This window comes from Chiloscyllium plagiosum, unplaced genomic scaffold, assembly GCF_037043375.1.
Source record: "Chiloscyllium plagiosum isolate Xiang-an unplaced genomic scaffold, Cpla_swu_hap1 HiC_scaffold_4, whole genome shotgun sequence".
NCBI lineage: Eukaryota > Metazoa > Chordata > Chondrichthyes > Orectolobiformes > Hemiscylliidae > Chiloscyllium > Chiloscyllium plagiosum.
This window is the reverse complement of record NW_028270142.1, coordinates 147,569,083-147,641,171: the sequence shown is the minus strand read 5'-3', so window position 1 is coordinate 147,641,171 and position 72,089 is coordinate 147,569,083. Positions and strand designations below refer to the sequence as shown.

General features: G+C 43.7%; 1 protein-coding gene across 2 annotated transcripts; it reads left to right on the top strand.

The window, feature by feature from the left end:
- Window positions 1-23,015: 23,015 nt before the first annotated feature.
- On the top strand, window positions 23,016-49,796 carry LOC122548757 (E3 ubiquitin-protein ligase TRIM21-like). Of its 2 annotated transcripts, XM_087985862.1 has the most exons (6): window positions 23,016-23,296; window positions 28,565-28,660; window positions 31,542-31,781; window positions 42,408-42,430; window positions 46,052-46,188; window positions 48,916-49,796. In XM_087985862.1, the coding sequence occupies exons 1-6, from the start codon at window positions 23,096-23,098 to the stop codon at window positions 49,530-49,532; spliced, it is 1,314 nt and encodes a 437-aa protein (XP_087841988.1). In that variant the 5' UTR covers window positions 23,016-23,095; the 3' UTR covers window positions 49,533-49,796. The 2 variants fall into 2 exon arrangements, with proteins under 2 accessions (XP_087841988.1, XP_043543459.2); XM_043687524.2 differs by lacking the exon at window positions 31,542-31,781.
- The last annotated feature ends 22,293 nt before the right edge of the window (window positions 49,797-72,089 follow it).

Sequence of the window (72,089 nt, the reverse complement as noted above, 5' to 3'; positions counted from 1 at the left end):
TGCTCTGAAGGCATGGTTCAAAGAAGGAAATCTGTCATCCTTACACTGTCAGGTCTACATGTGACTCCAGACCCACAGCAATGTGGTTGACTCTTAGCTGTCCTCCGGAGCAAGCCCTCTGTTCAAGGGAAATAAAGGATGAGAGCAACAAAGGCTAGGAGAAAGTGAGAACTAAAGATGCTGGCGAGTCAGAGTTAGAGTCATAGAGATGTACAGCATGGAAACAGACCCTTAGGTCCAACCTGTCCATGCCGACCAGATAACCCAACCCAACCTAGTCCTACCTGCCAGCACCCGGCCAATATCCCTCCCTTCCTATTCATATACCCATCCAAATGCCTCTTAAATGTTGCAATTGTACCAGCCTCCACCACTTCCTCTGGCAGCTCATTCCATACCTGTACTACCCTCTGTGTGAAAAAGTTGCCCCTTGGGTCTCTCTTATATCTTTCCCCTCTCACCCTAAACTTATGCCCTCTAGTTCTGGACTCCCCCGACCGCAGGGAAAAGAACCCCAGCCTGTTCAGCATCTCCCTGTAGCTCAAATCCTCCAACCCTGGCAATATACTTGTAAATCTTTTCTGAACCCTTTCAAGTTTCACAACATCCTTCCGATAGGTTGATAAAGTGAAGCAATGGAAAAGGCACAGAAGGTCAGGCAGCATCTGAGGAGCTAGGGAGTTGACCTTTCAGGCATAACCCTTCAGGACTGGGCTGGTCTTGTCAGCAACACCCACATACCGTGAAAGACAAAATTGCTAATGTCATCTGGAATTGTTTTTCTGGCTTCATTCAGGTTTGCATATCTAGCATCTCCAGGAGTATTCATGAAAAATGTGTTCCATCCACCTTTGCAATTAATTTATCATGACTTAGAACTGTATGTTATGGAACAATGCCTTTTCATCCTTTAGCAACTGCATTCAGTAATGTGAAATAGCCCAAGGGTTCTCATTAACTGGAAAAGGAGGGAGGGAAAAGGAGTGAATTGATTTTGATCTTCTCAAGTCCTGCCTGTTTAAACCATTTGTTCATTTTGCAGTAATTAGCTCCATTCTTCCAGGGAGCTTTGCACTCTGGCAAATTTCCTGCTCCAATTCTGGATGCAGCCATTTTAATCTGAAACAATTCGGAGGGATTGCTCAACTCTGCCAATGTTGTTCTTTCTGCACCCCTGGTAATGGCAATACCTCACGCTCCAATTTGGACCTGTGGATTTCCCTCCAATATCTTAACATTAAAAATTCATTCTTGGGGTCTGGACATCCCTAGTTGGACTTGTGTTGAACCCATCCCTAATTGCCCTTGAGAAGGTGGTTGTGAGCTGCCTCCTTGAATCCACCTGCAGGGAGGGAATTCCAGGATTTTGACCCAGTGACAGTGAAGGAATGGGAATATATTTCCAAGTCAGGATGGTGAGTGGCTTGGAGGGAAGCTTGAAGGTGGTAGTGTTACTGTGTATCTGATACCCTTGTTCTTGTAGTTGGAAGTGGTCTTGCCTTTAGAAGTGCTGTCTAAGGATCTTTGATGAATTTCTGTAGTGCATCTTGTAGATAGTACACTCTGCTGCTACTGAGCATCGAGGGAGGGAGGGAGATTATGGATGCTTGTGGATGTGGTGGCAATCAACCACACTTCTTTGTCCTGGATAGTGTCAAGCTTCTTTAGTGTTGTTGGAGCTGGACCCATCCAGGCAAGTGGAGGTATTTCACCACAGTCCAGACTTGTGCCTTGTATAAAGTGGACAGGCTTTGGGGAATCAGGAGGTGTTCTTTACAAAAGAAATTGTATCTGACCTGCTGTTGTGGTCATTGTATTTGTATGGCAAATCCAGTTCCGTTTCAGTAATCTCCAAGATGTTGACAGTGGGGATTCAGTGATGTTTTTATTTCAAGGGATTGTAGTTAAAATTCTCTCGTTGGAGATGATCATTGTTGGAATTTATGTGACACGAATGCACTTGTTAGCCCAAGCCTTGATAATGTCCAATTCTTGCTGCATTTCAACATGCTTCAGTATCTGAGGAGTCACGAATGGTGCTCATTGTGTAATCATCGGCAAACATCCCCATTTCTGACCTTATGATGGATGGAAGGTCATTGATGAAGCAGCTGAAGACGGTTGAGCAGAGGACACTACCCTGAGGAACACGTGCGGAGATGACTTGGAGCTAGGATGACTGACCTCCAACAATTGCAGCAATCTTTCTATGTGCCAGGTATGATTCCAGCCAGGAGAGAGTTTTCTCCCAATCCTATTGATTCCAGTTTTTCTAGGGCTCCTTGATTCTACCCTGGCAAATGTTGCCTTAATGTCAAGGGCAGTCACTCTCACCTCACCTCTGGAATTCAGCTGTATTGTCCATGTTTAAATTAAGGTTGCATTGAGGTCAGGAGTTGAGTGTCCCTGGCAGAATCCAAACTGTGCATTAGTGAGTAGGAGCTGCTAGATAGCACTACTGATGACGTAGAGTTAGAGAGATGTACAGCACAGAAACAGACCCTTCGGTTCAACCAGTCCATGCCGACCAGATCCCAACCCAATCTAGTCCCACCTGCCAGCACCCGGCCCATATCCCACCAAATCCTTCCTATTCATATACCCATCCAAATGCCTCTTAAATGTTGCAATTGTACCAGCCTCCACCACATCCTCTGGCAGCTCATTCCATACACGTACCACCCTCTGTGTGAAAACGTTGCGGCCTAGGTCTCTTTTATATCTTTCCACCCTCGCCCTAAACCTATGCCCTCTAGTTCTGGACTCCCCGACCTCAGGGAAAAGTCCTTGTTCATTTATCCTATCCATGCCCCTCATAATTTTGTAAACCTCTGTAAGGTCACCCCTCAGCCTCCGACGCTCCAGGGAAAACAGCCCCAGCCTGTTCAGCCTCTCCCTGTAGCTCAAACCCTCCAACCCTGGCAACATCCTTGTAAATCTTTTCTGAACCCTTTCAAGTTTCACAACATCTTTCTGATAGGAAAGAGACCAGAATTGCACGCAATATTCCAACAGTGGCCTAACCAATATCCCGTACTGCCGCAACATGACCTCCAACTCCTGTACTCATTACTCTGACTGATAAAGGAAAGCATACCAAACGCCTTCTTCATTATCCTATATACCTGTAACTCTACTTTCAAGGAGCTATGAACCTGCACTCCAAGGTCTCTTTATTCAGCAACATTCCCAGGACCTTACCATTAAATGTATAAGTCCTGCTAAGATTTGCTTTCCCAAAATGCAGCACCATCTAAGTTAAACTCCATCTGCCACTTCTCAGCCCATTGGCCCATCTGATCAAGATCCTGTTGTAATCTGAGGTAACCCTCTTCACTGTCCACTACATCTCCAATTTTGGTGTCATCTGCAAATTTACTAACTGTACCTCTTATGCTCGCATCCAAACCTCTTTTTTAAATGACAAAAAGTAGAGGACCCAGCACCAATCCTTGTGGCACTCCGCTGGTCACAGGCTTCCAGTCTGAAAAACAGCCCTCCACCACCATCCTCTGTCTTCTACCTTTGAGCCAGTTCTGTACCCAAATGGCTAGTTCTCCCTGTATTCCATGAGATCTAATCTTGCTAATCGGTCTCCCATGGAGAACCTTGTCAAATTCCTCTGCCCTCATTGATCCTCTTTTTTACTTCCTCAAAATATTCAATCAAGTTTGTCAAACATTATTTCCCATGGACAAAGCCATGTTGACTATCCCAAATCAGTCCTTGCCTTTCCAAATACAGGTACATCCTGTCCCTCAGGACTCCCTCCATCAACTTGCCCACCACCCGATGTCAGGCTCACTGGTCTATAGTTCCCTGGCTTGTCCTTACCACCCTTCTTAAACAGTGGCACCACATTAGCCAATCTCCAGTCTCTATCAGTGACTATCAATGATACAAATATCTCAGCAAGAGGCCCAGCAAATCACTTCCCTAGCTTCCCACCGAGTTCTAGGATACACCTGATCAGATAGGGACACATGATCAAGAGCAGACTGACTTGTTGCTCTTGACCGGTTGGATTGTGTACAAGACATACTTTGGCAATTTTCCACATTGTTGGGCAGATGCCAATGCTTTAGAAGTAAAGGAACGGCTTGGTTGGGGGAATCTGGTAAATCCTAGAGCACAGGTCTTCAGTACTGTTGCCAGAATGTTGTCACCCATAGCCTTTGCAGTATGCAGGGCCTCCAACCATTTCTTGATATCACGCGGAGTGAATTGAATTGGCTAAAGACTGGTATCTGTGATATTGGGGAACAAGGCACATCACCCAGTTGGCAGTTCTGGTTGAAGATTTTTGTGAGTGCTTCAGCCTTAACGTTTGCACTGATGTGTAGGGCTTTTCCATCGCTGAGGATAGCGATACTTTGTAAAGCAGCCTTCCCTAGTGATTTGTTTAATTGTTCACCATCATTCGTGACTGGATGTGGCAGGATCACAGAGCTTCGATCTAATCTATTGGTTGTGAAATTGCTTAGCTGTGTCTATCACTTGCTGTTTATGCTGTTTGCAATGCATGTGGTCCTGTTTTGTAGCTTCATCAGATTAACACCTCATTTCTAGATATAGAGTCATACAACATAGAAACAAGCCTTTTGGTCCACCGTGCTTATGCAAATCAATAAACGCTAAATTACCCTAAATCCCATTCACCTGCAGTTGGTCTATAGTCTCATGTAGGCAAAAGTGAGGACTGCAGATGCGGAAATCAGAGTCTAGATTAGAGTGGTGCTGGAAAAGCACAGCAGGTCAGGCAGCATCCGAAGAGCAGGGAAATCGACGTTTTGGGCAAAAGCCCTTCATTCCTGATGGAAGGCTTTTGCCCAAACGTTGATTTTCCTGCTCCTCGGATGCTGCCTGAGCTGCTGTGCTTTTCCAGCACCACACTCTGGACTCTGATCTCCAGCATCTGCAGACCTCACTGTCTTCCTGCCAACAGATTGTGTTGGTGTATGATTCTGCTACCTTTGATAGCCCATAGTACCATATGAATGCCCAGGCTTCAGTTATTCGATCTGTTTGAATGTTGTCCCATTTAGCATGGTGATAGTATCACACAACACAATAGAGGGTATTCTCATCATGGAGGTGATGTCTTTCCTATGCTGTCATGGATGCAGGCATCTGCAGCAGGCAGACTGGTGAGAACAAAGTCAAGTCTTGTTTTTTCCCTCACCACAGACCCAGTCAAACAGCTGTGTCCTTTAGGACTCAACCAGCTTGGCCAGTAGTAACACTGTCAGACCACTTTTGGTGACGGACATTGAAGTCTCCCATTCTTTGCCACCCTTAGTACTTCCACCAAGTCGTATTCAATTTTGAAGGAGCACTGATTCATCATTTGGGAGGGGTGGGGGTAGGTAGTAAAGGAGGTTTCCTTGCTAATATTTAACCTAATATTAAGGACTTGTTGAGGTTCAGAATCAATTTTGCGGACTCTCCAGGCAGTTTCCTCCCGACTAGTCTGCCAGCTCACTGGGCCTATCCTGCTAGTAGGACAGTATACATCCAGGAATGGTGATGGTGGCGATCGGACAGTACCTCTTGAGTATGAGTATGCCAGCGTGACTAGTCTGTGAGACAGCTCTTCCAATTTTGGTACTAGCCCCCAGATGAGGAGGACTTTGCAGGATTGACAGTTGTTTCCAAATGCATTCAGTGAATGGAGCAGTGATCCCACTCTGAACCCACAATCCAAGATTGGGACCGTAAACAGTGTGCACAGATTTTCACACTCTAGACAACCGCACACACTCTGTAGTGGTTCTCCCAGTGGAAACAGTTCGCCTCATTTTGAACTGTTCTGACAGTGTGATTGAGCTCCCCAATTCATAATGCTTCTCCTCGTGTGGAATACTCTTTCCAGTTTAAAAGCGCTCTCTAATTCTGCATCCATATTCCCAATGTATCAGGTAATTTTAGGTTTTTTGAGAGACTGCAGTATCCCTTGGTGCAGTCTGTAGGTAAGACCCCTTAGCCCTGGGATATCTCTTTACATGATCATCCTCTCCTGGAGCCCAGAAAGAATCTATTGTCAGTCACACCTGGCCTGGGACATAGGCCAACATATTGTAACATGACCTTCACCTACTCATCATCTCCCAGCCCAAAAGCTTACCAAGAAAATTAAAACTGAATATAACCAGGAAACAAATTGCTAAGTTGAAGCCAACCTTGATAGAACCACAGGCTGACTACATACCCAAGGATTTTTAGTTTCATCATTGTTCTGGGGACTCATTCACATGGGTTTGTTAAACACTCGAGCATTCTTACGGGACATCAATTTTCAATATATTGAAATGCTTTTCTTTGAAAAAGCTGTCCAGTTGGATGTCACCTTTTCCCTTTGAGTATTTATCTAGATCTTTATACAAAAGTTTCCATTGAATCTGCTTTGACTGCCTTTTCAGATAGAGAATTCCAGATCACAACTCATTGAGAATTTTGTTCCTCCCTTTGGTTATTTTGTCAATTGTCTTTTCTCTGCGTCCTCTGGTTACAAACTCTCCTACCACTGGAAACAGTTTCTTATGATTATATCACTTCTGTTAAGTCTGTTTCTAATGTGCCCTTTTATACCAACAATTTCTCCTCTCCAGTCTGTCCATTTTAACTGAAGTCTCTCATCCCTCATGTAAGTAGTGGAAGGTCCCTTTTCAAATAAAATAACAGCCCTTTTAGGACACTAAAAGCAATTTTGGCCAACGGAATGGCTTGCAAATCTATCTGATTGATTTATTTTGAAGTGAATGCTGCAAGTTTTCTGGCTTAATGTCTCAGTTCCACGGTCTCATTAACACCTATGCAACATAATTGATCAAGGTAACTGGATTGCATAACTGACTGTCTGGCCTGATCCAATTCCCAGCATGCCATTCAGTTGGCCACGTTTCCCAGCATGCCATTCAGTTGGCCACTTTTCCCAGCATGCCATTCAGTTGGCCATGTTTCCCAGCATGCCATTCAGTTGGCCACGTTTCCCAGCATGCCATTCAGTTAGCCAATATTGTTTTCAGTGTCCCATATTTAAGAGACATTTACACTATCTACATTTCCTCCCTTTTGTACTAATGAATTTTTTAAAATTTGGTTCATTGTTTAATTGGCTAGTGGCATGAGGTGTACATACACAAAATGTTGAAACCCATTGCGTTTTGAAAAAATATAAAAATTATTACATCATAAGGTTACATAAAAGTTATGTAAAGAGCAGATTATATCAGAAGAGCAAAGTGCACATCTTGCGTGGCTAGTATATAGTTCATATTATACCCACAATACAAGTCACCAGTTGCAATAACAAGCGTCTCGAGGAGTTCCTTTGTCATATCCATCTGTACGCATTGTTTATTTAGCTACAGGCCCAGATCTCCTTCCACCAGGGTGTTGAGTTTAATTTAAGTGATCTCACCCTTCAATTCTTCACTGTGTTGTACTATTTGAGTAAAGGTTTACCGGGACTAGCCAACTGTAATCCGACCTGATCCAATCCCTCCAGCAGAAGTTTTATTCCTGAGTCAAAGTAATTCCCAAGTGCATCCTTTCATTTGTCACTCTCATTGAGAGTCACTTCCCTTCTATGAATGTCTGTCAGTTTGATTCGACTTATTCATGTGGGAGTGAGGACTGATACAGAGGGTGATGTTGGAAACATTACATGTCATTGCCCCATATTGGTATTCCTTAAGTGACATCATGACACAGTATTTACCCTGTCCACTGGAGGTGACTCTACTGATGTCAGATGTCAGGCTCCAAGCCTTGAGTGTACAGTTTAAGTTAGTGCTTGTCTTGAATCCACAGACTGCATGTTCATTCGAATAGACCAGATGTGGACATACAATGGTCTGATCGGGTTGTTCACAGTTGCTCAGAGTGGCCCCTACCAGTCTCTCCTCCTTGCAGAGGAGACTCATATACACTCCAGAGAACATCAGGACCAAGAAGCAGGAAGTGCAGCCTCAACTCCAGTTTGGCCAGTTGTAACAGAGTGATATACACTTTCTAAAGTCTTCCCAAAGTAGATTTTAAACTAGTGTGAGGGCATAGACATTTAAGAACTGTAAGGTTACTTGGTATATTAGAGAGAAAGACTGATTTTGTGTGTGTGTGTCTGTGTATATATATATATACACACACACACACACACACACACACACACACACACACACACATCAACAATAATAAACCACGTCTCACGGTAAACTACATCTCTTTATTAATGTAAAACAACTTCCACATAAGCAAGTAGATCAGACCATACAAAAATAAAGTGGGAGGCAACAGTGGTGTTATTGCTGGACTGTTAATCCAAAGACCCAGGTAATGTTCTAGGAACCCAGGTTTGAATCCAGCCATGGCAGATGGTGGAATTTGAATTAATTAAAAATCTGGAATTAAGAGTTCTAATGACTTATTCCTTGATCAGAAAAAAGGAGGACGCTTGTCCCTGGAGGTATACTGGGAATACAGGAGTTCACTGAAGAAGGAAATCAGGAGGATGAAAAGGAGGTATGATATAGCCTTGGCTGAGAAGGTTAGGGTGAATCCAAGAGATTCTTTAAGTATACTAAAGGACAAAGAATAACTAGAGAGAGAATAGGCCCTTTAAGGACAAAGTGGATATGTATGTGTGTAGAACCACAGGAGATGGGCGAGGTTCTCAATGAATATTTCTCCTCTGTGTTTATCTTGAGAAAGATACAAAGACTTGGGAACTTGGGGAAGTTAGTGGTGATATCTTGGGGATAGTCCATATCACAGTAGAGGAGGTGTTGTAAGTACTAGAATGTATGAAGGTGGATAAATCTCCTGGTCCTAACCAGATATATCCAAGAACACTGCAAAATGCTAGAGAAGAAATTGTGGGGGCCCTGGCTGATGTTTTTGCATCATTGTTAGCCACAGGTGAGGTCCTGGAAGACTGGAGGGTAGCGAATGTTGTGCCATTATTCAAGAAGGACTGCAAAGAAAAGTCTGGGAATGATAGAGCAGTCAGCCTAACATCTGTGGTGGGTAAATTACTTGAGAAGATTCTGAGGGATAAGACATACATGCATTTGGTAAAACAGTGCACGAATAGGTGGGAGATCATGCCTCACAAATTTGTTAGAGTTCTTTGATGAAGTGACTTGGAAGTTTAATGAGGGCAGGGCGGTAGATGTAGTCTGTAAGGATTTCAGTAAGGCCTTTGATAAGGTTCCACATGGTAGGCTGCTCTGGAAGGTTAGACTACATGGAACCCAGGAGGAGCTGACAAATTGGATCCAAAATTGGGTGATGGTAGGAAGCAGAGGATAATAGTGGAAGGATGCTTGTCAGACTGGAGGCCTGTGACGTGTGGAATACCTCAGGTGTTGGTGCAGGACCCATTGCTGTTTTTTAACTATATCAATGATTTGGATGAGAATACACAAGGCATGATTAGTAAGTTTGCTCATAACACTAAAATAGGAGATATCGTGCACAGTGAGGAAGATTATCAGAAATTGCAACAGGACCTTGATCAGCTGGGGAAGTGGGCTGAGAAATGACAAATGCAGTTCAATATAGACAACTGTGAGGTCTTGCATTTTGGAAAGTCAAGTCAAGGTCGGAGTTTCATGGTGAATGGTGGGGCCTTAAGGAGTGTAGTGGAACAAAGGGGCCTTGGGGTTCAGGTGCATTGTTCTCTGAGAGTGGAGTCACAGTTAGACAGGGCAGGGAAGACTGCTTTTGGCACACTGGCCTTTATCAGTCAGGGCATTGAGTATAGTCGTTGGGAAGTTATGTTGCTGTAATACGGGATGTTGGTGAGGCCATACTTGGAATATTGTGATCAGTTTTGGTCACCTTGCTATAGGAAGGATGTTATTAAACTGAAAAGAGTGCAGAAGAAATTTAGAAGGATATTGCCTGGACTCAATGATCTGAATTATAGGGAGAGATTGGACAAGCTAGGACATTTTTCTTCAGAGTGTAGGAGACTGACAGGGGATCTTATAGAAGTGTATAAGATCATGAGAGGCACAGATAGGGGGAATGCACTCAATCTTTTTTAGGGTTGGAGAATCGAGGACTAGAGGGCACCAGTTTAAGATGAGAGGGGAATGGATAAAAGGGAACCTGAGGGACAATATTTTTACACAGAGGGTGGTACACACATGGAATGAGCTGCCAGTAGGAGTGGTTGAGGCGGGTACATTAGCAACATTTAAAAGGCATTTGGACAAATACCTGGATAGGAAAGGTTTAGAAGAATATGGGGAGAAAGTGAGGTCTGCAGATGCTGGAGATCAAAGTTGAAACTTTATTGCTGGAACAGCACAGCAGGTCAGGCAGCATCCAGGGAACAGGAGATTCGACGTTTCGGGCACAGGCCCTTCTTCAGGAATGAGCAGAGAGTGTTCAGCAGGAGAAGATAAAAGGTAGGGAGGAGGGACTTGGAGGAGGGGCGTTGGAAATGTGATAGGTGGAAAGAGGTCAAGGTGAGGGTGATAGGTCGGAGTAGGATGGAGGCGGAGAGGTCAAGAAGAAGACTGCAGGTCAGGAAGGCGGTGCCGGGCTGGAGGGATTCGGCTGAGACAAGGTGGGGGGAGGGGGGATGAAGAAACTGGTGAAGTCCAAGTTCATCCCCTGTGGTTGGAGGGTTCCCAGTCGGAAGATAAGACGCTCCTCCTCCGACCGTCGCGTTGTTGTGGTTTGGCGGTGGATGAGTCCAATGACCTGCATATCCTCGGTGGAGTGGGAGGGGGAGTTGAAATGCTGTGCTACAGGGTGGTTGGGTTGGTTCGTCCGGGTGGCCCAGAGGTGCTCTCTGAATCGCTCCGCAAGTAGGCGGCCTGTCTCCCCAATATAGAGGAGGCCACACCGGCTGCAGCGGATGCAGTAGATGATGTGGGTGGAGGTGCAGGTGAATCTGTGGCGGATATGGAAGTTTCCTTTGGGGCCTTGGAGAGAAGTGAGGGGGGAGGTGTGGGCGCAAGTGTTGCACCTCCTGCGGTTGCAAGGGAAGGTGCCGGGAGTGGAGGTTGGGTCGGTGGGGGGTGTGGATCTGACAAGGGAGTCGCGGAGGGAGTGGTCTCTACGGAAAGCTGATAGGGGAGGGGAGGGAAATATATCCTTGGTGCTGGGGTCTGTTTGGAGGTGGCGGAAGTGACGGCGGATGATGCGCTGTACATGGAGATTGGTGGGGTGGTAGGTGAGGACCAGTGGGGTTCTGTCCTGGTGGCGGTTGGAGGGGCGGGGCTCAAGGGCGGAGGAGCGGGAAGTGGAGGAGATGCGGTGGAGGGCACCGTCGACCACGTCGGGGGGGAAATTGCGGTCCTTGAAGAAGGAGGCCATCTGGGTTGTGCGTTTTTGGAACTGGTCCTCCTGGGAGCAGATGCGGCGGAGACGAAGGAATTGGGAGAATGGGATGGCGTTTTTTCAGGGGGCAGGATGGGAGTGCGGCGGAGACGAAGGAATTGGGAGAATGGGATGGCGTTTTTACAGGGGGCAGGATGGGAGTGGCTTCTTCTTCAATCAAGACTCTCGCCCACCCTCTGACGACCCCTTCTCCCGCCTCCAACACACCCCGTCCACCTGGACACCCCGTGCTGGCCTCCTACCTGCCCTCGACCTCTTCATAGCAAACTGCCGCCGCGATATTAACCGCTACCTGAACTCCCACACCCCCCCCACCCACTCCAACCTCTCACCCTCGGAACGCGCAGCCCTCCACTCCCTCCGTTCCAACCCCAACCTCACCATCAAACCAGCTGACAAGGGAGGCGCAGTAGTAGTTTGGCGCACTGACCTTTACACCGCTGAGGCCAAACGCCAGCTCGCAGATACCTCCTCCTACCATCCTCTTGACCATGACCCCACCCCCCACCACCAAACCATCATCTCCCAGACCATCCATAACCTCATCACCTCAGGGGACCTCCCATCCACCGCCTCCAACCTCATAGTCCCACAACCCCGCACCGCCCGTTTCTACCTCCTGCCCAAAATCCACAAACCTGACTGCCCCGGACGACCCATCGTCTCAGCCTGCTCCTGCCCAACCGAACTCATCTCGGCATACCTCGACACGGTCCTGTCCCCATTAGTCCAAGAACTCCCCACCTACGTTCGTGACACCACCCACGCCCTCCACCTCCTCCAGGATTTCCGCTTCCCCGGTCCCCAACGCCTCATCTTCACCATGGACATCCAGTCCCTGTACACCTCCATCCCCCATCACGAAGGACTCAAAGCACTCCGCTTCTTCCTTTCCCGCCGTACCACCCAGTACCCTTCCACCGACACCCTCCTTCGACTGACCGAACTGGTCCTCACCCTGAACAACTTTTCTTTCCAATCCTCCCACTTTCTCCAAACAAAAGGAGTAGCCATGGGCACCCGCATGGGCCCCAGCTATGCCTGCCTCTTCGTAGGGTATGTGGAACAATCCATCTTCCGCAACTACACTGGCCCCACCCCCCATCTTTTCCTTCGCTACATTGATGACTGTATCGGCGCTACCTCGTGCTCCCACGAGGAGGTTGAACAGTTCATCCACTACACTAACACCTTCCACCCCGACCTCAAATTCACCTGGACAGTCTCGGACTCCTCCCTCCCCTTCCTAGACCTTTCTGTTTCTATCTCAGGCGACCGAATCAACACGGACATCTACTACAAACCTACCGACTCCCACAGCTACCTGGACTACACCTCCTCCCATCCTGCCCCCTGTAAAAACGCCATCCCATTCTCCCAATTCCTTCGTCTCCGCCGCATCTGCTCCCAGGAGGACCAGTTCAAAATACGTACAACACAGATGGCCTCCTTCTTCAAGGACCGCAATTTCCCCCACGACGTGATCGACGATGCCCTCCACCGCATCTCCTCCACTTCCCGCTCCTCCGCCCTTGAGCCCCGCCCCTCCAACCGCCACCAGAACAGAACCCCACTGGTCCTCACCTACCACCCCACCAATCTCCATGTACAGCGCATCATCCGCCGTCACTTCCGCCACCTCCAAACAGACCCCAGCACCAAGGATATATTTCCCTCCCCTCCCCTATCAGCTTTCCGTAGAGACCACTCCCTCCGCGACTCCCTTGTCAGATCCACACCCCCCACCGACCCAACCTCCACTCCCGGCACCTTCCCTTGCAACCGCAGGAGGTGCAACACTTGCGCCCACACCTCCCCCCTCACTTCTCTCCAAGGCCCCAAAGGAAACTTCCATATCCGCCACAGATTCACCTGCACCTCCACCCACATCATCTATTGCATCCGCTGCAGCCAGTGTGGCCTCCTCTATATTGGGGAAACAGGCCGCCTACTTGCGGAGCGATTCAGAGAGCACCTCTGGGCCACCTGGACGAACCAACCCAATCACCCTGTAGCACAGCATTTCAACTCCCCCTCCCACTCCACCGAGGATATGCAGGTCATTGGACTCATCCACCGCCAAACCACAACAACGCGACGGTCGGAGGAGGAGCGTCTTATCTTCCGACTGGGAACCCTCCAACCACAGGGGATGAACTTGGACTTCACCAGTTTCTTCATCCCCCCTCCCCCCACCTTGTCTCAGCCGAATCCCTCCAGCCCGGCACCGCCTTCCTGACCTGCAGTCTTCTTCTTGACCTCTCCGCCTCCATCCTACTCCGACCTATCACCCTCACCTTGACCTCTTTCCACCTATCACATTTCCAACGCCCCTCCTCCAAGTCCCTCCTCCCTACCTTTTATCTTCTCCTGCTGAACACTCTCTGCTCATTCCTGAAGAAGGGCCTGTGCCCGAAACGTCGAATCTCCTGTTCCCTGGATGCTGCCTGACCTGCTGTGCTGTTCCAGCAATAAAGTTTCAACTTAGAAGAATATGGGCCAACTGCAGGGAAATGGGGTTAGCATGGATCAGTTTGGGCCAAAGGGCCTGTCTCCATGCTGTAGGACACTATAAGATCATTGCTGAGTGTCATGAAACATCCATCTGGTTCACTAATACCCTTAACTGGTCTGACCTACATGTGACTCCAGACCCATAGCAATGTGGTTGACTCTTAAATGCCCTCTGGGCCGTTAGAGATGGGCAATAAATGCTAGCCTAGCCAGCAACACATTCATCCCACAGCTGAATAAAATAAAAGTGATCCCTCACATCCTCTTCAAGGCTCCCTATCCTTCTCATGGTCATAGAGCAATTTACAATTGATCTGTGAAATGTGATTTATAAAGCTACAATAAGACAATTTCTTTTGCATTTATTTTTTGGGGGGGGGGGGAGAGACTATGAAATGTGAGGAATGGGAGTTTGAGTTCAAGTGAGAAATGAAAATGGAGGAAGTTTGATCTCTTTTGAAGTCTCAACTCTCTACTATTTTCATTAACAGCTTAATTGGCATAAGGAGAGTTACCTAGCAAAGTTTTCCAAAGACACAAAAGTATGTGGCATTGTATGAAATGTAACTGAATGTTTAAAATTACAGGGAGATGTTGATAGATTCTTGACTGGGAGAAACCAGCAAATAGATGCACCTTCCAATAAAAATGGGTAGAAGTGAATATTTTCTAACTGATGTCACTTGGAAACAGTGAAGCGTCAAAGAGACTGGGGTATGGTGGATTCAAATAAGTGAATCATTAAATTGTCAGAGACAGGTACAGAAAATAAGCAAGTAGTTGGTGAATTGATGGGCTTTCTATCCTGAGGAACGAGAATACAAAGGGTGTGGTGAGGTGAAGAGAGGGTGCTGCTGATGGCTGTCAAACTTATGCTATGGCTGTACAAAGTCTTGGTTAGACCTCATTTTCTCCTTGGAGCCACTGTGAGCAGTCGTGGGTCCCATATCTTGAGAAGATGACATTGACCTTGGATGGAGCACAATGTAGATTCACCAGAGTAATATTCTGGGGGCAGGTTCACTGAATCATTTTAAGATCGAAGTAAGTAGATTCTTATTATTATGGGTAGGGGGGAAAGTGGATTTGAAAATAATGATCTGACTGGATGGCAGAGCAGGCTTGAGGAGCTGAATAGCCCACTTTACTGCGAGTTCATATGCTTGTAATAAAAACTGACGTCAGAGGGATAAGGAAAGGTTACACAAATGGGGTGGTAGTCTCTGGAATTTATAAAGTTATGGGATGATTTGATGGATGTTTTCAAGAAGGTATAGGTCAGATTGAGAGGAAGAATTTTAATTGGTCATCCTGATTTTCAATCTGAGGTTGTGTGCGCAAAGATGGGAGAATGGCCACTCAGTTGAAACTGTCCGTCTGCGATGGAGGTATGGAGGAGGGCTGGACTGGAAGTTGACCATGCAACCTGAGAAGAGTGAAGATGACTGCTAGTTTCCAAGTCAAAATTCTGGAACTCCCTCCCTCACAGCATTCTGGATTGCAGTGGTTCAAAGAGGCAGCTTACCACCACCTTCTCAAGGGCAACTAGGGATGGGTAATAGTCCAGCTAGCGACATCCATGACCCTTGAATTAATGAAAAAAAAGGGATTGCACAATCTTCAGTACCATTCATGCTCTTCAGATATTGAAGCAGAGCCATGCAGCAAGACCTGGACAGATGGAAAGTAACATTCACGCAACTCAAATGCCAAGCATTGACGAAATAAAAGACTATCTCATCCCTGCCCCTACAACATTCAATGATGTTAACATCGCTGAATCCCTCACTAACAACATTCTTGTGGTTACCATTGCCCAGAACTTCAACTGAACCAGCCATATAAATAAAGTTTACAAAACACAAAACTCAATACATTGTAAAGACAGTTTTCTTTTTAAAAATTCTGTATTTTTGATTGTGGGCTGAAATGGGAAAAGGACTGTTTAAAGACCAAGGCTTGTAGAAGGGATTGCGACACTTGTTAAAGCAATTTACAGCAATTATTGGAATGGCCACCTTGTGAACTGATGACCGGTCATTTGGCCCATCGAATCCACACTGACTTTTGAAGAGGATCCCACCCAGACCAATCCCTTCTACTCTAGCCCTGTAACCCTGGATTTCCCATGGCTAACCAACTAGCCTGTACATCCTGGACATATGGGCAATTTAGCATGGCCAATCCATTTAACCTCACATCTTTGGACTGTGGGAGGAAACAGAGCACCTGGAGGAAATCCACACAGGCACAGGGAGAATGTGCAAACTCCACACAGACAGTCACCCGAGGCTGGGACTGAACTGAGATCTCTGGCGGTGTTAGGCAGCAAAAGCTAACCATTGAGCCATCATGCCATCCCAGGTGGATGCCCATGGTCATCAGCCTGACCACAACTTTGAGTGGCTGAATGGCTTTTGGGTGTGAATGATGCCATGGGAATCCTTCATATTGCTGGAAGGGCGAGATGAGTTTGTGTGTGTGTCTCTCTGCAGAAAAAATAAATGAAGCCTGAAGAAGACCAGTTGCTGGAAACTGTTGCCTTTAACTAGTAACTAAGAGACTTTGTAGATAGTGTACTAATCAGCCTACAAAGAGATGCAAGAACCTAGAGAAGTGAGATTGAAGAACAAAGAAGAAGGAACATCTTAATAGAACATAGAACATAGAAGAATACAGCGCAGTACAGGCCCTTCGGCCCTCGATGTTGCGCCGATCCAAGCCCACCTAACCTACACTAGCCCACTATCCTCCATATGCCTATCCAATGCCCGCTTAAATGCCCATAATGAGGGAGAGTCCACCACTGCTACTGGCAGGGCATTCCATGAACTCACGACTCGCTGAGTAAAGAAAATGACCCCTGTAGACTGGTGCTATTGAATGGTTTCCCAGCAGTTCTTCCCTCTATACATAAAACTATTGCTTTTATGTTTGTCTATGTCTGTCAGTACTTGTGTGTCAGGATTTTAAAAGCGGAGTAGAGTTTTTGAGTATAGCCATATTTTGATAATTCATAGCTGTTTATTTGTGATTAGAAGTTACTTATTGTAATTTGTTCTTGTTAAGTACAGGTTACTGTTAACTTGATTCCAATAGATGGTTAAATCAGGGACTTTGCATACTTTGATTATATCATTAAATTATGTGGTGACCCCACAAGTAGTGGGGCTTGAGAATCAATGCATCTTCCCTCATGGATTAAAACAATTTCCAAAAGAAATGTGATGAGAACAGATGTACTCTTACCTGGTCTAATCTTGTCATGCCAGATTCCATCCTGCAGGGACTCCAAAACCTGATCCCAATGGAGGCAGCTGATCATTTAGATGGACAGCCAACTCTGGGAATTCACCTGCAGGAATTATGGATGGCTCCCAATACCACCTGTGCAAGGATGAAAAATGCAAGCTTCAGGGAGTGACGCGGTGAAAGTCTGGGCCTAGGATTGAGGGACATGGCTTAAAATTTATAAAGCTAAAAATCACACAACGTCAGGTTATAATCCAATTTGGAAGTACAGTGGGCGGCACGGTGGCACAGTGGTTAGCACTGCTGCCTCACAGCGCCAGAGACCCGGGTTCAGTTCCCAACTCAGGCGACTGACTGTGTGGAGTTTGCACATTCTCCCCGTGTCTGCGTGGGTTTCCTCCGGGTGCTCCAATTTCCTCCCACAGTCCAAAAATGTGCAGGTCAGGTGAATTGGCCATGCTAAATTGCCCATAGTGTTAGGTAAAGGGGTGAATGGATGGGTGGCGGGTCGGTGTGGACTTGTTGGGCCGAAGGGCCTGTTTCCACGCTGTAAGTAATCTAATCTAATCTACTAGCTTTCGGAGCGCTGCTGTACCTGACGAAGGAGCGATGCTCCAAAAGCTTGTACTTCCAATTAAACCTGTTGGACTATAACCTGGTGCTGTGTGATTTTTAACTTTGTCCACCCCAGTCCAACACTGGCACCTCCTCATCATTAAAATTTATAACAAAACCTTTCATTTAGGGAATAATTCTGTACATAGCCATCAACATTCTGAGGTTTACAAATAACCAGAAACTCAACTGGCCTCACAGTATAAGTACAGTGGCTACAAGAACAGGTCAATAACTGGGAATCCTGCAGCAAGTAACATCAAGGTTAGTGTATCTGTTAACCAAGTATGTTAATGAATCTTGAACAAAGATGGGCATATGGAGTTCGGTCACAGATCAGATGGATCTCAGTGAATGATGTAACATACTTAACTGTGTAAATGGTCTTCCACTGTTCCTATGATCTTTCAAGCTCTGGCACAGACATGATATACTGAATTGCCTATTTCTGTGCTGAAAATGTCTCACATTCTAAAAGTGGAGCATCCAGCTTGATGACATCCTTTTAAAACCTGCTTTAATCAGCACTTGAGATGGTGGTAAATACTTTGTAAAGTGATTCACGTTCCAGATTCTCACTCATACTTGTCACGCACACATTGTGTAATCTGCATTAAAACCTGAAGCTGCTGTGAGTAAGATGATCAATGGGCTTCACAACCTCTTGCAACTGAACAGGTGATGTAATTAATTATCTGGAAGCTTTCAGTGTTTTTTTTTCAGAGAAATATATTCTGATCATGTTATTAGTGACTCTGATTTCTGCATCATCATTTGACTTTCAGTTTGAAGTAGTTACATTTATCTTCCAATGCGTGTTTCCAGTCTGACAAAAAAGGGTACAATAACTAGTATTTTACACCCCTTCACAGCATCTGTTGGATCGAGGCAAATGCTGCTGAAGGGTTTTGTCATTAAGACAAATGATCAAATCCAAAGTCTGTACCTTTCGTTTTTTGTAAGTGAACTGCTGCCTCCAGCTAATCCTAATTTGTTCTTCTACCCTTAATCTTTATCTCATTTCCCCTTTCCTCCACATCATGGTCACTGCTATAGAGAATTTCTTCTCTTCCTCCATATACCAATTTTAGAAAAGTTATCCACCTGGAATGTTAATGTCGCTCTTGTAGCTGCTGACACGGTCACGCCTCATTGGGGTATCACACTGGAAATCAAGCATCACTATTTCTACAGTTGTCACAGAAGTTAAAGATTTTCAAATGTACACAGGATTCCCCAAGTTACCTGGGTTTGACAGAAAGCACGGACTAGTACTAAACAAGAATTGCTACTTTTTTTTGACAAATGGCTGGATTCTAGCTACAGCTTTAAATAAAATCTATGAATTGTTGAGATATAATTATACTAGTTAAAACTCTAACCACCTTACAAAGCTCTCTCTTCACACATGTAATCTTTGCAGCAGTCTTTAATGCACAGCAGGTCAGGATCATTATGAAATAGACAGGGAGGAATGTGAAGAACAATAGGATCGTTGGAAAGGAGAGAAGTGTGAACCAGGTCAGGATCACTGTGAACCAGGCCAGGATCACTGTGAACCAGGCCAGGATCACTGTGAACCAGGTCAGGATCACTGTGAACCAGGCCAGGATCACTGTGAACCAGGCCAGGATCACTGTGAACTAGGCCAGGATCACTGTGAAACAGGCCAGGATCTCTGTGAAACAGGCCAGGATCACTGTCAAGCGGGTCAGGATCATTGTGAAACAGGCCAGGATCACTTTGAAACAGGCCAGGATCACTTTGAAGCAGGTCAGGATCACTGTGAAACAGGCCAGGATCACTGTGAACCAGGTCAGGATCACTGTGAAACAGGCCAGGTTTAAACAGTGTGAAGTGGATCAGAATCATGGTGAAGCTGACACGAACGAGTGCGAAGCTGTATCGGACCACTGTGAAGCAAGTTAGGAGGAATGTAAAACTCTTTAAAATGAGCAGGCACTCTGAGAACTAACGTTAAGCGAACCATTCAACAAGATCTAACTTTTTAAATCTTTTATTGCAGCAAGGTGAATTAACCCTCCCCTGTTAATGTTTGAATTATGTTATCTTAGATAAAAAGGTAACTCTCGCTTTGAATAGCTGATTCAAAAAGCACATACCACATAGTTACCCACATTTCTTCCCACACAAATTTGGGAGAATGTGCGTCTCACAGCACTGGGAGAACAATTTTTGAGTTGTATTGACCAGCAGTCACTTTCCATCCATATATTACCACTGTCAAGGCACACATATGTAAGTTTGGGTCATGACCATACCGATGTACCGAATTCCCAGGCACTCTATTCTGCATCATGGTGGGCCTCTGGTACCACTTCAACAGCAGCAATGAGTATTCTCAAAACCAGATCCCCCTCTCTCCATTGTCTTCGGTCTTTACACCTTCCAACGATATAGTACGTACAGCAGTGCAGTCCCAGCTCAATTATTAGAGTTAACTTTTTGAGTTTGATGTGGGTCTTCCTCAGTTCTCTCTGTATTTGTATGAGATTTCTAGCATCTGCAGTGTTTTACTTCTACTCTTACAGGATCATCAGGATCTATTCAAAGACTGGCAATCAGAAGAAAAAAGTCCTGAGACAGCCTTGCCTGTTTCCTATTGGCACAAATTTCTAGTCTTTTGAACTGCCAAGCAAAAAAGCATATTACAGGATGGTCCCACACCACTGAAATGAGCTTTTTACAATCATACAAATCAGGAGCAGGAGTAGAGCATTAGCCCCTCTAGTCTGCTCTGCAAGACTGATCTGATTATAACTTCAACTTCAAATCAATATTCCCACTTGCTTCTGATATCCCTTCACTCCTTTGCTCGGGGACGCCCGCACCAATTAACCCTACTGCCCTGTGGCCAAACATTTCAACTCCCCCTCCCACTCTGCTGAGGAAATGCAGGTCCTGGGCCTCCTCCATCGCCATTCCCTCACCACCTGACGCCTGGAGGAAGAACACCTCATCTTCTGCCTCAGAACACTTCAACCCCATGGCATCAATGTGGACTTCACCAGTTTCTCATTTCCCCTCCCACCACCTTATCCCAGTTCCAAACTTCAGCACCATTCTCATGACCTGGCCTACCAGCCAATCTTCCTTCCCACCTATCCTCTCCAGCCTCCTCTCCGACCTATCACCTTCACCCCCACCTCCATCCACCTATTGTACTCTTAGCTACATTCTCCCCAGCCCCACCCCCTCTCTCTACCCCCGAGGCTCCCAGTCTCATTCCTGATTAAGGGCTCCTGTAGGAAAAACATTGATTTTCCTGCTCCTCGGATGCTGCCTGACCTGCTGTGCTTTTCCAGCACCACTCTAATCTTGTCAACAATCTACCCATATCTACCTTAAAAATATTTGAGGAAAATTGACTGGGTGGTTAACAGTGAGAAGGAAGGTGCTAGGTTACAGGAAGTCATAGATTGGGTCAGATTGACAAATCAGGGGCAAATGGAATTTAATCCTGATAGCTATGAGATAAATGCACTTTGGATGAAGTAATAAGACAAAGGAGTACTCCGTAAATGGTATAACAGTAGGAAGCTCAGAGGAACCTTGGGATCCATGAAGATAGCAGGGCAGGTTAATAGGCTAGTTAAGAAGTCTTATGGAACATTTGCCTTTTTCAGTCATGGCATTGATTATAAGAGCAGGGTGGTCATGTTGGAGCTGTACACAAATATGGTTAGGTTACAGCTGGAGTACTGTGTGCAACTCTGGTCACCACACCATAGGAAATATGTGACTGCACTGGAGGGGGTGCAGAGGAGCTTCACCAGGACATTGTCTGAAATGAAGCATTTCAGCTTTTGAAGAGAGGCTGGCTAAGCTCAGGTTGTTTTCATTGGAGCAGAGAAGATTGAGAGACAACCTGACATGGACAAAGTGGATAGAAAGCAGCTGATCATCTTAGTTGAAGGGTCAATATCAAGGGAACATACTTTTATGATATATGTCAGGAGACTTAGAGGGGAGGGTTGTTAGGTCTGGAATGCATTGCCTGGAAGGGTAGTTGAGGCAGTAACCTCGCAATCTTTAAAAGTACTTTAAAAGACACGGCTAAGCACCTGAAATGTCTTACCATGCAAGGCTCTGGAACTAGTGCTTGAAAGTAGGACTAGCATAGACTAAGCATTGTTTTGGCAGTACAGACATGATGGGCCAAAGGATCTCTTCTGTATTGTATGATTCTATGACTCTGCTTCTTCCACCTTTTTGGGTAGAGAGTTGCAAAAACTCCACACCAGTGCCTCCCCACAAATCTTTCACTAGCCTGGGTGGGTGCAGCTCCAACACTGGAAAGTCATGAATTACTTTGGTCAAAAAGCTTGATGTGCTCAGGGAGCAGGGGCTAAACTAGGTCTGCAAGAAGTGATGAGTGAATGGAGTTATTCCCTTCACCTGGAAAGGCGATGGCCTAGTGGTATTGTCAGTGGACTGTTAATTCAGAGACCCAGATAATGTTCTGGGGACCTGGGTTTGAATCCTGCCACAGCAGATGGTGGAATTTGAATTAAGAATCTAATGATAACCGTGAATCCTCTATTGATTGTCAAAAAAAGCCCCATCTAGTTCACTAATGTCCTTTAAGGAAAGAAACTACCATCTTTGTCTGGCCTACATGTGACTCTAGACCCACAGCAATATGGTTGACTCTTAACTGCCCACTGGGCAATTAGGGATGAGCAATAAATCCTCCCTAGCCAACAATGCCCTCATCCCATAAATGAATAAAGCACCTAACCTTCATCAAAGTGTTTGAAAATCTTTATAAATTGTTCATGGAATCCCTTCAGTACAGAAAGATGACATTCAGCCAATTAAATCTGCAATGACATTTTGAAGAGCATCCCATCCTCATGGATGTGATGAAACAACATATCAATCTAAGTTTGTATTCAAACATCTCCTGTGGCATGAAACACCTTGATCATCTCATCAGGTTACTGAGATTTATCTTGCATTATAGATGATAAACACAAATGTTGGAAAAGTAAGATGAGGCACAAATATATAAGCTAGGTGTTTTGTTTAGAAAAGGGTTCTGGAGAACCCTTTGGACACATTGTGAAGGGATACAATCATAGTTTCACTTGACATAAAAAATTTCCAGGAAACTGTTGAAATAAAAAAGCTGTCATTGGTATCTTGATCCTTGTGTAACACCCAAGATCAAATTGCAAGGCCCTTCCCCTTGGCAACTTGCTTTATAATCAGCTCTTTGCTCTCTGAGTGCTGTCAGTCAATGATCTTTTCTATCCTGCATTTACCCTTCCTAACAAGTTTTCTCATTCCATTAGTATCTGGATTACCAAGGAGGCAGAAATTGCAACAATTTGACATGACTTTACAAAATAATCAGGGGAGTATTTTTAGCAATACCAGTGGAAGTACATTAGGTGTGCAATGTGTGATCCATAGTGAAAACCTGATCCTTTACTGTAATGAATGTGAGGACTGTGTATGCCCTCGCTGCTTGGTGGGGAACAAGCACAAAACACACACTTTCTCACCATTTGAGGAGGCTTGCAAGGAACAAAAAGTAAGTACCTGATTTTTTCTTATTTAGCTATAGTGCAGTGCGCGATGGACAAACTGGATTCCGAGAGAAGGATTGGTTGGCTGTTGAACATGTTCCTTTCCTCAAGTCTTTATAAACAGGATCATTGATAGGTATCAATGTGACACACTGATCCATCTCTATATTATAGTTGATAAGATAAGAACATTTTCTTGATGCTTTAGAACCACATCTACTTTGATTCAAATTTCAAATGGAGGTGATGACCCAGGAGTATAGAACAGAAATAACCAAAATTACTGAACTGCTAAGTATATTTAAGTCAGGAGGTCAGGCAGCATCCAAGGAGAAGGAGAATCGACGTTTTGGGCATAAGCCCTTCTTCAGGGCTTATGCCCGAAACGTCGATTCTCCTGTTCCTTTGATGCTGCCTGACCTGCTGCGCTTTTCCAGCAACACATTTTTAAGCTCTGATCTCCAGCATCTGCAGTCCTCACTTTCTCCATATTTAAGTCAGGGGCAAGGAAAGCAACATTTGTTTGTATATTCCTCAAAGGAGGGATGGCCAAGTGGAATAATTGCTAAGCTCTTAATCCAGAGATCTAGGTAATGTTCTGTGGACCTAGGTTCAAATTACATGCAGATGGTGGAATTTGAATTTTTTTAAAGATCTGAGATAAAAGAGTCAATGAAGAGACCACTGTCAATTGTTGCGAAAAGCCTATTTGGTTAACGAATGTTCTTCAAGGAAGGAAATCTCCTGGCCTACATATAACTCTAATTCCTCAGCAATGTGCTTCACTTTTAACTGCCACATTGGCAATACATTGTTTAAATTTTTTTTAAAAATTCCCTTCTGAGAACACTGACTTTTAATGAAATAGTTTTCCTGCTAACAGGTGTGAGCTGTTCATTCAGTTGCTCTCCTAAAACCCTCAAACCACCTTATTTAGATTTGCTTGTGATTCAATATTAGAATAAATCAATTATAAAACTGTTTATAAATGTATCCTGAGCATTCTTCTTTGTACTTTCTCCAATTACATGTAATTCATCATGTGAGGTGCTGCCAACATAAGATATGCTTCATCTCCAGTTTTTTGCTTCTGTAATTCTGCTCTCCCATGTAGTAAAATTTCGATATAGCCTGCCTAGAAATCATACATGATGTTATATTTCTGTGATTATTCTTTATACGTTCCTCACTTGCTGTTAATGTGTTCGATTGAGGCTCAGGTGAGAGAAATGAGCACCAGATTGAGTCTGAAGTGACAAGCGTGAGTGACGTGTTGTTAATACAAATATAGGTATGAAAGGAAGTTGTGAAGAGGACATAAGAAAGTTACAAGTGATACACTTTCTCAGTTCTGAGTAAGGGTCACTTGACCCAAAATGTTAACTCTGATTTCTCTCTCCACAGATGCTGCCGCATCTGCTGAGCTTTTCCAGCAATTTCTGTTTTTGTTTCTGATTTATAGGACATGCAGTTCTTTTGATTTTTATACAGACAGGTTCTCGATTGGTAAGTGGATCAATGACTATGGGGAAAAGGCAGGGGAATGAGGTTAAGAAACGTATCAGACAAGATAGAATAGCGGAGCAGACTCGATGGGCGGAATAGCTGAATTCTGAAATATGTCTTATGGATTTATGAGGCTCTTTTCAGGCTTCAGATGATTGACTGATAACCCTCAGTCAGCTGCCTCATTAACCTTTTATCTAGGTTACTGAATTTTAAACATTTAAAAAAAGAAAATGAGAAGAGAGATTTACCAATTCTATTGCCACATTGCTTCAAAATTCTATAAATATATACTCATTTAGGTTATAGAACATAGAACCTTTCAGCGCAGTACAGGCCCTTCGGCCCTTGATGTTGCGCCAACCTGTCACACCAATCTGAAGCCCATCTAACCTACACTATTCCATGTACGTCCATATGCTTGTCTAATGACGACTTAAATGCACTTAAAGTTGGCGAATCTACTACCGTTGCAGACAAAGCATTCCATACCCTTACTACTCTGACATCTGTCCTATATCTATCACCCCTCAATTTAAAGCTATGCCCCCTCATGCTCACTGTCACCATTCTTGGAAAAAGGCTCTCTCTGTCCACCCTATCTAACCTTCTGATTATCTTATATGTCTCTATTAAGTCATCTCTCAACCTTCTTCTCTCTAACGAAAACAGCCTCAAGTCCCTCAGCCTTTCCTCGTAAGACCTTCCCTCCATACCAGGCAACATCCTAGTAAATCTCCTCTGCACCTTTTCCAAAGCTTCCACATCCTCCTTATAATGCAGTGACCAGAACTGTACACAATACTCGAAGTGCTGCCGTACCAGGGTTTTGTACAGCTGTAGCATAACCTCATGGTTCTGGAACTCGATCCCTCTATTAATAAAAGCTAAAACACTGTATGCCTTCTTAATAACTCTGTCAATCTGGGTGGCAACTTTCAAGGATCTGTGTAGCTGGACACCGAGATCTCTCTGCTCATCTACACTACCAAGAATCTTACCATTACCCCAGTACTTTGCATTCCAGTTACTCCGACCAAAGTGAATCACCTCACACTTGTCCGCATTAAACTCCATTTGCCACCTCTCAGGCCAGCTCTGAGGCTTATCTATGTCTCTCTGCAACCTACAACATCCTTCATCACTATCCACTGATCTTAGTATCGTCTGCACATTTACTAACCCACCCTTCTACGCCCTCATCCAGGTCGTTTATAAAAATGATGAACAGCAATGGACCCAACAGTGACTCTTGCGGTACACCACTGGTAACTGGACTCCAGGATGAATATTTCCCATCAACCACCACCCTCTGTCTTCTTTCAGCAAGCCAATGTCTGATCCAAACTGTTATATCTCCCAAAATCCTCCATATTTTGTACAATAGCCGACTGTGGGGAACCTTATCGAACGCCTTGCTGAAATCCATATACACCACATCAAACGGTTTACTCTCATCTACCTTTTTGGTCACCTTCTCAAAGAACTCAATAAGATTAGATTAGATTACATTACATTACAGTGTGGAAACAGGCCTTCGGCCCAACAAGTCCACACCGACCCGCCGAAGCGCAACCCACCCATACCCCTACATTTATCCCTTACATAACACTACAGGCAATTTAGCATGGCCAATTCACCTGACCTGCACATCTTTGGACTGTGGGAGGAAACCGGAGCACCCGGAGGAAACCCACACAGACACGGGGAGAACGTGCAAACTCCACACAGTCGCCTGAGGTCGTGCCTCACAAATAAGGTTTGTGAGGCACGACCTACCCTTCACAAAACTGTGCTGACTATCCGTAATCAAATTATTCTTTTCTAGATGATTATAAATCCTATCTCTTATAACCTTTTCCAACACTTTGCCAACAACTGAAGTAAGGCTCACTGGTCTATAATTACCAGGATTGTCTCTACTCCCCTTCTTGAACAGGGGAACCACATTTGCTATCCTCCAGTCTTCTGGCACTATTGCTGTAGACAATGACGATTTAAAGATCAATGCCAAAGGCTCGGCAATCTCCTCCCTGGCTTCACAGAGGATCCTGGGATAGATCCCATCTGGCCCAGGGGACTTATCTATTTTCGCACTCTGCAGGATTTCTAATACCTCTTCCTTGTGAACCTTAATCCCACCTAGTCTAGTAGCCTGTATCTCAATATTCTCCTCGACAACATTGTCATTTTCTAGAGTGAATACTGTCGAAAAATATTCATTAAGTGCTTCCCCTATCTCCTCTGACTCCACACACAACTTCCCACTACTATCCTTGATTGGCCCTAATCTTACTCTCGCCATTCTTTTATTCCTTAAATACCTATAGGGTTTACCCTGATCCTATCTGCCAACAACTTCTCATGTCTCCTCCTGGCTCTTCTGAGCTCTCTCTTTAGGTCTTTCCTGGCTGCCTTGTAACCCTCAAGCGCCTTAACTGAGCCTTCATATCTCATCCTAACATAAGCCACCTTCGTCCTCTTGACCAGAGATTCCACTTCCTTCGTAAACCACGGCTCCCGCGCTTTACAGCTTCCTCCCTGCCTGACAGGTACATACTTATCTAGGACACACAGGAGCTTTTCCTTGAATAAGCTCCACATTTCTAATGTGCCTATCCCCTGCAGTTTCCTTCCCCATCCTATGCTTCCTAAATCATGCCTACTCTCATCGTAATTGCCTTTCCCCCAGCTGTAACTCTTGCCCAGTGATATACACCTATCCCTTTCTATCACTAAAGTAAACATAACAGAATTGTGATTGCTATCACCAAAGTGTTCACCTACTTTCAAGTCTAACACCTGGCCAGGCTTATTCCCCAGTCCCAAATCTAATGTGGCTTCGCCCCTTGTTGACCTGTCTACATCCTGTGTCAGGAAGCCCTCCTGCACACACTGGACAAAAACTGACCCATCTATAGTACTCGTACTATAGTGGTCCCTTTCAATATTTGGAAAGTTGAAGTCCCCCATGACAACTACCCTGTCTGTCTCACTGCTATTGAGAATCATCTTTGCTATCCTTTTGTCTACATCTATGGAACTATTCAGAGGCCTATAGAAAACTCCCAATAGGGTGACCTCTCCTTTCCTGTTTCTAAACTCAGCCCATACTACCTCAGTTGACGAGTCCCCAAACATCCTTTCTGCCACTGTAATATTGTCCTTGACCAACAAGGACTCCCACTGGATGTGATCTCTCCTTCCTGATCATGCAAAGCTTACTGTAACTGGGTGAGCGATCTGGAACCGCAGACAAATGGTCTGGAGACAAGGATTTAAATCCCACTGTGAAATTTTAATCCATTAAAAACCTGGAATAAAAAAAACTAACAAAATGGTGACCATGACACTGAAAACAAATTAAGCAGGTTGCCTGTCCTGAATGGTGAAAAGCTTCCTGAGTGTTGTTGGAGATGCATTCATCCAGGCAAGTGGGGAGTATACCATTGCACTGCTGACTTGTGTCTGGCTTTGGAGAGTCAGTAGGTGAGTTACTTGCTGCAAGATTCCTTGATTCTCACTGCTGTTGTAGACACTATAGTCCAGTTCAGTTTCTGAACATACGGAGGAATTAACTCTTCACTTTAGAAGTATTGGAAACACACAGGCAACATCTGTACAGAGGGGAATGTAATGTTCATGATGATCTTTCAATAGGAGTCTTTGAGCTATATTGGCAGCCCCTTCTTCTCTTGATGCGGAGATTACTGTGTCCACCTTGTTTTATTATTTCTATCTGCAGCTTATTGTTTAATTCATTTCAGTTTCAGATTAGGAAGAAAGTGAAGGATTTGAAGAAGATTCATGACCAAATCAAGAAGGAGATGGTCAAGATTCCTCTGACTTTAAATGACATTGAAGTAAGCACTCACTGATAAGGTTTTTCTGTGTCTTTTATTCCTCTGGAAACTTTCAGGTTTTTAAATACAATTTATAATTCTTCTTTTTCATTTTTATTTTTAATTTTGGAATTGTCCTGTGCCAAAGGGGCCTTGGATTCTTCACTGTTACAATTTGAGCTACTCAGATGTTTACCTTTCATACACCAGCTATCCTGTACCTGCCAATTACTTGCAAATTTAGGGCAGTTTCATATTGTGGAATCATGCCTTGACATCATTATCACACAAATTGTATGATCCTTTGTAGGGCAACTGGAGCTGAGTAACACACAGTTTTCTAATCAACCTGTTCTGAGATGCTATTATACTCCTCTGGAGCAGGTGGGACTTGAACACAGACCTCCTGGTTCAGGGTTAGGGACACTACTGCTGCACTGCAAGGGGCCCCCAAGGAGAGTAATACATAAACCTTGCCAGCATTGCTCACACCTGGGAGCAAATTAAATAATTATCATCACGCAGTCCAAATTGAAACATAGCTCCTATCTTCATAGGGGAAGATATAGCAAGTCTCCCAAAAATAATGACAACATTGCTATGTTTCTTCTCTGATCATACCTTCTAAGGACTTCAAGATTGTAGAGCATAAGAACACAGAACATAGTCCAAAAGGATGTGCAGGTTAGGCGGATTGGCCGTGCTAAATTGTCCCAGAGTGTCCAGGGATGTGCAAGCTAGGTAAGTTAGCCATGATAGGTGTGAAGTTGCAGGGGCGGAGGTGGATTTGGTTGGGATGCTCTTTGAAAGTTCGGCATAGACTGGATGGGCTAAATGATCTCTATCTGTTCTGTAGGGATTCTATCGTTCTATAGAAGAGTACAGCACAGGAACAAGCCCTTAAGCCCACCATGTCCGTGCTGGCCATGACACCATTCTAAACTAATCCCATCTGCCTGCACATGGTCCATATCCCTCCATTCCCTCCCTGTTCATGCAGCTGTCTTAATGCCTCTTAGATGTCACTATCGTATTTGCTTCTACTACCTCCCCTGGCAGCATGTTCCAGCAACCTACCACCATTTGTGTAAAATACGTTCATCGCAAATTTCCTTTAAACTTTCCTCTTCTTACCTTAAACCTATGTCCCCTGGTATTTGACACTTCCACTCTGGGAAAAAGTCTAACTCATCATCCACCTCATCTTCCTTTTCATCTTCCTATTTTCAAGTTTTAAAATCCAAAGCTGAAGAATATTTGATTCTCTTAACATGTTCTTTTCAATATATGTGATCTTAGCATCACTGACCTTGGTCATTCACCATGGATTCTCAAAATAAACCTTGTTTATCCTCATTCCTCATAGGTCTTTGGCCTACTCATTTGACAACATTGTCAGGTCTATTCTAACACCCTTACACTCTCTTAGTACCGAATAATTCCTTTACACTCTGTTCTTCCCACTAACTCTCTCATGCCCTGTTAGGAAATTTCTTCAACTCAATTAAATTATTCCTTGTGATTCAGGCTCAGCAAATTGTCCAAATGCTGTTTTTTTGCTCAGAAACTAATAGTGCAATAAGTATTATAGTTATGCTGTGGCATCACATCCCACATTAGCTGAGGTTACAATGAAGGACTCTCCTTCTTCATGTCTCCCCTTACCTGAGGCATGACAACCACCTGATGAAGGAGCAGCGCTCTGAAAGCAAGTGCTTCCAAATAAACCTGTTGGATTATAATCTGGTGTTATGTGATTTTTAACTTTGTCCCTCCCAGTCCAACACCAGCTCCTCAAACTCAGATGAAACCACCACCAATTGTGTGTGTGTGTCTCTCTCTCTCTTTCTGTCTGATCAGAGAGCAGCCCTACAGACCAGTAGAACAACGGCAACTTTACCTTTACTTCTGCAATGGATTCAAATATCCTGGTTTCTTGAAGATACAAAAGGAATAAACCTGGTCTCTGCAAATGTTGCCCCTCTGGCTTTTGTGTTTGTCCTGACCTTACAGTCTATTCCTGTGTGTCCCTTCTTTGTCAGTTATGTTACACATCAGTTGCCCAGAATTTAAGTTCCCTCTGGCCGATTGTCCAGACTTAACACAATGACCATCTTAATATGACATGAGGAACAGGGTTACTTAGACAATCACAGATAGCTAAATGATGATGTTTGGGTATTTCACTGTGATGGCCAATATCTGATACTCTCACCTAATGTGATTTATTTTCTTCTTTACTCTTGTTTGGAACATGGGCTTCACTGGCAAGGCAGGCATACTTAATTGTCTTGCAATGTTTGACTCGGTCAGCACTTAGGAGTCCACCACATTGGATTGCAGCAATTCAAGAAAGCAGCTCACTGTCACCTCAAGGGATGGACAATAAATGCTGGCCTAGCCAGTAGCGCCCATATCCCATGAGTGAATTTTTTAAAGCGTCACTGTGGGCCTGGTGATGCATGTTGGCTAGACTGGCTATCATTAGCAGATTTCCATCCTTAAAAGACATAGCAGACTAGATGGGTTTTTAATGACAACCAGTAGTGGTCACCTTTACAATAGCTTTTAATCAAATTCAAATATGCCACGGTGGGATTTGGACCCAAGTTTCCTAGAACATTAACTGGGTTATTAACCCAGCGACATTACACTCCATCAACATCTCTCCAACCTTGCCAGTGTGTCAACTAGCTGCTATTTCTGTTTCTCTAACTAATCTAACTACACAAATGCAAATTCTGATAAACACATCTGAATTACTAACTTTGGGAGTGAAGCAAATTCGAACACACCCTCCTTTATGTTCTCTTACCTTCTGCAACCACTTCCTCCATCTCACAATTCACATTCTCGGTTGTCATTCTTATTTTTCCTTATTTCTGAATTGCTTCTTGTGCAGATCATCATCTCAAAAACAAAAGAGTCTGTTGAAGAGAAATACAATATACTTAAGAAGCTTCTGGACAATGATATGAGAGTAACAATGAGTTTGATTGAAGCAGAACGCTTGTCAATGGAGACCATTATTACAGGACAACAAGTGGACAAGGAGGCATACAGTGATGCCATAATATCCTTAATGGAAAGATTCAATGATATGAGTGAGAACCCAGAATCTGAGACTGTACAGGAACTACAGGTAAATATTCACTTAGGTAATGCCACGATTATTAACTTCATGTGCAAGTCCAGACAAGAAGCACTAACCTCTTTCAGATTACTCCCCGTGCCATGTGCTAGTGAGGCCAGATAGAGGAAAAGAATAGAATTGAATATGTGGCGAAAGAGCTGGATGAAAGGATGGAAGGCTTCAGATATCTGGGTCATGGAATCTCTTCCAGGGCAGGAGGGACCTTTACAAGAAGCACAGAATGCACCTAAGCTGGAAGGGTACCAATGTCCTTGGAAGGAGGTGTCCTAGTGCCTCTTGGAAGGGTTGAGTTAATAAGTGTGATGGGAAGAACAGAATAGGCCAGGTTAATGGACATGGCAGAAATGCTGGTCTGAAGTATAATTTTATTTCATTGCAAGAAGTAGAGCAGATGATGTAGATGAGCTTAAAGCCTGGATTAGCACATGGAACTACAATACAGTTATAGAATCATAGAGATGGACAGCACAGAAACAGACCCTTCGGTTCAACTTGTCCATGCTGACCAGATATCCTAAATTAATCTCGTCCCATTTGCCAGCATTTGGCCCATCTAAACCACTCCTATTTATATACCCATACAGATGCCTTTTAAATGTTGTAATTGTATAAGCCTCCACCACTTCCTCTGGCAGCTAAATCCATGCACACAACCTGCCTTTTCGTGAAAACGTTGCCCCTTAGATCCCTTCTGAATCTCTCCCCTCTCGTTTTGGACTCCCCCACCCTGGGGAGAAGATTTGTCTATTCACCCTACCCATGCCCCTTATGGTTTTATAAATCTCTATCAGGGCACCCCTCAGGCTCCAGGGAAAACAGCCCCAGCCTATTCAGCTACCACCTCTAGCTCAAACCCTCCAACCCTGCCAACATCCTCGTAAATCTTTTCTAAACCCTTTCAAGTTTCACAACATCCTTCCTATAGCAGGGAGACTAGAATTGCATGTAGTAGTCCAAAAGTGACCTAACCAATATCCTGTATAGCCACAATATGACCTCCTAACTCCTATATTCAATTCACTGACCAATAAAGGCAAACAGACCAAAAACCTTCTTCACTATCCTGTCTACCTGTGGCTCCACTTTCAAGGAGCTATGAACCTACACCTCAAGGTCTCTTTGTTCAGCAACACTTCCCTAGGACCTTACCATTAAGTGTATAAGTCCTGCTCTGATTTGCCTTTCCAGAATGCAGCACCTCGCATTTATCTAAATTAAACTCCATTTAACACTCCTCAGCCCATTGGCCCATCTGATCAAGATACCATTGTACTCTGAGGTAACCTTCTTTGCTGTCCACTATATCTACAAGTTTGATGTCATCTGCAAACTTACTAACCATACCTCCTATGCTCACATCCAAATCATTTATATAAATGACGAAAAGCAGTGGACTCAGCACCGATCCTTGTGGCACTCTACTGGTCACAGGCCTCCAGTCTGAAAAGTAACCCACCACCACCCTGTGTCTTCTACCTTTGAGCCAGTTCTGCATCCAAATGGCTAGGTCTCCCCTATTCCATGTGCTAACCAGTCTACCATGAGGATTCTTGTCGAACATCTTACTGAAGTCAATACTGATTACGTCCACCACTCTGCCTGCCCTCATCAATCTTCTTTGTTACTTCTTAAAAAAACTCAACAATTTCCTACACACAAAATGATGTTGACTATACCTTTCCAAATACTTGTAAATTCTGTCTCTCAGGATTCCCTCTAATAATTTGCCCATCACCGATATCAGGCTCAATGTTGTAGCCATTACAGAAATATGTTGAGAAAGATGGGCAGGATTGGCAACTCAATGATCCAAGGTTTAGATGTTAAGGGTCCTGCCACTTACTGTATACTTTCATCTTGCATTTGACCTCCCAAAATGCATCACCTCACACTTACCTGGGATAAAACTCCATTTGCCATTCCTCCATCCAACTTTCCAACTGATCTATATATCCTGCTGTATTCTTTGACAACCTTCTTCACTATCCACAACTCCAACAAGTTTTGTATCATCTGCAAACTTACTAATCAGACCACTGATATTTTCATCCATATTGTTTATTTATATATTACAAACAACAGAAAACCCAGTGGAACATTATGGAACACCACTGGTCACAGACCTCCAGTCTGAAAACAGCCCTCAACAAATACTCTTTGTCTTCTATGACCAAACCAATTTTTTATCCAGCTTATTGCATCCCATATGACCAGCCTACCATGAGAGATCTTGTCTTAGGAAAGTCTATGTAAACCAACATCTGCTGCCCTACGCTCGCCTCATCTTTGGCACTTCCTCAAAATGCTTAATCCAATTTGTGAGACAAGACTTCCCCCACAGAAAGCTGTGCTGACTATCCTAGTAAGATCTTATCCAAATGTATCACAGATGCATCACAGCTTGTTATGGCAACTGCTCTGCCTAAGACCAGAAGAAACTAGAGAGTTGTGAACAGAGCCCAGACCATCACAAAAACCAGCCTTCCTTCTATTGACTCTGTCTACACTACCCACTGCCTGGGGAAAGCAGCCAAGATAATCAAAGATCCCTCCCACCCAGTTATAGTCTTTTACACCCTCATCCATTGGGCAGAAGGTAAGCCCCTCGCACTAAGTCAGTCCCAATCCATATTGGAGAAGTTAAAATCACCCACTACAACTACAACAATGCTGTTGTTTTTATATTTTTCCATAATCTGCCCACATATCTGTTTCTCTATCTCCTGTTGGCTATTGAGAGGCCTATAGTATAACCCCATCATAGTGACTGCACCTTTCTTATTCCTGAGTTCTACTCACATTGCCTCACTGGATGAACCCCGCCCCCGCAAATGACCTTAGTGCAGCTGTGTCATTCTCCTTAGTTAGTAATGCAACTCCCCTACACCTTTTACGTCCTCCTATAGAACACTGATTAATTTAGAAATCTTGGGGTGCAGGCCCATGGCTCCATGAAAGTGGTAACACAAGAGGATAAGGTTGTTAAGAAGGCATACAACATGCTTGCGTTCATTGGTCAGGGGACTGAGTATAAAAGTTGGCAAGTCATGTTGCAGCCATAAAAAACTTTAATTAGGCCAAATAAGGAGAATTATGTGCAGTTCTGGTTGCCACACAACAGGAAAGATGTGGAGGCTTTGGAAAAGCTGCAAAAGAAGTTGACGAGGATGTTGGCTTGGTTTAAATGTATACGCACAACACAGATGGCCTCCTTCTTCAAGGACCGCAATTTCCCCCCCGACGTGATCGACGATGCCCTCCACCGCATCTCCTCCACTTCCCGCTCCTCCGCCCTTGAGCCCCGCCCCTCCAACCGCCACCAGGACAGAACCCCACTGGTCCTCACCTACCACCCCACCAATCTCCATGTACAGCGCATCATCCGCCGTCACTTCCGCCACCTCCAAACGGACCCCACCACCAAGGATATATTTCCCTCCCCTCCTCTATCAGCTTTCCGTAGAGACCACTCCCTCCGCGACTCCCTTGTCAGATCCATACCCCCCACCGACCCAACCTCCACTCCCGGCACCTTCCCTTGCAACCGCAGGAGGTGCAACACTTGCGCCCACACCTCCCCCCTCACTTCTCTCCAAGGCCCCAAAGGAAACTTCCATATCCGCCACAGATTCACCTGCACCTCCACCCACATTATCTACTGCATCCGCTGCAGCCGGTGTGGCCTCCTCTATATTGGGGAGACAGGCCGCCTACTTGCGGAGCGATTCAGAGAGCACCTCTGGGCCACCCGGACGAACCAACCCAATCACCCTGTAGCACAGCATTTCAACTCCCCCTCCCACTCCACCGAGGATATGCAGGTCATTGGACTCATCCACCGCCAAACCACAACAACGCGACGGTCGGAGGAGGAGCGTCTTATCTTCCGACTGGGAACCCTCCAACCACAGGGGATGAACTTGGACTTCACCAGTTTCTTCATCCCCCCTCCCCCCACCTTGTCTCAGCCGAATCCCTCCAGCCCGGCACCGCCTTCCTGACCTGCAGTCTTCTTCTTGACCTCTCCGCCTCCACCCTACTCCGACCTATCACCTTCACCTTGACCTCTTTCCACCTATCACATTTCCAACGCCCCTCCTCCAAGTCCCTCCTCCCTACCTTTTATCTTCTCCTGCTGAACACTCTCTGCTCATTCCTGAAGAAGGGCATGTGCCCGAAACGTCGAATCTTCTGTTCCCTAGATGCTGCCTGACCTGCTGTGCTGTTCCAGCAATAAAGTTTCAGCTTAAATGTATTAGATATAAGGAGAGGCTAGACAAACTTGGATTGTTTTCACTAGAGCATTGGAGGCCGAGGGACACCTTATAGAAGTATATAAAATTATGAGAGGTATGGATAGGTTAGGTAGTCAGAAGCTTTTTCCCAGAGTGGAAATTACAAATATGAGGTTTCATATAGGTGTATGGTGAGAGGGAGACAGTTTAAAGGAGATGTGGGAAGCGAGTGTTTTCCACAGAGGGTGGTAAGTGACTGGAATGCACTGCCAGGGCAGGTGGTAGAAGCAAATATGATAGTAATGTTTAAGAGGCATTTAGACAAAGAGCTAATCAGGCAGACAATAGAGGATATGGACCATGTGCAGGCAGATGGGATTAGTTTAGACTGGCATCGTATTGCCAAGGTAGTAGATGGTAACACCTTGGAAAATGTCCATATTACAGAGGAGGAAGTGCTGGATGTCTTAAAGTGTGTAAAGGTGGATAAATCCCCAGGACCTGATCAGGTGTATCCTAGAACTCTGTGGGAAGCTAGAGAAGTGATTGCTGGGCCTCTTGCTGAGATATTTGTATCATCGATAGTCACAGGCGAGGTGCCGGAAGACTGGAGGTTGGCTAATGTGGTGCCACTAGTTTAGAAAGGTGGTAAAGACAAGCCAGGGAACTATAGACCGGTAAGCCTGACCTCGGTGGTGGGAAAGTTGTTGGAGGGAGTTCTGAGAGACAGGATTTACGTGTATTTGGAAAGGCAAGGACTGATTAGGGATAGTCAGCATGGCTTTGTGCATGGAACATCATGTCTCACAAACTTGATTGAATTTTTTGAAGAAGTATCAAAGAGGATTGACGAGGGCAGAGCGGTGAACGTGATCTATGTGGACTTCAGTAAGGCGTTTGACAAGATTCCCCATGGGAGACTGGTTAGCAAGGTTAGATCTCAGGGATTACAGGGAGAACTAGCCATATGGATACAGAACTGGCTCAAAAGTAGAAGACAGAAGGTGGTGATGGAGGGTTGCCTTATAGACTGGAGGTCTGGGACCAGTGGAGTGCCACAAAGATTGATTCCGGGCCCACTGCTTTACGTCATTTATATAAATGATTTGGATGTAAACATAGGAGGTGTGGTGAGTCAGTTTGTGGATGACACCAAAATGTGAAGTGTGGTGGACAGCAAAGAAAGTTACCTCAGAGTACAATGGGATCTTGATCAGATGGGCCAATGGGCTGAGGAGTGTTAAATGGAGTTTAATTTAGATAAATGTGAGGTGCTACATTTTGGAAAGGCAAATCAGAGCAGGACTTATACACTTAATGGTAAGGTCCTGGGGAGTGTTGCTGAACAAAGAGACCTTGGAGTGCAGGTTCAGATGTCCTTGAAAGTGGAGTTGCAGGCAGACAGGACAGTGAAGATGGCGTTTGGTATGCTTTCCTTTATTGGTCAGAGCACTGAGTACAGGAGTTGGGAGGTCATGGTGCGGCTGTACAGGACATTGGAATATTATATGCAATACTGGTCTCCTTCCTATTGGAAGGATGTTGTAAAACTTGAAAGGGTTCAGAAAAGGTACCTGTATTTTTGCTTTGTCGCTGTTTACCTATTTACTATCTATGCTACCTAACTGTGTGATCTGCCTGTATTGCTTGCAAGACACAGCTTTTCACTGTGTCTCTGTACACGTGACAATAAATTCAATTCAATTCAAAAGATTTACAAGAATGTTGCCAGAGTTGGACGATTTTAGCTATAGGGAGAGGCTGAATAGGCTGGTGCTGTTTTCCTGGTGTGTAGGAGTATGAGGGATGACCTTATAGAGGTTTATAAAATCATGAGGGCATGGATAGGGTAAATAGACAAGGTCTTTTCCCTGGAATGGGGGGAGTCCAGAACTAGAGGGCATTGGTTTAGGGTGAGGAGAAGATTTAAAAGGGAGCTAAGGGGCAACCTTTTCACACAGAGGGTGGTATATGTATAGAATGAGTTGCCAGAGGAAGTGGTGGAGGCTGGTACAATTGCAACATTTAAAATGGGTGGGTATATGAATAGGAAGGGTTTAGAGGGATTTGGGCCAAGTGCTGGTTAATGGGACTAGATTAGGTTAGGATATCTGGTCAGCATGGACGGGTTATGCCTGGAGGGTCTGTTTCCATGCTGTACATCTCTATGACTCTATGACATGGTGAGCCGAAGGGCCTGTTTTTATGGTGTACAGTTCTACTTTCTTTCTTTTCATTTGTTCACGGGATGTGCTTTTCTAGCTCAGCTAGCATTCACTACCTATCTCTACTTGCCCAAGAGAGGTGGTAGTGAGATTCCTGCTGGAACCACTGCAGCCATTGGGATATAGGGACACCCACAGTGCCGTTAGGGAGGGGTTCCAAGATTTTGATTGGTGGCATAGCCATATATTTCCAAGGGATGAAAAATGATCAGCTGTGTAGTAATGAAGAGTTGAGTTAAAATCAGATGAGCCATGATTTAATTGAATGCTGGAGAAGGCATGCTGCACAAATTTGATAGAGTTCTTTGATGAAGTAACCAGGAAGGTTGATGAGGGCAGGGTGGTAGATGTAATTGACATGGATTTCAGTAAGGCCTTTCATAAGGTTCCATATGCTCTGGAGGGCTAGACATATGGAATCCAGGGATAGCTGGCAAATTGGAAATACAATTGGCTTGATGGTAGAAAGCAGATGGTAATAGTGGAAGAATGCTTGACATACTAGAGGCCTGTAACTATGGTGTGCCTCAGGGATCGGTGCTGGGCCCATTGCTGTTTGTTATCTATATCAATTATTTGAATAAGAATGTACAAGATATGATTAGTAAGTTTGCAGATGACACTAAAAAAGGCGATATCATGGGTAGTGAGGAAGGTTATCAGAAATTGCAGCAGGACCTATATATAGATCCCTGAAAGTTGCCACCCAGGTTGATAGGGTTGTTAAGAAGGCGTACGGTGTGTTAGCTGTTATTAGTAGAGGGATTGAGTTTCAGAACCATGAGGTCATGCTGCCCCTGTACAAAACTCTGGTGTGACTGCACTTGGAGTAGTGCGTACAGATCTGGTCACCGCATTGCAGGAAGGATGTGGAAGCTTTGGAAAGGGTGCAGAGGAGATTTACTAGGATGTTGCCTGGTATGGAGGGAAGGTGTTACGGGGAAAGGCTGAGAGACTTGAGGCTGTTTTCGTTAGAGAGAAGAACGTTGAGAGGTGACTTAATTGAGACATACAAGATAATCAGAGATAATAAATAAGGTGGACAGTGAGAGCCTTTTTCCTCAGATGGTGATGGCTACTATGAGGGGTGATAGATATAGGACAGATGTTAGTGTTATGAAGGTGTAAGGGGTACTGTATCTTTAAGAGAGTTGAAAACTAGCATGGACTTAGAGAGGCACAGAGAGTCCGGAACAAGGTAATAATGTAATGCTTGGTCAGAACAGCTAGCACTGGCTGGGTTGCTATGAGACAAAAATAAATTCAAACTTTGCCAATCAGTTTAAGTTATGCCCCAAGATACCAAACTCCAATCAAGATTGAATTTGGTATTTTGACAATATTAAAACCAATGAAACAATCAGATATATTTTGGGGTATAAAACTGGGAAACAATTGAACAGTTGAGAGTGAACTGCCAAAAGACCAATAGGTGTAGGCTGCTAATAAGAACTCTCTGATAGGTACATGTCTAAAGAAGGCGTTTACACAAAAAAAAATCATTGACACTAACCTGGATAGCGAATCTATAGAGGAGGATACAAAGAGAAGATGCAACAGCTGGCTGGTTTTGCTATTTGAATTTTTCAGTAAATCATAATTGGGGGTTTTATTGGACCAGTATTGTAGAGGGGAAGGTAATAGATAGGTTTAGATAAATGATTTGTAAATAGTTGTTAGTTTATTATTCTGTGTTAGACTTTAAAAAATAAAGTTGTTAATTTTTACTTTAAATGGTGACTTTTGGGATAGTTCTTTGCCTCTCGAATTTTCAGATTACCACACGGATAAATCTTTTCTGTGTTGCTGGTTTAAATTAGCAGAGGGGGTTTACCCCGTGTCGTAACAAGAGGTATTTTCTTTACTCAGAGAGTAGTAGGGGCATGGAATGCACTGCCTGCAACAGTACTAGACTCACCAACTTTAGGGGCATTTAAATGGTCATTGGATAGACAATGGACGAAAGTGTAATAGTGTAGGTTAGATGGGCTTCAGATTGGTTTAATAGATTGGTGCAACATCGAGGGCTGATGGGCCTGTACTGCGCTGTAATGTACTATGTTATATGACCTTGATCAGCTGGGGAAGCAGGCCAAGAAATGGCAAATGGAATTTAACGTAGATAAATGTGAGGTGTTGCATTTTGGAAAGTCAAATCAAGGTAGGAGTTCCATGGTGAATGGTAGGGCCTTAAGGAATGTAGTGGAACAGAGGGACCTTGGAGTTCAGGTGCACAATTCTCTGAAAGTAGAGTCACAGATAGACAGGGCAGTGAAGAAGGCCTTTGGCACACTGGCCTTCATCAGTCAGGGTATTGAGTATACGAGTTGGGAAGTTATGTTGCAATTGTCCAGAATATTGGTGAGGCTATACTTGGAGTATTGTGTTCAGTTTTGGTCACCTTGGTATTGGAAAGATGTTATTAAACTGGAAATGGTGCAGAATAAATTTACAAGGATGTTGCCAGGACTCTAGGGACTGAGTTATAGGGAGAGGTTGAACAAGCTAGGACTTTTTTCTTTAGAACATAGAAGATGGTGGGGAAATCTTACAGAACTGTATAAGATCATGAGAGGCATGGATAGGATGAATACACTCAGTCTTTTTCTAGGCTTGGTGAGTTCAGGACCAGAGAGCATTAGTTTAAGGTAAGAGGGGAAAGAATAAGTAGGAACCTGAGTGGCATATGGATGAGCTGCCAGCGGAAATCGTTGAAGCGGGTACATTAACAACATTTAAAAGGCATTTGGACAAATACATAGATCAGAAAGATTTAGAAGGATATGGACCAAATGCAGAGAAATGGAGTTAGTTTGGATGGACATTTTGGTCGGCATGGATCGGTTCCAGGTGTCAAAGGGCCTGTCTCCATGCTGTCAGACTCTGAGGTCTGGCAGCATTTATGAAGAGAAGTCAAAGTTAATGTTTCGGGGCAGGCGTTACATCTTTGGCGTTTGCAGGGGAATGTGCCATGAGGCTGTGGGGGTGGTGTTGGGAGTGAAGGAAGAATGGACCAGTGAGGGAACAGTCTCTGCGGAACGTGGACAATGGAGAGGAGGGGAATACGTATCTGAGGACCAGAGAGCATCATTGTAAGGTGAGAGGGGAAAGAATAAGTGGGAACCTAAGGGGCAATGGGAACCTGTGGCATCTTGCTGGAGGAAATGACGGCTGATAATCTTATGGATGTGGCCACTGGTGGGATGGTAGTAAGAATAAGGTGAACTCTATCGCTGTTGTGGGAGGGAAGAGAGGGGGTGAGGGCAGAAATGCAGGAGATGGATCAGAACCAGTTGCGGACCCTGTTGACAACAACCTGACTATTTACTTCCTCTTTCCTCAGTACCTAAGGGCCTAAACATACCTTCCAGGTGAACCAGCACTTTATCTGCACTTCTCACAATCCAGTCTACTGGATTCGCTGCTCACAATGTGGTCTCCTTTACACTGGGGAAACAAAATGTAGATGGGTGACCGCTTCACAGAACATCTTCGTTCTGCTGTAAGAAAGACCCGGACCTTCGAGTTGCCTGCCACTTTAACACACCGCCCTGTTCCCTGGCCAACATCTCTGTCTCAGGTTGGCTGCAGTGCTCCAACGAAACTCAGTGCAAGCCGGAAGAACAACACTTCATTTTCCAATTGGGAACCCTGCAGCCCACCGGACTCAATGTCAAATTCAATAACTTTAGGGCCTGAACGCCACCATATTCTAGCCCCCTACCCCACACAAGGCCTTATTATCACATTATCTGCCATTATTAGCCACTAACAGTCTCCATTAACATTATTCAGCCTCCCAGCCAGATCACTATCAACTTCCTTGTCTGTCCAACTGTTCTTCTCTCTCCTTGGGCTCTATTCCCACCTATTGTTTACTCTTTACTTCCCCCCCCCACCCTATCTTCTCCATGTAAACTGATATTTTCCTAACTACCATCAGTTCTGAGGAAGGGTCACTGAAACCAAAACTTTAACTTTGATTTCTCTTCGTAGATGCCTCCAGACCTGTTGAGCTTTTTCAGCTATTTCTGATTTTCAGTATCCACAATTTTTTTGGTTTTGGTTAGATATATTAATTTTAGCATTATATTTGATGTCTCACTGATGATGGATGTGAATGTAATTAATCTATCTATTCCTCTGTATTACAGGAAGTCATGAGTTGGAAGGCACGGTGAGTATCACAATTTTTTTAATGATCTGATAGCCTACCTGTCCGACTGTTTCCAATTGCTGCTGTATGTAAAACTGGTTTTGCCACTGTACCACCAGTTAATACTGATTTCAATAAGTATAAAATCACATAACACCAGGTTGTAGTCCAACGGTTTATTTGAAAGTTCAAGCGCTCTGAAAGCTTGTATTTTCAAATAAACTTGTTGGACTACAACCTGGTGTTCTGTGATTTTTAACTTTGTCCACTCCAGTCCAACACCAGCACCTCCACTTCATGACTTCAATAAGTATCAGTTTGGGGATCTTTATATATAACCGATCTGCAATGTCAAATTTATACTTCTGTCGAAAATTGAAAATTTGGGGAAAAAGTGGAAATGGATAGAAATCCATAATCTAATTCCTGGAAATGTGAATGGCAAAAAAGACAGACAGATCCATAATCAAATCATGAAATGTTTACTATACACATGAAGGAACTGTGTATGTCAACTGGAGAGCCCTCCTCTGCATACTTGTAGGCCGTGACTTTTCAAGTTGGCGTCAAAGTAATTTTTAAATGTGATGACTCTGTACAATCCATTCCGGCAGCGAATTGCTACAAGCTCTGGGAGGAAAAAAACAGATTGTCCTCTGGCCTTTAATCTTTAACATGGATTGAATCATGAAGTCAGTAGATTGCAATTATACCTTGTTGGATAGAAAAAGGGTGGAGCTGGCAAAAAGCACAGCAGGTCAAGCAGAGCAGGGGAATCTTTGATCCGGACTGGGGGAGGGGAAGGGGGCTGCAAAATAAATGGGGATTGGGGAAAGTTGGGTGGGATGGCAGTAGGTGGATGCACGTAGGAGGTGGCTGTAATTGGTCAGTGGGAAGGAAGATGGACAGGTAGGGTCAGGTAAAGAGGGTGGGATGGAGAGGGAGGGTTGGGCCTGGGATGAAGTGGGGTTTGGGGAGATTTGGAAGCTTGATGGCAAAGGTTGAAGAGATTAAGCAATATTTCCTATTTATACAGCACTTTCCCATCCTCAGGTTGTCTTAAAGTAATTTTTCATCAATTGAAATGCAGTCACTACTGTTTTGTATGAAACTTACAGTAACTAATTTAGAAGCACAAACTTCCACAAACAGTTTGAGATAAATGAACAGAAAAACTATTTTTGATTGAAGGAAATATTTTTATCTGGACAACTCCTGAGGTCCTTCATAGAACAGTTCAGCACAGGAACAGACTCTTTAGCCCACCATGTCTGTGTCAACTATGATGACATTATAAACTAATTCCCATCTGCCTGCACATGGTCCATATCCCTCTATTCCCTGTCTGTTTATGTGTCTATCTAAATGCCTTTTAAACGTTGCTATTGTACCTGCTTCTACCACCTCCTTTGGCAGCATGTTTCAGTCACCTATCACCCTCTGCGTAAAATATTTACAACACAAATCTCCTTTAAACTTAACTCCCTCACCCTAAATCTATGCCTCCTAAACTAGTCATCTTCATCTAGTGCCATGATATCTTTTCCATTCACCCAGATGGCAAAACAGTTTAATATCTAGGTGAACATCTATGATGAAGGATCATCATAGTATTATTATTTTGAAACTAAGGTTCTAAAGCACAGTAAAGTTGGATTTTAGATTTCAATTCAGTGAAGATCTCATCAAACTAATTTTTAAAATTGTTAGGAAGTTATGTTGAACAGTGAGCTACAGGTGACATTTCCAAGAAATCATGTGATTTTAGGAAGCACCTAAGGGAGATAATTACTAGGGTGTTTTCTGATTGAGTTTTATAACCCAAAGCAAGAGAGAGAGAGAGAGAGAGAGAGAGAAAGGCATGAATCTTGTAATCCTGAGATTTTCATACAAGCAGAGGTGCTATTAGCTTTGCTGTTTCCCAAACAGTCAAGGCAGGACCAGAGAGAAATCCTGAGTTACTTAGAAGGAAAATGGATAAATAGAAGACTATGGAAGTGCAACTAAGAGAGGAAGACATCCTAAAAAAGCTGTTGAGGACATGAATTTAAGGAACACATATTGAACAGTGACAGTGAGCTGAGTTACCAGCTTGGTAAAAGATCTTAGGGACAGACATTCATTAAAGAGCATAGCATTGAGCTGATGATATTAATTACACATCCCTGGACAATATGGGCAAATTAGCATGGCCACTCCACCTAACCTGAACATCTTTGGACTGTGGGAGGAAACCAGAGCACCCAGAGGAAACCCACGCAGACACTGGGAGAATATGTAAATTCCAAACAAGTAGTCGCGCAAGGGTGGAACTGAATCCAGGCCCAGACATTGTCAGGGAGCAGTGCAAATCAGTGAGCCACCGTGCCACTCTTTCTATAGAATCTCTACAGTGTGGAAGCAGGCCATTTGGCCCATCGTGTCCACACTGACTCTCTGAAGAGCATCCCACCCAGACCCACCACAACCCCATAACCCTGACTTTCCTATGGCTAGCTCACCCAAGCTACACATCCCTGGACACTAATGTTCAGTGGCTGACTATCGCAGTAATCACATTTCAAAAACTAAAACTGATGGTCCATCAATCCAGATTTTATTTGGAATCTGGCTTGTCTGTTATGACCATCAGCTTGGGATCATAACATTCTCGCACAAAAACTGTCATGTTTAACATGCAGTGCTCCTTAGAGTTCACTGGGACAGCAGCATGGATAATGGGTCTAGGTTTATAAGTAGAGCTTGAGATCTAAAAACACTTATAGTTCTGGATGTAAGTTTGCTCGCTGAGCAGGAAGGTTCATTTTCAGATGTTTCATCACCATACTAGGTAACATCTTCAGTGAGCCTCTGAATGAAGCACTGGTGGTGTAGCTCACTTTCTATTTATATGTTTGAGTTTCCTTGGGTTGGTGATGTCATTTACTGTGGCGACATCATTTCCTATGGTGATATCATTTCCTGTTTGTTTTCTCAGGGGGTGGTGAATGGGATCCAAAAACAACTAATCTCATCTATAAAATACCTTGCAAGAACCATAACAAACACTACATTGGATAAACAGGCAGGAAACTAGTCACCAGGATACATGAGCATCAACTAGCCACAAAACAACATGACCCACTTTCACTAGTATCCTTATATTCAGATGAGAAAGGACACCACTTCGACTGGGACAACACATCTATCCTAGAACAAACCAAACAAAAAGACACATGAGAATTCTTAGAAGCATGGCATTTCAACCAGAACTCTATCAACAAACACATTGACTTGGATCCCATTTACCACCCCCTGAGAAAAACAACAGGAAATGACATCGCCATAGGAAATGATGTCACTACAGGAAATGACATCATCAACCCAAGGAAACCCAAACATATAAATAGAAAGCTGGCTATACCACCAGTGCTTCATTTGGAGGCTCATTGAAGATGTTACCTAGTATGGTGATGAAACGTCTGAAAACGAACCTTCCAGCTCAGCGAACAAACCTAATTCAGAACCTCAACCTGAGCTACAAATCTTCTCAAAACTCGCTAATACTTATTGTTCATTTTAATAAAGAAATTCAAATGAATTCTTGGAAATATTTAAACTAGTAAAGATGCAGTAACTTTTCATTATTTTAATACTGTTTAGCCTGGAAGCTTTTGAAGATTTGCAAAGATCAATTGGTAAAGAAATGCCAGCAGAGAATGGGAGACTGAAATCACTGGTCCGTTCTGTCGAGGAGCTGCAACAGGCTGTGAAGAAACTGCTTCCACGAATGTGGCAATGTAAGTATGGGGTAAGAGATGTGGGTTGGTAACACTGTAAGCTCTGAGCAAATAGTTCCTTGTTCAGCCAATAGGCTTCTTCACTCTTAGCAAAAATAATGCATAAGTGAAGCAAATTCTTATCCCTATTCTGGTTTTTGTTTGTGTTCTGTGAGAGAATGTTATAGACGTGTTGAAAAAAGCTACAAGCAGACAAAGACACTGCTCTAAGCTTTGTCACTGGTGGTAAATACAGGGAATAGTGTCATTGATGAAAGGTTTCTTTGGCAACAAAACAAGGTTAGTCCCACTGACCTGATTTTCCATCTACATGCTCTCTCCTTCCAGAAACATTTATTTTCCCCTTGAATCTATGAACTAAGTTCAATTCTTGGTAACTCAGTCCAGAACATATTAACCTTTAGATGGAGAGAGTCATTTGACTTCTCTTCTTGCTTCTAATTTCAACATGTATCCTTTGGGATTTGAGACCTTCCCGAAGATATGTTAGTGGTATGGGATAGAACTAGCATGCCAGAATCCATAAGTTCAAATCCCGACACGTAAAATCAGCCAAACATTGTGGGCCTGGAGTCACATGTATACCAGGGCAGGTGGCAATGGTAGGTTTTCTACCCTATGGGACGTTAGTGAAACAATTGGGCCACCCAACTTTCCATTGGCGCTGGCTCAAAACATTTGCAGATATTGTATTCAGAACTTGATCTGATGCAAATTTTTCTTTATTCTCTCATGGGACACACAAGTGACAAGACCAACATTTGTCATTCATCCCTGGTTGCCCTTGAGTTGGTTTCTAGGTCATTTGGGAGGCCAGTGAAGAATTAATGACATTGCTATGGGTCTGGTGTCACACATTGACCAGACCAGGTAAGAACAGCAGATTTCCTTCCACAAAGGACATTAGTGAACTAGGTGAGCTTTTTCCAAAGTCAATGACAGTATCATGATCTCCATCACTGAGGCTAGCTGCCAGTACTGGATTTATTCATTGAATTTAAATTCCACCAGCTGCTCTTGGCCTCTGGATCACAACTCTCATGACATTACCACAATGCCTCTCTTTCTTGAATTGAACCAAAAATAACAAGAAATTGGATTAATAAAGCAGTTTAACCTTGTGAATCTACAATAGACTTCAAGGTCCATCATCAAGAGTGGTTTGGCAGCATCTTTATCGATCAAGCTGGTTGAGTCATAAAGGAGATTGCTGCAAGGGAACCAACAAGAGGGAGAAACATTCTTGACCCCATCTTCATCAATCTGGTTCAAATTCCACCAGGCCAGATGGTGCAATTTGAAATCAATAAAAAATAAATCTGGGATCAAACATTTAATGATATCCATGAAACCATTGCTGATTGTCAGAAAAACCCATTGATTCACTAATGGCCCTTAGGGAAGGAAATCTGCCATCCTTATCCAGTCTGGCATGCATGTGACTCCACACCCACAGCAATGTGGTTGACTCTGAACTGCTTCTGGGCTATTAGAGATTGACAATGATGATCACGTCCTGTGAATTCCAATGAATGAATAAAAACAAATGCCATTTGCCATGTTTAGACCCTTGGAACAACTTGGAGGGATCGTTGGTCATAACAACTATACTCGCATATTACAGCCATGACCAAGAACACCATGCAGTGGGATTACATATCGAAAGCTTCATTATCAATATTGATTCAAACATATTCAGCAGTGTACAGTTAGTAATCATAGCCATAGAAAACTGATACATGAATATTGGCCATTCGTCTCCTCAGCCTGTTCCACCCTTCAACTAGATCTTGACTGACCATCTACCTTAACACCAGTTTTCACCCTATCCCCATGTCCCTCAATTTCTTCTATTTAGAAATCTGTCAATCTCTGTTTCAAGTATACTCAATGACTGAGCTACCATAGGCCTTTGGAGTAGAGAATTCCAAACATTCACCATCCTCTGAATGAAGAAATATCACTAAGAGAAAGTGAGGACTGCAGATGCTGGAGATCAGAGCTGAAAATGTGTTGCTGGAAAGGCACAGCAGGTCAGGCAGCATCCTGAAGAAGGGCTCATGCCCAAAACGTCGATTCTCCTGCTCCTTGGCTCTGCCTGACCTGCTGCGCTTTTCCAGCAACACATTTTCAGCTCTGAAGAAATATCACCTCAACTCAGTCTTAAATCGCCCACCTATTCCCCTGGGATTGTGCCCCCAGTTCTAAAATCCATAGCCAGAAGGAAGCATCCACTGTGCATCCATCTGGTAGAGTCTTGAAAGAACTTTGAATGCTTCAAGAGAATGTGCCTCATTCTTCTAAACTCTAGTGAATATACAGCCAGCTTCGTCAATCTTTCCCACTGTCCCAGGAGTCAGTCTGGTGAATCCTTATTGCAGTTCCTCTCTAATGAGAATATTCTTCCTTAAGTAAAGAGACCAAGACTATAGACAGCAGTACAGGTATGATCACATAAAGACTGGAAACAATTACAGCAAATCCTGTTGCAATAAAAATTACCAATTGCCTTCCTAATTGTCTGCTGAAACCTCATGTTAGCTTTCAGTGAGTTAGAACACCCAAAGACACCACATAATCTTTCACCAGCTAAGAAATTATCTCCTTTCTGTTTTGCCTACCAAAGTGGATAACCAACATTTTTTTGGCATTATATTCCAACTGCCATGTTCCTTTTCAAGTTTCAATAAAATTTCAGATTTTAGTAACAGTATTTTTTTGTTACAGATTCAAGAAATATAACTTTTGCTGAGAACACAGCACACAGGAATCTGTCTTTGTCAAGTGACTTGCGTTCTGTGCAATACAATCCCATACCCACTAGTGTCCAAGATCATTCTGCGCGGTTTGAGTATTCATTCAATGTTCTGGCAAATGAAAGCTTCTCATCAGGCAAACACTACTGGGAGGTCAAAGTGAGGAACAAGGATGGGTGGAACATCGGTGTTACATACTGCTCCATTTCCAGGAAAGGGAAAGGTAAAGAAACCGTTCTGGGAAAGAACAAACATTCCTGGTCCATCCAGATGGTTGACAAGGAGTACTATGCTCTTCATGCTGATGAATCCATTCTACTTGATCTGAACAGCAGGGACCACAAGTGTGAACGATTGGGAATGTTTGTAGATTATGAAGAAGGACGCTTGTCTTTCTATAATGTCAACCTAGGGACTCATATTCACTCCTTTAAAACAAAGTTCCGCAAACCAATATTTCCTGCATTTAATCCTGTCTCAACCATAAAATCAAAAAATTATGAACCAATTGTGTTGTGCCACTTAGCCCCCGCACTGGAAGAGATTGCTGACAGCAACAATACAGAAATACAAGATGAAAAGCTATAAAGGATCCTTAGTGTAGCCATGGATGCATCACTTGGGGTGGGGGCTATATTGCATTCTAAAGTTTATTTTACTGTGTGTTTGAGTATATGTTACTGGAATATCTTACTGATATTGCACTTTTCATTGACATCATTTGATTGTCTCTTTGTTCCAGGATTCAGTATACACACTTGACACAAGTGACATGTTTAGACCTTGCCAACATGGATTTGTTAAACACCACATTCTGATATTTGTTGAAAATGTGTTGCTGGAAAAGCGCAGCAGGTCAGGCAGCATCCAGGGAACAGGAGAATCGACGTTTCGGGCATAAGCCCTTCTTCAGGAGGAAGGGCCCTTCTTCAGGAGGATTCCTGAAGAAGGGCTTATGCCTGAAACGTCGATTCTCCTGTTCCCTGGATGCTGCCTGACCTGCTGCGCTTTTCCAGCAACACATTTTCAGCTCTGATCTCCAGCATCTGCAGACCTCACTTTCTCCACATTCTGATATTTGCCTATTCTTGTTTTTAAAGAGAATGTAATTATAAGTACTAAAATATAGCTCAAAAATGCTTTAATTTGTAAGCCCATAATGATGAATTTGATTATAAACAACTGTGCATTGCTTGTGTATGATGTAATTGGGTGTATATTATTCATTTCTCTTTTATTCTCTGCCTGTCTCCAAGCAAGTGGTGAACCCTGTGTGATAAACAAGATAGTTACATTGGACAACTGTTGTGGTTCCATTCTGTAGCTCTTGTGGTGTAGTGACAGTGTCTCTACATCTGGCTTAGGAGACCCAGGTTCGAGGCCTACCTGCTCTAGAGTTGTGTCATGTCATATCAAATTGGTTAAAAACATTAATTAATTCCCAAAACAGTCAATTCGGAAGGGTTGATGGGGGAATTAAACAATACAGGTCAGTGATAAAATGGTGATAGATATTATTAGAGGTAGAAACTATCTTGGGTAATGCATTAGCAGCCCACTTTGTATGTGAGGTTTTAAATTCATATGCCGTGAACCAGGCTACCAGGTGTGTATGTAGTAGGCAACCGATCAGTTTTGGGGAGGTGACGGCATAGTCTCACTCGACTAGTAATCTAGAACTGGGACATGGGTCTGAATCCCATGACTGCAAATGGTGAAATTTGAATTCAATAAAAATTTGGAATGAAAAGCTAGCCTAATGGTGACCATGTTGTAAAAACCTACCTGATTCACTAATGTTCTTTAGGAATCTGCCATCCTTACCTGGTCTGGCCTACAAATGACTCCAAACCCCCAGCAATTTGGTTGACACTTAGGGTTAAGCAATAAATATTGGCCTAGCCAGGGACACCTACATTTCAAGAACTGAAACAAATAATGTTCACTCTGTTTCAATCACTGAGGCAAATTTCTATCTGTTAGGAAATCAACCCAAGACATTTCATAGGAAAATAGGAACAGATGTAAGCTATTTTGTTCTATGAGTCTGCTCCAACAAAATGTCATGGATTATGGCATACAGCTGTGGTCTTAGTTCCACAGTCATGTCTGTATCCTACAATCCTTGACTTCCTTGTCTGTTAAAAACTCATCCACTTATGCCTTGAATAATTTAAATGACACAAGTTCCACTGCTTTCTGAGAAAGGGAATTCCATAAGGCTTAAAAGGAAAATGCAGAGGCCAAACCATGGAAAAAAATAAGAAAGAATGACCAGTAGAGGTATCGAGGGTTATGAGGGAAATTGGATGTGAGGAATATCAAATCAGTCATGAAAGAACTTTATTAAGTTGTTAAGGCATGATCTCATCCACACAAAACCATGTGATAAACCCATTCTTTTCCAAATATAAATAGATTTTATCTCTCAGTACCTTTTCCAGCAACTTTCTCACCACTGACATCAGACTCACTGGTCTGTAGTTACCTGGAATATCTCTACTACCTTCTTGTACAGGGTATAAATTTCCAAAGAAATTGTAGGCATGTGTAGAAGCATTGTTGCCAGTGATACAGTAATCACCCCATACATGCAGGGGATACGTTCCATGACCTTCCACAGAAGCCCAAAACCACAGACAGGAGAGAACATATTCCTTCCAATGGGAAATTTACCTTCCCAGCAGCCTCCTGGTCCCTGGTTCCGCAAGGTTCCCTATAATATGTTCAGACTATAGGAAACTGCGGGTAACTGAAACTGCGGAAAACAATTCCGCAAAAACAGGGGTTGCCCTGTATTTTAGGACGAGGGTTTGAATCCCACAACATGAAATGGTGGAATCAGAATTCAATAAAATCCAAAATTAAAGTCTAATGATGACTGTAAGTTGTAGTAAATACCCATCTGTTTCACTAGTGCCCTTTAAGAAGGAAATCTGCTGTCATTACCTAGTCTGGCCCACATGTGATTCCAGGCCCTCAGTAATGTTGTTGATCCATAAGTGGCTTCTGAAACAGCTCAGCAAGCCACTCAGTTGTATCAACCGCTAAAAAGTCACTAAGTAGAAACAAACCAGACAGAATGCCTGGTACCAACCTAGATATTGAAGTCAAGAATGGAAAACAGCCCTATCAGGACTGCAAAGTTATTTTTATTAACATCTGAGGGCTAGTGCCAAAATTGGGACAATAGTCTCACAGACTAGTCAAGTAAAAATCTGACGTGGTCATACTCATAGAATCATACCTCAAAGACAATATCCCTGACAAGACCATCAACATCCCTTGGTATGTCCTGTCCCAGCAAGAGGACATGCCCTAATAGGTGATGAATGGCATTTGGAGTCCTCAACTTTGACTCAGGACCCCATGTCCCAATATTATATCAAACACAGGAAAGAAAGGAGTCAATCAGAATTGGGGAAAAACTTTCCACTGTTTGGAGTCATATCTGGCACGTAGGAAGATGATTGTGGTTTTTGGAGGTCAGTCGTCTCAGCTCCAAGATATCTCTACAGGAGTTCTTCAGGTTAGTGTCCTTGGTCCAATCATCTTCAGTTGTTTCATCAATGAACTTCCCTCCATCATAAGGTCAGAAGTGGGGATGTTCACCAATGATTACAACTGCTCAGCAACATTCATGGCTCCTGATACTGAAGCACGTCCAAATGCAGCAAGACTGAACAATATCCAGCTTTGGGCTGACAAGGAGCACTTGTGCAACACAAGTGCCAGGCAATGACCATCTCCAATAACAGAGAATCTGACCAACGCTCCTAAAAATGTCCATTGTCCCCTTATAACGGCTAAGTTGGACTTTTTTCCTTCATGCATTCATCAGATCTAGGCAATGGTGATTGGCCAGGATTTAATTCCCATCCTTGGCTGTCCTTGAGAAGGTGGTGGTGAGCTGCCTCCTGAACCATTGCAGTCTGTGTGCTGTCAGTAGACCAATATTATCTTTAGAGTGGAAATGCCAGGAGTTTGATCCAGTGACACTGAAGGAACAGTGATACATTTCCAAGTCAGATGGTGAATTGCTAATAGAGGAGCTTACAGTTGGAGGTATTCTGATGTATCTGTTGCCCCTATCCTTCTAGATGGAACTGGTCTTGGGTTTGGAAGATGGTTCCTAAGGAATTTTGGAGAATTTTGGCAATGCATCTCATAACTGATATATATTGCTGCTACTGAGCATCAATAGAGGAGGAAGTGGATGCTTGTGGATCTGATGCCAATCAAGCAAGCTGTTTTGTTCTATGTGGTGTCAAGCTTTTTGAGTGTTGTTGCAGCTGCACTCTGTTATGAACCAGACCAGACCCCCTCAAAATTTATAAAGGAGGTAGCAAAGAAAAACAAAGAACAAAGAAAATGTACAGCCCTCCAAGGCCCTCCAAGCCTAAGCCGATCCAAATCTACTGTCTAAACCTGTCGGTCAATTCCTAAACATCTGTACCCCTCTGCTCCCCACCTATTCGTGCATCTGTCCAGATGCACCTTAAATGAATCTACCGTGCCTGCCTCTATCACCTCTGCTGGCAATGTGTTCCAAATGCCCACTGCCCTCTGTGTGAAGTACTTGCCACGTTTATCCCCCTTAAACTTTCCACCTCTCATCTTGAAAGCGTGACCTCTCGTCATTGAATCCCTCACCCTGGGAAAAAGCTTGTCTCTATCCACCCTGTCTATACCCTTCATGATTTTGTAAACCTCAATCAGGTCCCCCTTCAATCTCCTTTTTTCTAATGAAAATAAACCTAACCTACTCAACCTCTCTTTATAGCTAGCACTATCCATATCAGGCAACATCCTCGTAAACCTTCTCTGCACCCTGTCCAAAGCGTCCACATCCTTTTGGTAATGTGGCACCCAGAACTGTACACAGTATTTTAAATGCGGCCGAACCAATGTCTTGTACAACTTTAACATGACTTGTCAGCTCTTATACTCAATACCCCGTCCAATGAAGGCAAGCATACTATATGCCTTCTTGACCACTCTATCCACCTGTGCAGCAACCTTCAGGGTACAATAGACCTGCACTCCCAGATCTCTCTGCCCATCAACTTTTCCCAAGGCTCTTCCATTCATTGTATAATTCGCTCTAGAATTAGTCTTGCCTAAATGCATCACCTCACATTTGTCTGGATTGAAAACCATCTGTGACTTTTCCGCCCAACTCTCCAGTCTTTTTATATCCTCCTGTATTCTCTGACAGTCCCTTATGCTTTCTGCTACTCCACCAATCTTTGTGTCATCTGCAAACTTGCTGATCATACCAACAGTGCCCTCTTCCAGATCATTTATGTATATCACAAACAACAGTGGCCCCAACACTGACCCCTGTGGAACACCACTGGTCACCTTCATTTCAAGAAACTCCCTTCAACTACTACTCTCTGTCTCCTGTTGCTCAACCAGATCTTTATCCACCTAGCTAGAACATCCTGCACACCATGTGACTTCACTTTCTCCATTAGTCTACAGTGGGGAACCTTATCAAATGCCTTACTAAAGTCCATGTATATGACATCCACAGCCTTTCCTTCATCTATCAGCTTGGTCACTTCCTCGAAGAACTCTATTAAGTTGGTAAGGCACTATCTCCCCCGCACAAAACCATGTTGCCTATCACTGATAAACTCATGTTTTTCTAAATATAAATAGATCCAATCCCTCAGTACCCTCTCCAGCAACTTTCCCACTACTGATGTCAGGCTCACCGGTCTGTAATTACGTGGAATATCCCTACTACCCTTCTTGTACAGGGGGACAACATGAACAACCTTCCAGTCCTCCAGCACCTCACCTGTATTTAAGGATGCCACAAAGATATCTGTCAGGGCCCCAGCTATTTCCTCTCTCGCCTCCCTCAGCAACCTGGGATAGATCCCATCCGGTCCTGGGGATTTGTCCACCTTAATAACCTCTAGCCTACCCAACACATCTTCCCTACTTATGTCAACGTGATCCAGACTAATCAAACTTCTATCTCTAATCTCAAGATTCATCATGTTCCTCTCCTCAGTGAACACTGATGCAAAGTAATCATTCAGAATCTCACCCATTCTCTCAGGCTCAACACACAGCCTTCCTTCATTATCCTTTAGTGGACCAATCCTTTCTCTAGTTACCCGCTTGCTTCTTATATAAGAATAAAATGCTTTGGGATTCTCCTTAATTCTGCTCGCTAAAGTTATTTCATAACCCCCTTTAGCATTCTTGATTCTTGGTTTAAGACTTGTCCTACTCTTCCGATGTTCCTCCAGGGCCCGTTCTGTTCTTAGCTGGCTAGACCTTATGTATGCTTCCCTTTTCCTCTTGGCTACAATTTCTCCTGTCATCCACGGTTCATAAATCTTGCCCTTCCGATCCTTTGCCTTCAACAGGACATGCCTATCCTGTACTACCATTAACCTATCTTTGAAAGCCTCCCACATCTCAAATGTGGACTTCCCTTCAAATAGCTGTGTCCAATCCACATTTCCCAGCTCCTGCCTAATTTTGATATAATTGGCCTTGGCCCAGTTTAGAACTCTTCCCTTAGGGTCACTCTCTTCTTTATCTACAAGTATTATAAAACTTACAGAATTGTGGTCATTCTTCCCAAATAAATCCCCCACCGCAACTTCTACCACCTGTCCTGGCTCGTTCCCCAGTTACAGGTCCAATATGGCCCCTTCCCTCGTCGGACTATTGACATACTGCTCTTAAAAACTCTCCTGGACGCTTCTTACAAATTCTACCCCATCCAGACCTTTGGCGCTAAGTGTATCCCAGTCAATGTTGGGAAAATTAAAATCTCCCATCACCACCACCCTGTTGCCTCTACATCTTTCCATAATCTGTTTACCTATTTGTTCTTCTACCTCATGCTCACTGTTGGGAGGCCTGTAATACAGCCCCAACAATGTAACTGCACCCTTCTTATTTCTCAGCTCCACCCATAATGCCTCAGTACCCAAGACCTGCATAGTGTCCTCCTTTAGCACAGCCGTGATATTGTCCCTGACCCCCCCTTTTTACTTCCCTCCCTGTCCTGTCTGAAACGTCTATATCCTGGAACATTCGGTTGCCAATCATCATGCCCTTCCTTCAACCAAGTCTCTGTGATTGCAATAATGTCATACTCCCAGCACCAATCCAAGCCCCAAGTTCATCTGCCTTACACACTATACTCCTTGCATTTAAGTAGATGCATTTCAGGCCACCAGTTCTTTTGCACTCATCTGCTCTCTGCCTACTCTTCCCTTTTACTTGTGCTATCTTCATAATTCTTACAGTCTCCAGTCTCCATCTCACTGCCTACTTGTTTTCTCTTCTGGTTCCCAGTCCCCTGCCAGTAGCCTAGACCCTAAATCTTTCTTACTTTAAAGATAAATGCGTGGTGCTTTGTTCCAGATACAATTCAATTGGTCAAACTACTCATAGTTAAACAAAAACACAATTTAGTCAAACACCATACAACAGAAGAAAGACGAAAATTGTATTGGAAAATTTAACAGCATAATAGATTATTTACTACTAAACGGTAACTGTTCCAATATTACTATCTACATCCCATAGACACACCCTTGGCAAAAGGCAAATTCTGAAAACAGAATTGTCTCACATGCAACTCCAGCAGACCAGCAGGAAAAACATCCAGAAAACTCAAAGCGAGTGTAGCAGCCAGAGAGATTCAGTGCCTTCAAATCCTGCTGAGACCCCAACAACTGTTGCTGAAAACACTAAAAATCTTGGTTGTCTGAGAGCTCAACCCCATCCATTCAGGCTTCTTCTACTGTTCCAACCTTTTAAAAAAATTAAGGCCTCACAAGTTGTTTATTCTAGTGGTTTTGTTAGATTGCTCAGCACCTCTGCCTCAAAATCTCTCTTCAAAAATAAACTGGACAAAATAACCTCTTAAAGTCACAGCATCGTCATAACTCACACAGACAAGGGAATATTCCATCATGCTCCTCACTTGTGCCTTCTGAATGGTGGACAGGCTTTGGGGACTCAGGAGGTGAGTTACACTTTGCAGTATTCCTTGCTTCTGACCTGCTCTTATAGCTATTGTATTTACATAGTGAGTCCAGTTGAGTCTCTGGTCAATGGTACCCCAGAATGGTAATATTGCAGGATTGTAAAAGTGTTTAAAGCATGTCACATTTAATAATATGTCTATGTTCTTACATTCAAGATCCCTCAAGCACTGGAAATAGTCTGTATTTATGTATTTTGTCCCATTATTTCAAATTTTAAATACTCAAATAATCAGGCAACCTCCACCTTGGCGCTCTCCCGAACAAACCCCTTGAGTTGGAGCACACGCAGAAATATTTTTTCCTCCAAATGTTTTGGTTGAAGTAGCATTTCTCCACAAACAAGATTAAGCATTAAGGCGTTAAACTATGGGAGTGGTTAATGCTAATAGTGGAAAGATTCCAACTATGAACAGGACTATCATCATCTGCAAAAGAATTCAAAGAAAACCCAGATCATAATTTTGGATGTGCCAATTAACTTGGGCTATAAACATCCAGGAATGGAAACAGCAAACCTGTCTGCTGACAGGTTATTATGAAATGTTTATGTCAGTTACAAATGTCTTACACCCTCAGGACATCTGCAGGAGTTCCTCAGCACAACCATGATCTTTCTGCCGTCATCAGGTCAGAAATGTGGATATCCGCTAATGACTGAACAATGTTCAGTGCCATGTGCAACTCCTTAGATACTGAAGCAGTCCATTTCCAAATGTAGCAAGACCTGGACTACATAGGCAGACAAGCAGCAACTGACGTGAATGCTTCATAAGTGCTCAGCAATAACTATCTCTAATAAGAGACAATCTAAATATCGCCCCTTGACATTCAATGGTATTGATATCATTCAATTTCTCCCCTACAAACCAGAACAACAAAAACAGAAATTATTGGAAAAAATCAGTAGGTCTATCAGCATCCATGGAGAGAAAGCAGAATTAATGTTTTGGATCCAGAGACCCTTCTTCAGAACTGATTATAGGTGGGAAAAGTTGGGTATATGTAATAAAGTAGGAGAAAGTGAGGACTGCAGATGCTGGAGATCAGAGCTTAAAAATGTGTTGCTGGAAAAGCGCAGCAGGTCAAGCAGATCAAAGGAGCAGGAGATTCGACGTTTCGGGCATAAGCCCTTCTTCAGGAATCAGGATTCCCGAAGAAGGGCTTATGCCCGAAACGTTGATTCTCCTGCTCCTTTGATGCTGCCTGACCTGCTGCGCTTTTCCAGCAACACATTTTTAAGCTATATGTAATAAAGAAGGGATGAAAGGAGGGGGAAGGAGTAAATGATAGGTGGAGATGGAGCCCAAAGAGAGAGAAACACAGTTGGACAGACAAAGGAATGTGTAAAGGTCAGTCTGGGAGAATGAGTAGCTGCTGATGGAGACCATTAGTGGCCGATAATGGGTTGTTTGTGGTAGCAAACCATGTGAGATACAGCCTTGTGTGGAGGTTGGGATAAAGACATAGGAGAAGGCTGCTCAGGCCCTAAAATTGTTGAACTCAATATTGAGTCCAGAAGACTGCAGAGCTCTCAAGCAGAAAATGAAGTGTTGTTCTTCTAGCTTGTGCTGAGCTTCACTGGAGCAATGCAACAAACTTTAGACAGAGATGTTGTCCAGGGAAGTTGGTTGTGTGTTGAAATGGCAGGCAACAGGAGGCTCAGGGTCATTTTTGTGGACAGAATGTAGGTGTTCTGCAAAGCAGTTTCCCACTCTCTGCTTTTTCTCCCCAAAGTAGATGAGATTGTAGAGGAGATGGTCAGACAAGAGTTAGAGTATTCTGAGCAATTTTGGGCCTCTGACCTCAGGAAAGATGTGTTGACCCTGGAGCAGGTCAAGGAGGAGGTTCACGAGAATGGTCCCAGGAATGAAAGACTTTACATATGAGGAACATTTGAGGACACTGGGACTATACACAATGGAGTTTAGAAGGACGAGGGAGGATCTGATTGAACCTTTAAGTTAACTGAATGGCCTGGGCAGAGTGGACCTTGGAAAGATGTTTCTATTAGCAAGAGAGATGAGGACCTCAGGGTACAGGCTTAGAGTAAAGGGAAGACCTTTTAGAACAGAGATAAGGAGAAACTTCTTTAGCTCGAGAGTGGTGAATCTATGGAATTCATTACCACAGAAGGCTGTGGAGGCCAGGTCATTGAGTATATTTAAAACTGAGATAGATAAGTTCTTGATTGCCAAGGGGATCAAAGGTTATGAGGAGAAAACGGGAAAATGGGGTTGAAAAACCTATCAGCCATGATTGAATTGCAGAACAGACTCAATGGGTGGAATGATCTCATTTCTGCTCTTATGTCTTATGGTCTGATTGCTTTGTGAGCAACAAATCATTTGGACTAGATTGAGTGAAGTTCAGGTAAATTGTGCTTCTCCTGGAAGGTGTGCCTGGAGCCTTGGATATTGAGGAGGAAGGAAGTAAGGAGGGAGGAAGTTATATCTTCTGTGATTGCATGGCAAGGTGCTGTGGGGGATGTTGGGAGTGTAGGAGTGGACTCAGAAGCAATAGTCTCTGTAAAGGGATGACAAGTGGGGGGGAGGGGAATATATGATGGCAGTGGCATCCTGCTGGAGGCTGATGATACGTTGGACGTGGATGCTGGAGAGATGGTAGGTGAGGACAAGGAACTCTCTCGCTGTTGTGGGTGGGAAGAGACGGGGTGAGGGCCAAAGACACGAGATGGATCGGACATGTCTGACAGCCCTGTTAGCAAAAGTGGTGGGGAATCCTCAGTTGAGGAAGAAGGTGGACATTTCGGAGGCTCCCTTGTCGAAGTTAGCATTGTTGGAACAGATGCGATGGAGTCTTTATAGGAAGCGGGATGGGAGAATGTATAGTCAAGATACCTGTGGGAATCGGTGGGTCTGTAATGGGTATTGGTGACCAGGTTAACCCCAGAAATGGTAACAGAGAAGTTGAGGAAAGGAAGGGAGGAGTCAGTAGTTAGTACTGCTGCCTCACAATGCCAGGGACCTGGGTTCAATTCCCGCCTCAGGCAATTGTCTGTGTGAAGTTAGCACATTCTCCTCATGTCTGCGTGGGTTTCCTCCAAATGCTCCCACAGTCAAAAGATGCACAGGTTAGGTGGATTGGCCATGCTCAACTACCCCATAGTGTCCAGGGATGTGTAGGCTACGTGGATTACCTGTGGGAAAAATGTAAGGGTACAGGGATAGGGTAGGGGTCTGGGTGGGATGCTCTTCAGAGCGATGGTGTGGACTCGATGGGCTGAATGACCTGCTTCCACACTGTAGGGATTCCATAATTACAAAGTGGACCAGATGAAGGTGACAGCAGGTGGTAATTGGAAGTGAAATGGATAAAAGTTACCAATTTTGGATGAGAGAAGGAAGCAGCACCAATTAAGTCATCGATGTATTGGAGAAAGAGCTGTGGGTGCCACCTGGAGTAGGACTGGAACAAGGAAAGGTTCACGTACCCCACAAAGAGACAGGCATAACTGGGGCCCATACAGCTATCCGTGGTCATCCCTTTGACATGAAGGAAGTGTGAGAACTTAAATGAGAAGTTGTTCAAAGTGAGGGCAAACTTGGCCAGGCGAAGGAGGGAGGTGGCGGATGGGGACAGTTCAGGCCTTTTTTTCCAGGATCCAGCAGAGAGCTGTGAGACCATCCTAATGAGGGATGGACATGTAAAGGGATTGCATATCCATGGTGACAAGGAAATAGCTAGTGCCCGCAAACTGCAAATTTTGAAACTGACATAAAAGCATCAAAAGAATAGCGGATGAATGCGGGAAGGGACTGGACAAGGGAAGAAAAAATTGAGACAAGGTAGAAAGTGATGAGTTCAGTGGGGCAGGAGCAGGCAGTAACAATGCATCTGGACAATCCTGTCTGGGTAGTCTGGACATTCTAGGATGAAATTGAGACCTTGCTGAATACAGAACATTCAGAGGGCAGAAGATCAGAAGGGACTGGAGATGAGGGAAAGAAGATAGGGTTGGGAGAGGGAATGCAATCATAGGGAAAGGGAGTGAAAGAAGGTTGAATATCTCTAAGTTGTTGCATCTTAGGTTTTTTAATGCCTGAAAAGAAAAGAAAACGTTTATTGTTAAAACATCGAATTTGTCAAGAGGATGAAATGGAACTGGGGCGGGGAAGCTGGCAGGGTAGCTCTGAGCCAGTGTGAGACGGTGTCAATGGAGAAGATGTGCATATGGTGATGCATGGTGTTATGGACCAGGCCAGACCCCTCAAAACATTTCAAGAAAGTAGCCCAGACCCTAACTTTTTTAGTTTTCTTAAGCAGATGCAAAGTGGAAATTCCAGGAGAAATAACACAGGTCAAACCACTTAGTTTTAAACAAAAGAGAATCTATTTACAAGCTTACTGAATAAAACACAAACAACAGAAACAGTATCGCAAATAACTTAACCTTTCTGAAAACCCAACAGATCATCCCAACTTACTGATGCTGTTCCAACTACTTGCAACAATCCCCATAAACGCCCCTCAGCACAAAAGGTAAAATCAAACACAGGGTCTTACAGGAGAGACGTCAGAGAGAGAGGACCAGACTGGACCTGCTTCTTTGGGTCCAGCAGCTTTTTTCACACTACTGTTAAAAACCAATCCAAACCAGAGAAAAACTGAGCTGGGAAAACTGGCCACTCCCCTTTCAGTGTACAAATGTTTTTTTTAATGTGAAAGCCTGCTGCCTGAGGCAGTAGCTGTTAGCTATAAACAAATTGGTCCTGAAACCCTTCAACCCCAGACTTCTCAGAGTCTGTGTTGTTTACAACTTCTCTGAAAAAAAAGCCAAAGGCTGCATAACCTTGTTAAAGGAGTCATAATGGCACTGAGTGTGAATATCAGGATACAGTGAGAGCTACTGTCTGAGCATCATTGTATGTCATGGAGATACCTATGATCCTGGGTGGATTCAAAACATAAAGGATGAAACTTAAGGTGGAATTCAAGTGGGGTCAGTCTGAGCCAGAGGCAGTCAATGAGGAATGCGATGTGGTCGTGAAAGCAGGTTTTAGCAAATACTTATTAAACACCAGGCATAACGACAAAAGTAATGAAAGAAAAAAGATTGAAATCGAATCCTGTAGGAGAGAGGAGCAGAGTTTCTTCAAATTGGGCATACATGGAAGGGATATGGCAGTGGGTTAAACACTCTCGCTCAATATCCTGGAGCTTAACATTAGCCAGAAACTGAACTAGACTCTCCATATAGTCTAGCCATTCCTGAAGAAGGGCTTATGCCCGAAACGTCGATTCTCCTGCTCCTTGGATGCTGCCTGACCTGCTGCGCTTTTCCAGCAACACATTTTTCAGCTCTGATCTCCAGCATCTGCAGACCTCACTTTCTCCTACTTTTAATGGACCCCAACATAACCCCTTATACTTCTCTCACCACCCACTCCCCCAGTCATAGAATTCCCACAGTACCGATAGAGGCCAATTGACTCATCAAGTCTGCACTGATCTTTCAAAGAGGATCCCACCCAGACCTATTCCTGTAACCCTGCATTAACCATGGCTAATCCACCCAGCCTACACATCGCAGGACACTCTTGGGCAATTTAGTACAACCTTCCAATACCTGAGTCTGACTCTGGATCCGCCCCCTTGCCAATATCACTTCCCATTTTGACGTGAATGTTCTCTGTGCCATCCTCAGAACATCACTATTGATAGCACCAAACCTATCCAGTAGATTTATCATTATTTTAGGTAATCAGGGAGAGGCAGCATGGATTTATCATTGGTAGATCATGTCTGACAAATCTTTTTTGAAGTGACTAAGGTAGTGGATAGGGGAATGTTTATGGATGTTGTTCATGTGGACTTCTAGAAAGCCTTTGATAAAATCCCAGATAAGTGACTGCTAACTAAAGTAGAAGCCCACAGAAATGAGGACAAATTACTGACATGGCTGGAAAATTGGTTGAGTGGCAGGCAACAAAAAGTAGGAATAATGGGTGGGTACTGTTGCTTCACTAAACCAATTTCCCAGCCTCCTAAAGTCCACAGATGTGCAAGTGAGGTGGATTAGCCATGGTTAATGCAGGGTTACAGAGATAGGTCTGGGTGAAATACTTTTCAAAGGATCGGTGCAGCCAATTGATCTCTATCTGCATTCTATGATATTGATTCCATGATGGTGGGGAATGGGTTTTTAAAAATTCATTCATGGGATGAGGGTATCACTAGCTAGGCCAGCATTTATTGCTCATCCCATAGGGCATTGATCTGAGTCTGGAGTCACATGTAAGCCAGACCAGGTAAGGCTGGCAGTCTCGATTCCATAAAGAAAATTAGTGAACCAGATGGGTTTTTCCAACAATTGACAATGGATTCATGGTCATCGTTAGATTCTTAATTCCAGATTTTCACTGAATTCAAATTTCACCATCTGTCGGGCAGGATTCAAATCTGGGTCCCCAGAACATTACTTGAGACTCCTGATTAACAGTCCAGTGATAATACTACTAGGCTATTGCCTCCCCGAGGTAATGTTGGTGTCCATTAAAAGTAATGTGGGTTACATGTTGAATGTTGAATGGTGTGGGAAGAAGGATGAGTTCTTATTGTTTACCAACAAATGCTGCAAGGCTAACAATAGGTATCACCTGAGGCGAAAGCTGGTCTGGATATGGATATTAAGGGAAAACACCATTGAAGACAGGCAGTACTGTAGCACATCATCACATCCAGAGAAGAACAAACTATTAACAGTCGTCCAGGAGATGGTTATAGAGATAAAGTCATAAAGTCAAGCAGCATAGAAATAGCCCTTTGGCCCACAATGTCTATGCCAGCCGACATACACCAAACTAGACTATTCCCAGGATGTGGGTTTGCTCGCTGAGCTGGAAGATTCAGTTTCAGATGTTTTGTGCCCATTTTCTATTTATATGTTTGGGTTTCCTTGGGTTAGTGATGTTATTTCCTGTGGTGACATCATTTCCTATTGTGATGTGATATCCTGTTCTTTTTGTCGCGGGGTGGTAAATGGGATCCAAGTCAATGTGTTTGTTGATAGAGTTTCGGTTGGAATGCCATACTTCTAGGAATTCTCGTGGATGTCTCTATTTGGCTTGTCATACGATGGATGAGTTATTCCAGTTGAAGTGGTGTCCTTCCTCATCTGTGTGTAAAGATACTAGTGAGAGTGGGTCATTTTTATGGTTAGTTGATGTTCATGTATTCTGGTGGCTAGTTTGCAGCCTGTTTGTCCAATGCAGGAGACATGAACATCAACTAGCCACAAAAAGACATAACCCACTCTCACTAGTATCCCTACATACAGATAAGGAAGGACACCACTTCAACTGGGACAACACATCCATCCGAGGTCAAACCAAACAGAGACATGCTCAAGAATTCCCAGAAGTATGGAATCCAAAACTCTATCAACAAACACATTGACTTGGATCCCATTTACCACCCACTGAGAAAAAGAACAGAAAATGACATCACCATAGTAAATGATGTCACCACAGGAAATGACATCACCAACGCAAGGAAACTCAAACATAGTGCTTCATTCGGAGGCTTACTCAAAATGTCACCTAGTGTGGTGACGAAACGTCTAAAAGTGCACCTTCCAGCTCAGCGAGCAAACCTACATGGGGGTGGGATCAAAGCTACATACCTGAGAGGGGGGCAGTTGTAGATGGGGCAGTGACAGGATGTAGTAAATCTATCAGGAAGGTTTCTCACGTGATGAAACAAAGGGATCGGCTAAAGTGTGTCTGCTTTAATGCAAGGAGTGTCCGAAATAAGAGTGACGAACTTAGAGCATGGATCAGGTCTTGGTGCTATGATGTTATGGCCATAACAGAGATGTGGGTTTCACAGGGGCAGGAATGGTTGCTAGATGTTCCAGGGTTTACAATGTTTAGAAAGAACAGGGAGGGTGGAAAAAGAGGAGGGGTGTAGCATTGCTAATCAGAGAGTGCATCATAGCTAAAGAAACAAAGGTTGTTGAGGAAGGTTTGTCTACTGAGTCAGTATGAGTGGAGGTTAGGAACAGCAAGGGAACAGCCACCGCATTGGGGGTTTTCTACAGACCCCCTAATAGCAGTAGGGGGATTGAAGATCTCATAGGCCGGTAGATTTTGGAAAAATGCAGATGTAGCAGGGTTGTTGTTATTGGTGATTTCAACTTTCCCAATATCAACTGGAATCTCCTTAGTGAAGATGGTTTGGATGGAGCCGTTTTTGTCAGGTGTGTTCAGGAGGGTTTCCTTACTCAGTATGTAGACAGGCCAATGAGGGGAGAGGCCATTTTGGATTTGGTCCTTGGCAAAGAGCCAGGACAGGGGTCAGATCTCGCGGTGGGAGAACACTTTGGTGATAGTGACCACAACTGCCTCACATTTACCATAGCCTTGGAGGGGGAAAGGAGCAGTTACTGAGGGAAGATATTTAATTGGGGAAAAGGAAATTATGACGCTATCAGACATGAGTTGGGAAGTACAGACTGGGAGCAATTGTTCCACAGAAAGGGCACAGCAGACATGTGGAGACTATTTAAGGAGCAGTTGTTGCGAGTGACACACAAATTTGTTCCTCTGAGACAGGTAAGAAGGGGTAAGATTAAGGAACCTTGGATGACAAGAACAGAGGAGCTTCTCGTCAAAAGGAAGAAGGCAGCTTACGTAAGGTGGAGAAAGAAGGATCTAGCACACCTTTAGAGGATTACAGGCTTGCTAGAAAGGAGCTCAGGAATGGACTGAGGAAAGCCACAAGGGAGCACGAAAAAGGCTTGGCAAGAAGGTTTAGGGAGAACCCAAAAGCATTTTGCTCATACGTGAGGAATATGAGAATGATCAGGGAGAAGGTAGGGCCGATCAGGGATGGCAGAGGGAACTTGTGCATGGAGTCTGAGCAGATAGGGGAAGCCCTAAATGAGTGTTTTGCTTTAGTTTTCAGGAAGGAAAGGGACCTTGTTGTGAATGAGAACTTTGAGGAGCTGGGAACACGCTTGGACAGATCAAGATTGATGAAGTTGATGTGCTGGAAAGTTTGGAAAACATTAAGATTGATAAGTCCCCAGGGCCAGACCAGATTTATCCTAGGCAGCTCCAGGAAGCGAGAAAGGAGGTTGCTAAGCCGTTGGCGAAGACTTTTGCTTCCTCACTCTCCATTGGAGTCGTACCGGAGGATTGCAAGGAGGCGAATGTTGTTCCTCTTTTCACGAAGGGTAATAGGGAAATCCCTGGCAATTACAGACCAGTCAGTCTCACGTCTGTGGTCAGCAAGGTTTTGGAAAGAATTCTGAGGAATAGGATTTATGACTATTTGGAAAAGCATAGCGTGATTAAAGGCAGTCAGCATGGCTTTGTGAGGGGCAGGTCATGCCTCACTAATCTTACTGGGTCAATCCCTCGAACTCAGCACCGCCTCCCTAACCTGCAATCATCTTCCTGACCTCTCCGCCCCCACCCCACTCCGGCCTATCACCCTCACCTTGACCTCCCTCCACCTATCGCATTTCCAAAGCCCCTCCCCCAAGTCCCTCCTCCCTACCTTTTATCTTAGCCTGCTGGACACACTTTCCTCATTCCTGAAGAAGGGCTTATGTCCAAAACGTCGATTCTCCTGTTCCGTGGATGCTGCCTGACCTGCTGCGCTTTTCCAGCAACACATTTTCAGCTCTTTGAGGAGATGACAAGACAGATCAACAAAGGTCGAGCAGTGGATTTGGTGTATATGGACTTCAGCAAAGCATTTGATAAGGTTCCCCATGGTAGTCTCATTCATAAGGTCAGGAGGTATGGGATACAGGGAGATTTGGCTATCTGGATTCAGAATTGGTTGGCTGACAGAAGGCAGAGATTGGTTGTAGATGGAAAGTATTCTGCCTGGAGTTCAGTGTTGAGTGGAGTCCCGCAGGGCTCTGTTCTTTGTAATTTTTATGAATGACTTGGATGAGGAGGTTGAAAGGTGGGTTAGTAAATTTGCAGATGACACAAAGTTGGAGGGGCCATTGATAGTATCGAGGGCTACTGCAGGCTGCAGCGCGACACAGACAGGATGCAGAGCTGGGCTGAGAAATGGCAGATGGAGTTCAACCTGGATAAATGCGAAGTGGTGCATTTTGGAAGGTGGAACTTGAATGCTAAATATAGGATTAAAGACAGGATTCTTGGCAGTGTGGAAGACTGTACATAGATCCCTCAAAGTTGCCACCCAAGTGGATAGGGTTGTTAAGAAAACATCTGGTGTTTTGGCTTTCATTAACGGGGGGGGATCAAGTTTAGAAGCCGTAAGGTTTTGCTACAGCTCTACAAGTCCCTGATAAGACCACACTTGGAATATTGTGCCCAGTTCTGGTCGCCCTACTATAGGAAAGATACAGAGGCTTTGGAGAGGATGCAAAGAAGGTTTACCAGGATGCTGCCTGGACTGGAGGGCTTCTCTTATGAAGAGAGGTTGACTGAGCTCGGACTTTTCTCTCTGGTGAATTTATACGACATTCTGTGTCCTATGATCCTGCCCCACTAGCTACCTGATGAAGGAGCAGTGCTCTGAAAGCTTGTACTTCCAAATAAACCTGTTGGACTATAACCTGGTGTTGTGTGATTTTCAAAGAAGATACATGGGAACATCACTGCTTCAAGTTCCCCTCCAAGCCACTCATCATCCTGACTTGGAAATATATTGTCATTGTTTTCACTGTTGTTGGATCAAAATCCTGGTAAATTTGTGCAGTGCATCTCCCTTGTGAGTCAACTTACAGCATGTGGACTTCAGCAATTCAAGAAGGCAGGCTACCAGCACCTCCCCAAGGGCAACTAAGGATGGGCATTAAAATGCTGGCTAGCCAGCAATGCCCACATTCCACGAGTCAATTAAAAAATTACAATTGTATCTTCAACTCTACCAGCTCCTGGCACATTCAGCTATTCAGCACCTCACCTCTGACCTCTAAATCAGATACTCAACTAAAATGGTGAGCAAGGCCATGAGGATACCATAAGAAACAGTCACCAAAATTTGTCAGATTGCTTGTCTGGACACATAGGAACATGGATTTGGTAGGAACTCTGTCAGTGACCCTTAATTTCTATGCCAACAATGGCTTCCAGAGCACAAGAGGTAACATGTGGCATCTCATTATGGGTACTTAAGGGAGGGACTGATGCCAGGTATTTTATCCACTTCACCAACTGTTGAAGACTTCTGAACTTTCCCTCCATTTAGAAAATAGTTCATGCCTCTATTCTTCCCACCAAAGTGCATGAGCTCACACTTTCCCACGTTGTACTCCATCTGCTACTTCTTTGCCCACACTCCTAACCTCTCCAAATCCTTCTGCAGCCTTCTCATTTCCTCAAAGCTACCTGTCCCTCTACCTATCTTTATATCCATGATGGTGCAATCACAACATTTAAAAGGCATCCAGATGGTTATATGAATAGAAAGGGTTTAAAGGGATGTGGGCCAAGTGTTGGCAAATGGCACTAGATTCATTTAGGATATCTGGTTGGCAATGAATGAGTTAGACTGAAAGGTTAGTATCCATGCTGTACATCTCTATGACTCTGTGTGGAGGTGCCAGTGTTGGACTGGGGTTGACAAAGTTAAAAAACACACAACTCCAGGTTATAGTCCAACAGGTTTATTTGGAAGTACAAGCTTTTGGAGCGCTGCTCCTTAGGCAGGTAGCTCGTCACTAGTAATCTGGTGATCTGTGATTTTTAACTTTATCTTTGTGTCATCTGCAAACAAACCCAGAATGCCCTCAGTTCCTTCATTTAGATCATTAATGTATAAAGTGAAAAGTTGTGGTCCCAACACTGAGCCTTGTGGAACACTACTGGTCACCGGCTGCCATCTTGAGAAGGACCTTGTTCTCCCCACTCTCTGCTTTCTGCCAGATAGCCAATCTTCTATCCATGCTAGCACCTTGCCTCTGACACCATGGGTCCTTTAACTTTCTCAGTAGCCTCCTGTATGGCACCTTGTCAAAAGTCTTCTTGAAGTCCAGGTAGATAACATCCATTGGCTCTTTTTGATCCAACCTGTTTGTTTCTTCCTCAAAAGTTTCAAGCAGATTTATCAGATATGACCTCCTACTGATGAAGCCATGCTCACTTTGCCCTATTTTTTGATATACTTTCAAGTATTCAGAAATCTCATCCTTCACAATGGATTCCTGGATCTTACCCGAGACTGAGGTTAGACTAATTGGTCTGTAATTTTCCATCTTTTGCCTTACACTCTTTTTTTTTAACAAGAGTCGGAAAAATATTGAATGAGAGGGCATAGATTTAAAGTGCTGTGCAAAGAAGCAAGGATGATGTGAGTCATCGAGTAGTTAGGGTCTGGAAATGTGGTGGAGGCAGATTCAACTGAGGCATTCAAGAGGGCATTGGATGATCATTTGGATAGAAATAGTGTGCAAAGGTATAGGGACAAAAGAAGGAGGTTGACACTGATTAATAATGCTCATTTGAAGAGCTGGCATAGGTGCAATGAGGCAAATAGTCTCCTTCTGTACCGTAACAATTCTGTGATTCACCAGGATGTTGCCTGGGCTGGAGCATTTCAGCTATGAAGAGAGGTAAAAACAATGACTGCAGATGCTGGAAACCAAATTCTGGATTAGTGGTGCTGGAAGAGCACAGCAGTTCAGATAGCATCCGAGGAGCAGCGAAATCGACGTTTTGGGCAAAAGCCCTTCATCAGGAATGCAGCTGTATTCCTGATGAAGGGCTTTTGCCCAAAACGTCGATTTTACTGCTCCTCAGATGCTGCCTGAACTGCTGTGCTCTTCCAGCACCAGCTATGAAGAGAGACTAGAGAGGCTGGGGTTGTTTTCAATAGAACAGTGAAGCCTGAGGGGTCACCTGATTGAGACATACAAAGTCTGAGGAGGATATACATGGTAGGTAGGGAGAAACGTTTCTTGCTAGTAGAGGGATGAATAACCAAGAGATACAATTTTAAGGCAAGGAGCAGGGGGTTTAGAGGAAATTTAAGAAAAAACATTTTCACCCAGAGAGTGTATGTATGTAGAACTCTCTGTTTGAAAGGGTGGTGGAAGCAAGAACCCTGAAGACCTTTAAGAAATATTTGGATGAGCACTTCAAATGCCAGAGCAAATAAGGTTATGGACCAAGTGCTGAAAATGGGATTAGAATAGTTGAACATCTAATGACTTGTGTAGACATGATTACTAAAGGGCCCTATTTCTGAACTGTAAGAGCAATGGAACCACATTAGTCCTACTGAACTCAGCCTCACATGGTGTTGTGTGTATAGCCATGAGTCTGTTGAAATCAATTGTTCTAACCATGCTGCAAAGCTATTATATGGTTGCCTGTGGAGATTCTCTGGGTGTACTGGATTTACAGCAGAGCACTCAGTTAAACCTGTTAAAATTGTAAATGATAATCCCATCAAAGTACTGGAACTTACAAATATGGTAATCATACAGACAAGGCCTGAGAAAACCTCCAGGTGCAATGGAAGATAAGGTTACAGGTGAAATGAGAAGCTTTGTTGATGGACAGGTAACAAATAAGAAAGAAGACGAGTTCAAATCCCTGCACCTTTTTGCTGATATTTCACTGAGTGAGGCATTTGATCTGTTTCACAGGGTGTTTGGCTGAAATTTTAAACATCTAATGACATAGGAAGTTAATTGCATTCCTCTGAGCTTCCTGCAATTGATAATTAACATTCTTCTTGTGACTTGGCAGTTTTATCTAACATGGTGCACACAAATCTGAATTACCTTAAACCATTACATTTCAACAACTGACAACATTTATTACTAAGGTTTACTCACAAAGAATCTCTAATGATTTCAGGTGTCAGAGGGCCTTGTGCTTGTAACTGTATCCCCCCAAAAAATTAGCATATAGAGGATAGAACTAAACTTGGGGGAAAACAAATAAACATTGAAACAAATAAAATTCTGTTCAATGAATCATCTGAACTAACTTTTTAAAATTCTTTCACATAATTTGGCCATCACTGGTGAGGCCTGCATTTGTTAACCATCTCTAATTGCTCTTGAGAAGATGATAAGCAGTTGTGGATTTTGAGTGACTGCCTTGGGGAGTTGGCAAGGAATTTGTCAAAATCAGCTTAACTACTAATTGAAAAAGATGGTTTGTAAGCTTGCATTGTCTAATGAATAAGGACAGCATTGATTATGAGGTAGTGAGATCATGACTCTAGTTAATTAAATAGAAGATCCTATTGCACCTAGACAGCAAGTGTCTGTTTTGTCAGAGGATATGAGAATAGTGTTGAGAATGGACTTGAGACTAGAGCACACTGCAATTTAAAAGGGAGACAGAACGAGTAAAGGGATGATGGTCAATATCATACTTGGCACTTTTTGTAATAAGCTTAAAAGATTTCTTGAGGAAATTCTGTAGTTATGGTTTTATTGGTTTTTGGGTCTGTTATCAAAATTTTAAATTTTAGATTGGCCAGAAAAATGAAAGTGCACGGGATACAGGGCAATGTGGTGAGTTGGACCCAAAATTGGCTCAGTGATAAAAACATATGCACAAACACGTTAGAGCAGCAATAGGTCATTAACCCTTTGAGCCTGTTCTATCAGCATTCAATAAGATCATGTCTGATGTCAGTATAATTTCAAATCTGCATTCCCATCTACTTCTGATAACATTTCATCCCTTTGCTTAATAAGATTTTATCCAACTCATTTTAAAAAGATTCAATGTCTCTGCTTCCAAACGCTTTTCAAGAACAGAGTTCCAAAATTCATGACATTCTGAGAGATTTGTAGAAATATGTCAAGCAAATGCAAGCAGATGTCCCAAACCCTGGAACCGGATAGACACTTTTTGGACTCCGACTCCTTGTTAGAGAGAATAGTGTAACTCCCCCTTGCTGTGCTGTCCCGTTACCACTACGTTCCTTCTTACTGTCCCTTGAATGGTTTTCTGTACCACGGTTCCAGGGTCAGTTTGCGCATCCACTCTGCAGCCCTCACTATCATTGAGACAAGCTGAAAGACCTCAAATCTACTGGCCAATTGCAAAAGCTTAGAATCCCAGACTCTACATCCCCTTACCTGCCTCACTCAGAGTCATATTCTCTTGTCCCTGAACACTGACCAAATCAGACAATATAA

What these genes read in the sequence shown, in the direction of transcription:
- LOC122548757 (XM_087985862.1), top strand. Translation starts at nt 23,096, where the DNA reads ATGACTTTACAAAATAATCAGGGGAGTATTTTTAGCAATACCAGTGGA. An exon ending in GTCATGAGTTGGAAGGCACG is followed by an intron (nt 42,431 to 46,051) that starts GTGAGTATCACA and finishes AATACTGTTTAG; the next exon opens with CCTGGAAGCTTTTGAAGATT. An exon ending in GCTTCCACGAATGTGGCAAT is followed by an intron (nt 46,189 to 48,915) that starts GTAAGTATGGGG and finishes TTTTTGTTACAG; the next exon opens with ATTCAAGAAATATAACTTTT.